This window comes from Anopheles ziemanni, chromosome 2, assembly GCF_943734765.1.
Source record: "Anopheles ziemanni chromosome 2, idAnoZiCoDA_A2_x.2, whole genome shotgun sequence".
NCBI lineage: Eukaryota > Metazoa > Arthropoda > Insecta > Diptera > Culicidae > Anopheles > Anopheles ziemanni.
In genome coordinates, this window is record NC_080705.1 from 20224236 (window position 1) to 20294086 (window position 69851).

The window sequence follows — 69851 nt, forward strand, 5'->3', positions numbered from 1 at the left end:
GACTGCGGCTTCGCCAGCGAGAGGAAACTGTAGCATTTACCTTACGGGAAAACCAAAGTCGTCCACGGTACAACTTTTCTGATCCATTATGATCGTCGTGCTTCGCTGTCTGTTGTCCCGTCAAGCGAATCGCCACGATTGACTACGCTCGCTGTTTCGCAGGCGCAGGTTAGTTCGTCGTCTTGTCGTGAATATCTTGACGTCAGGGTTCTGGCTTTAATCTGACTACAATACGCTCCAATGACGCTCCGATGAGGTTTAACACGTAGTTGAGGGCAGATTTAGTTTCATTCCTAGCTAAACCACTTCGAACACCTAACAGATTTATACAAACCATTTCTACAACCTTTAGGATAAATCATGGATGGAATTCCAACACCTCGCGCTGATAATGATTCTATTCTGCACGGTCCAAAAATCGAGAGAATCTTCATGGTGTGCCACAGCGTTTGGAACAGGCAGCTGAGGCAACCGTAGGCGATGGTCAGAGGAAGTCTAGATTAATCAAGGCTGCTCCCAGATCTCCTGCCGGGTCCCGTAGCCTGGGAGCAAAAACTAAAACAACGATCGTTCCGGCCAGTGAAGCCGTGGATCGTTCCACCCCGGCGATCATCGATCAATATGGGATCGTATGTAGCTAAACTGAACAGAAAAGAAAATAAAGCACAACAAGCACCGCACCATCAAGCTAAAGGCAACCAACCGGGATCAATTCGAGCATATTGCGTTTGCGTCAGCAAATTGTGGTGCAAAGAAGAACGCGGTTCTCTTCCAAGTTGTGGAAATATCAAAACCACCGGCAGGAAGGGATACTACCGGCCGGATTCTAAATTTTATAACACGACATGTGGGAGGAAATGTTTAAGCACGGCACAAGTTTTTACCGCAATGACCGTGAATATCGTGACCGCGAGCTGGTACACATGACACCCTCCTGCCGGCGCCACTTTTGGCGTCAATCTCCGGTGCGGTTAAGGTTCTTTCGTGGCCGCACGCCACGATACGTCTTAACCGAATTATGGACAGTTGGGAAATTGTTTACCCATTGTTTTCCATGATTAGTGTCACGCATGGGAGCGCCTTTGCCATTGTTTCCATCGAGCCGGGAATAGTTCTGCTTCCTCGACCTAGGTTAAAAAGGGGCGTCCGTTTCCAGCAAAACACAATCGTACGAGATATGTATAAATGCAAACGGGATAAACATCATCGTATGGGTCATCTCATAATGATACCGAATGTTTACAATATCCCAAATGGAACGATCTGGTGTTGAAAGACTCCACCGATTTCGATGGTCATAGCTTTAGATAAAGCAGGTGGGATCGTTAATTTCGCAGCCAACGATACAAATAAATAATCTTCGTTAGAGTTTCCAAAACGAGATTTTGCAACAGCTTTGCTCATCTTGAATTTTGAGTCAAACAATCTACTTCCCTGAATATCTTGCATCTACTACAACACCCTTTACATGATGTTTTTTTTTTTTTGCTATTAGCAAATAGGATAAAAAGAAAATGCCAAACCGAAATGCCTGCGAATTTTTGTAATTAGAGAGCGGAATGGATACTTCCTGCTTATTATGGCGAAATAATTTGCACTGTGCGTCATGCCTACTCGAAACTACTTTGCAAATCCGATAAGAGACCAGCACACCAACAGATTACGTACTATTAATGTATTGACCGGGTACCAAAACGAGGGCGAAAAGGCACACCTAAAGAAAATCAAATATGACAGTAATATATAATCTTCTAATGGTGGAATGCGATCATATAAAAAAACAGAATGTTTAAGAAAATGGCAACTCTTTACCAAGACTTGAGCGAGCTTTCAAGCACATCAGTCCACTAAAACTGGAACGACCTCAAGCATGTCTGCTCAATTTTGTAGTATTTTTGACACCAGCTTCAGCAGTATTGAGAAACAAAAATGCAACGCTGTCGTTGGTCGGTACGATACATTCCTAAGTAAATACCAAACCATTAAATATAAGTTCATATACCACCAAGGTGATGCGGCAAGATTGTGAAAAAACCGATGGACCACCACCAATGAGCCGCTGGAGCTTCACTGCAACCGGGCACCATTGGAGAAATGAAACGGGAATCACCACCAACCGGGCGCTAATCGAGGCCCGATCCGGCAAATCGAGAGAAAATCGAGGAATTTGCCGAGCTAACGGAAGTTTTCCATCCCGGTGTTAGTCTCTACCAAGTGCCAGTAAAACTAGCTAACAGTTTCCACGGCTGCCTCAGCGTCCGAATGTGCTAGCGATGCTCAATCGTAATGGATATTTGCCTCGCTATTCATGTTTTTTTTTATTTCCGCCGGATCCCGAGCTTGCGGAGGGTTTTGATCTTGCTTTTCCCAGTTTCCCACCAACCGGCAGGTACCGTGCGCCGTGCTCGCTACGTTTGATTGGATATTATTTGCAAATTCCATTCCGTTCCCTCGCCGCCTTGGATTACTTTAGCGTTAAAACTAATGTGTTTCATCATCGCTCCTGAAACGTTTTTAGCGTGAAATGTCAAGCCGACCGAACACGATAAGTTATCACACCCTTATCCAGTTTGGGTGCGTTTGGTTTGAACACCGTAAAAACGAATGGTGCCAAGACGTTCTGAGCTGGTTTTAGTTTGGCGTTGGGGCCAGTGCAAATGGTTACGGAACGAATGTATGCCTTATTTAAAAAAAACTGTTTTTTTTAAACCACCCCACAGATGCATACATTTAAACCCCCCTTTTCCCAGAGCTCGAACCGATACGCAGGTGCAGAGGATGCAACCTTGACCTGTAGCCAGAAACTACTGCACGGGGCCCTGAGCAAGCTTTGGTCAGAAGGTACCTTCTTGTCGCAGCTTAGGCCCTGAGAAAATTCAGATAGCAATGCAGAACCAGCAACGTGATGCGTTCTATTTTAACATGCCTTTAAATTTACAAAGCATAACGTTGAATGAAACTAATTCTGACACCTTATAAATCTACAAAACACAAACAAATTATTACAAACCATTTCCACAAATCCCACAGCTTGCAGTTGCTGGTGGATTTCCCTCAAACATCCCTTGCTGTGCAACCCCCAACGAAGCGACATTACCACACGGTGCTCTTTCCAGAGCACTCACTATCCGGTGGTGCTTTTTTTGTGTTCGGCTCACTCCTGCCAACTACAAACCGATACCGAAGTCCATGTTTTTTTCACGAGAAAGGTTTAGGTTGGTTCCGTTAAATAAACAATATGTACGGCTTCGGTACACTAACAAAGTAACCAACATTAGCGGTCAGCTTGTTTCCTGGGTGTGAAACTAGTTTTTCGTAATTCCCTTTCCGGGCTCATCGTCGCTTCTCCATGTCTAGCTAAAAGCCACCTTCTCCGCCACCGAACGTATCCTTGAACCATGGAAATGGAGAATGTAACAACTTACCTTCAACTTAATTTAAGACAAAGTCAGCACCTCCCAACTTTTCGATCGCTATCGAAAAGAAATGCTACTGGTCAGCGTTTCACATCCCGCTGGAGAACTTCTTTGTTTTGCAAAATTCCTTATGTCGTTGCGTCCTTAGGCCGCACGGGATCCTGTCTCGCCCTTCTGGCGCATACGCATACCACCAACAGGAGCGCATGCCAGCACACACCACCACGCTCACCAACACATCCGAACGGCACCGTGTGCCAGTCACTTCCTTTAACCTGCACGGAAAATTTCGCACGACGCGGAACGCATTTCGTTGGTTGAAAGTCGATGTAAAAAGTGCAAGACATTGGAAATTGCACACTCCAACACTTGCCGAATCACCACGCCAGGAGAAACAAGGTCGCCTCAGCCAAAGTTCGACTAGGAATGGTGAAGACCCAGCAATGATGATGATGCTTCTGCACACGCCAACATCGATGGGGAGGCACGAATTCCTCTCGAGGAAGAAAAAAAGATCTAGCACCACTCTTTCGCACGGGCAATGGGAAGGGTTGATTCAACCTACTTTCGCCATGGGGGTCGAATTTTTGACTGGTTCCCTTTCACCCGTATGCACGCCGACCAGAGGTTGTAGAGACTCGCCAGCGCTAGTATGGACGAAACATGCCACTTTTGCATTAACACTCGATCCGACTGCAGAACTCACCCAGCCCAGCGTCCAACACAACCAAATCAAAATCAAAAGCAAAATCTTGAATCTTGGCAGCGCGGCGTCAGAAGCACAAAAACTTTTCGCTGCCAGCCCACGTCACCTTTTCGTTCGAGGTGGGTCACTTTACCAGCGTTCGCTAAATCGTTTGAATGTTCTGCCAGAAGCACAGATGCTGCGTATGTCAGTCGTACATACCACGAAAGCAGTTTGATGCTGGAACATACAACCCATCGAAACACATGCCGTACAGCATTCCACTCTCGATATATTCCCCTCGCAGCGACCTGCACTCTTTTTCTCTGCACACGGAACCGCGATGTTCAGCAACGCTCCGCTGAGCGATTGTTTCACTTCCGGAGACTTTAGCGTTGTGATGGACTCTACAGCGAGGGAACGCTGACTGACTTTGCGAAGCTTACCAAATGCATTCATCCGCACACCAGACCTCCTGCCTGCAGTTGCCTTTTCTTCACACTGTACAATCCGAATGCTGATGTTTTGCTGCCACTACCACGGTTCATTCAAACTGTGCAGGCTCAACAGTGCGGATTTGACAGTTTATTTCAGGTAGTCTTTTTTGGTCGTTTGAACATGATCAAACATGATTTAAGCTTGATTTTGCTTAAACATTTTGAACCTACTTGATTTTGCTCAAACATGAATTTGCTCAAATATGATGCTAGTGGCAATTTATTTAGTCATTTTACTACATATTTTATAGCACAACACAAGTAGAAACTTTCATTTCTTTAGAAAAATTCAATGTTTAATCAAAATATAGATACAATCACTAAACATTACAATATTCTTTCTCTCAAAACTAAATTTTAAAGTTTCTGTCCTTGTGAGTTTTGGAATACTGTTATGAAACCAAAGATCCAACTGATAATGAATGTGTGGTTAAATATATTAGGCAAAGAGAAGAATAAGGCAATCAAAACCATGTAGCCGGTAGTACCTCATATGGGACCATGTAAATAAAGTGCTAACAATAGATTATTGAGTGTATTCATTCATTGAAAAAAGTCTTTCCAGGGGAAAAAGGTTACAAGTTAAATTATGTTCGAACTTGATCGAAGCATTCCGATGAGCATGGACCGACCAAAACAAAAATCGTAGCCTTAGTGTTTCGTTGCTTAATTTACGCATGCAAAAGTTACTCAGTGGTAGCGGTGAATATGATTTGATCTATGTTGGCCCTTCAGAATCCTCGACAAAAAGATGTTGTTCGCTCTAGCTTCTATTATATCGATTGCCTTCGCCTCGCCTATGTTCATCTTTGAACTCATCCTTTGCCCGCTGCCGGGCCAAATACTCCTCATCATCCTGTTCTTCAAGCTTTTCATTCGCTTCATCTTCCTTGTCCTGTTCGGCTGCGTTGTCTTGGAAAACCTTGTTCATTAGCGAGTTCTTGTTGACCTCCTTCATCTTTTCGGGATCCGGAAATATACCTTCTGCGACACGCTGCTCGTAAAACTCGGCCACCGTCATAGTAGGCAGGCTTGGATAACCTTTACCGTATACCGCCTTCTGTACCGCATCCCTTGTGATAATTATTGGCTTGAGCGGTATCGGATGGAATTTCTGTTTCGGCAGTGCAGGTTCCGCACCGTCGCCATTGTTATCCTTCCGTTGTTTCATGAATGCCAAAACTTGCCGCTCCTTAGCAATACTCTCGAGCTCTTCCTGTGCAGTTCCTATGGAAGATTTCAGCAGCTTCAGGTAAAACTCGCGCTTTGTTTCATCGTCCACTGTCTCGCCTCGCTGCTCCAAAAGCTTTCGAAGCTGTTCAATCGTATTTTCTAGCTCCTTTTTTTCTTGATATTTACGAATTTTTTCATTCCTCTCATGGCCCAAGCGATTTAGTTCTTGGAGTTGCGCACTTTGTGCTTGGGGAAATAGTGTGGATAGTTCCCGGGTGGAGTCAGATTCGGTATCCGCTTTCTCGTACAAGCGATAGTTTTCACAGCGCGACAGGAAATCTCTAAAAAAAAAAAAAATTACATGACAATACTAAAATTAGCCACTGATACCCTCGGTACATTAGTTTCTTGAAGGCGATTTCGATTAATACTCACTTGAAATAAACCTCGGCCACCTCAACTACTTGCTCTCGGTCAACGTTACACAGCTTTTGAGTCATTTGTCCGAGGTAAAATGGTAGCAGCAAGTAGCGCAAGTTTTCTGTAGGAATTTCCTCGACAGATTCATTGCTACTAAACATCCCCACCAAGCTGACAAGACGAGTAGCATCCTCGAATAATCCGATACATTTCTTCATCTTTACCTGAAAGTAAAGAATCAGTCAATCGGACCACCATCGATATCCTGTAAAACTGAATCCAGTATCGATACCTACTTGAAATTCCGTTGAAGCGCGTGGAGTGTTGTAATCCCCAGGGTCATTCATCATTTGGTAGCCTTCGTCGAAAATTTCTGTTAATTTGCGGTCCAGCGGTATTTCTGCCGGTATCGAACTCATTTTGTTGTTGTTTTATGAGTTTTTCACAAGCACAGATGTTATGCTAGAACGATGGTAGAAAAGAAACTGTGACGTCCGGGTAGACGAGATGCATGAAGATTTTTGGTTCAAGGTTGAGAGATACAAGCTGCTCACACATTCAGCGATATTTGACAGATCTCAGTTTACATGGTAAACATTTCGAACGAAGTTTAGTTGATTTCGCAAATATTCGTCCCAAATTCAATGTTATACGTGCTTTAAACATTGCTATCATAAAAATAAAATTGTGACTAGTAAATCCCCCGCAATGGATGAAACAACATTGACGATACTATTCGAAAACGGTAAGAATAAGCATTTGTGTGTTACTAGAAGAATACTCATTGCTGGCAATAACATTTTCTTATCGTATTACCAAATGGGAAGAAACAAATCAAAACGATATTTTTAACAACGCTGCGAAAGTTCATACAACAACTTTAAATGAAGATGGTAAATGTTGCAATATAGAATTCATGTGGAAAAAATGCAATCTGTGTTTCATCCGTAGATGGCTATCCTGCACTGTGTCCGATGGAGTCGTACCTCACCACCTCACACCAAGCTATTCTGCAACGCTTTTGCCGGTTATGCATGCGAGAATATCCCTTTCTGTTCCCGTTCAAAGCTATGCTGAGCGAGATTTCCATCGCCACAATGCTAGAAAGAATTTTAGGTTCATTCAAAATTAAGCAGACTCCTGACCTACCAAACGCAGTTTGTTCTCGCTGCCTGACGAAACTGGATTTTGCCTACCACGTCCAAAAAGAGTTTGTGCACAACGAACATCGGCTGAGGCATTACATGCAGCACGGAGAGCTTATCGAAAAGTTGTATGAGTTCCAGAAACAATCTACCATCGTGAGGAAAAGCACTTCCGATCAGGCTTTGGCAAAACATGGGGATGGCTTACTGCAAGAGGCGGTGCATATGGATCCCGCTCACGAAGTACCGGGCATGAACGATGCTGCAGCGGAAGCAGCAAAGATCTTCAAAACTATGACCCCCCCTGGTGGTTGGGCTGTAGTTGCTTGTGACTGTGGACAGAAGTCGGAAGCATCTTGCCAGGAGACTCACACAGCTAACGCGAAAGTAAAGCGAAAGCAAAGAAACCGTCAAATTCTTCGTCAAGCGATCGCAGCTGAAAATCCTACTGCAGCAAAAGCGCAGCCCATAAGCCAAACCAAATGTTACATCTGTGGTTGTGAAACGGAAAGTGAAACCGCTTTGAATGATCACACAGCTCAGCACGTGGATATGTTACCTTACAGTTGCCCAAATTGTTACAACGATAGCGCAGAGGAAACGAAAACAATCACGTCATTGGCAATGTTACAGCGACACTTTCGGATGCATACGTATCCTCTCAAGTGTCCACATTGTCCGCAACGGTTCCGAAAATATACTACCGTCTACGCGCACGTTCGCTATCGACACGAAATGTTCGATAATCCGGAGGGATACACTTGCGAAATTTGCGGGATCAGGATAAAGTATCGTCCTACGTTTTTATTTCATATGCAAAACCATCGCAACGAAGAAAAGGGTACGTACAAGTGCCAGTACTGCCATCGCGCCTTCGGTACACGGGCGCGCATGGAACGGCACGTGCGTTCCCACACTGGAGAGCGTCCCTTTGCATGTCGTCTCTGTCCGAAGACATTTGCCTACGCAGGCCAACTCAGTGCGCACATGTCCCGGCATAACAACGAACGTGGTCATCAGTGTGAACAGTGTGGGAAAGGATTCTTTAACAAAGCAATGCTAGGACAACACCTTGCCACCCACGAACCTACCGCTAATCGTAAAGTACCCCATGGGAAAGCGACACGACAACGTCCCTGTTCGTTTCCAGACTGTAAGTATGTTGCCCAAACGTATCAAGCATATTACATTCACCGATTGCGCCACCAAATGGCTCACTCATGTGACGAGTGTGGCCGACGTTTTGCTCGACAATCGGAAGTACGGCGACATCGGCGAATTTACCATACGACTGACCATCCCTTCAAGTGCGAGCCATGCAATAAGATATTTTTGAGCGCTCAGAGCTACCGTGAGCATATGGACGCGCACGCCAATGTACGCCGGTACGAATGCGATGTTTGTGATAAGAAGTTTGTGCGTCGTCGAAATCTCACCACCCATCGGCTTTCACACACAAACCATCGTGCCCATCGATGCGAGCTTTGCGAAAGTACATTCAAGTATAAAAGTGATTTCAATCGACACAAGAAAGACAAACATGGACAGACTGGGCACGATGAATGTACGACTGTGCAGGCCGAAGATGATGAAATCGTAAAGGAGATTGTCCTATTGCCTGAGGATCCGATGATGGAAGGAATATTAGTTGAGGAGGCAGTTCAGCAGGGTATCCTGGTAGAGGAGGACATTGAGCTCGATGGCACGTACGGAGAGATCATCGAAACGGTTGAAGAATCGAATTCGTTCAATATAGAGGAAGTTGTTAAGGAAGAGTACATACTACATTATGCCTAACTTGCTGCGGTTGTATGCATTCATACAACTTTTATTCGATTGCGTAAATGATCATACAATTATCTGTATTCCTTTGAATTGTGAATATAGTTTATGCGTTTTACTTTTGAATAAAAATAACGTTCAGCCGTTGTAAATTTCAAATTTGCAGTTGTAGAAAGTTTGGCAACCTTGCTCTTCGTTTGACGTTTCGTGCAGTTGAAACGTCACTATTGTTCCAAGATTGATATAATGCCTCCATTTGTGCTTGGGTAGAGTTAAATATCAACTAGCGCACACCTAAAAATTCGTATTTTCGCTAGATTGCTAAAAGTTTTCGAGAATATCTTACTTGTGTAGCAAGCATCGGCGATGAATACATCCAAAGAACGTAAAACGATGAAGCTTGAGAAGAGTCCACAGGCAGTGAAGTTGGAATCTCTGGTCGAGATGGCTGATGGCGAAGGTAGGTCAAATGATGCTGTACGATAATGGCGGCAAAAACCCACCTCTGTATCTACTGACCCTTTTCAACCCAACCGCAGTTACGTCGAACAGCTTCTGTCGGATATGTTTGCTGAAGCAACCAAAACTGTTGCCGCTGATGAATCGTATCGATGGAGTAATGATTCCGGAGATGCTCTACAAGCTATGCGGTCGGCAGATAGAGGTGCAGGACAGCTACCCAAAGAGCGTCTGCGAACGTTGCCTGTGTCTGCTAGACAGTGCGTTTAGTTTTTTGAACCTGTTCCACCAGCAGGACGAACAGTTACGTAGCTTCTACTGGAACGGATCCGTTGTGGAGCAACTGAAAACATACCAGCAGAGCGAGGATAATACTGTCGATAAACGCATCGAAGCATTGTTTCAACGCAATGGTAACATTTTTACTGAACCACCAAAGGACGTTTGCACCGCTGCTACCATGACCGACTCCCCCGAGGTAACTAGTGTTGGCGTAAATACCGAGCCGAAAAAGCAATCCGTGGAGGCAGATGAGATGGACTTTATCGAAATTGAGCCGGAGGATGGATATATTGCGTACAGTGATCTTGGCGAAACTGATTCGGAGGAACAGGTGCTTGAAATGAAGATAGATGTACTGAACTCTCGAGATCCTTCGGATGCGGAAGAAAGGGTACGAAAACGGCATGCAAGGATTGCGAATCTTCATTCGGCGCGTCGAACAGAGTTTCCAACGGTTCGTACAATGGAACGACCAAAAGAAAGTGCGGAGGACGATCCGTTTGAAGAAATGGACGAACAAGAGTTGGAGGAAATGGACCAAGGCGACACGGACGATCAGTCACAGAATGACCAGGAGTACGAAGACAGTGAATCGAGACAAGACCCCGAGGAGAGCCTTGAAGTGATCGATCCATTTCGCTGCTACATTTGTGATCACCTGGCAGAAGGTGACGAGCAGCTAGAGGAGCACCTTGAATCGCACACCCTAATGCTGCCTTACGATTGTAAGAAGTGTGCAGCTGAAGGTGCGAATCTTCCCCGTTTCAAGACAGTGTCGTCGTTGCAAAACCACTTTCGTTCGCATCACTTCCATCACCGGTGTGATGTGTGTGGAAAAAGGTTCCAGCGCAAATCGCTACTAATGACGCACCGTGAAAGCCACGAGGAGAATGAATACGAGTGCGATGAATGTGGACGCAAATTTTCACATCGCAAGACCTGGCACAATCATATTCAACGCCACATGGCAATGCGTGCCGAAGTTTTCAAGTGCGAAGTCTGTGAAAAGGTGTTCGGTAACAAATCACGTCTCGTACGACACCTGCAGGTGCATACCGGCGAGAAACCTCACACGTGTCGTTACTGTAACAAAGGCTTTTCCGATCGACACCAGCTGCAGTGCCACACGGAGAAACACATCAAGGACGAGGAATGTCAGTGCGAAGAGTGTGGAAACACGTTTCCGGATCACCGACGACTCGATGAACACAAAGTCAAAGAACATCTGCGAGGAGCGGAGCTGGAAGAGTTTCTCGCCCGAAAGAAGAAGCCACCGCGACGCTCGATCAAACTGCAAAACGACCGTTGCCAATACCCAGGCTGCGATTATACGGCCAAAACGTACGGTGCAATGTATGTCCACAAGCGCACAAAGCATTTGAGCAACATTCAGTGCGAATTGTGCAACAAGGCATTCGCCTTCATGAATCAGCTAAAGGTACACATGAAGCTGCACACAGGCGATAAACCGTTCGAGTGTGAGATTTGCAATCGCAAGTTCCGGCGCTCGTTCAGCTACCGCGAGCATATGGAAATGCACAAGTCGGACACCAGCTACGTTTGCATGATTTGTGAAAAGAGCTTTAAACGACCGCGTTATCTGCAGGCACACATGCTAACCCATACGTCGAATCGCAAATTTACCTGCCAGATCTGCGATTCAAGCTACAAGACGAACGGCGAACTAAAGAAGCACTGCCGAAACAAGCACGATATAGACATCTCAAGACAAAACACATTTCAAGACGGGGAAGAGACTAATGAGGTGTACGTAGTAGAATATGTTTGAAGAGAGCCAGAGGCTTGGTTTGGTCATTGTAAAAGATGAGAGGTGGTGATGTCATAATTACCGATATCTATAATTAGTGGTTCTATAATCTATTACTGATTTCTATCGATTTTGATATGTAAAAGGACATGTACGTCAAATAGCGTACTTTTTGCATAATACACTCATATGCATTGGTTCGATAACATTGTTTAGCAAAAATGCTCTACGATGTTGGTACAGAAGGAGCATTAAGAATACAACATGATAAACCTTAATTAACCTTAACCGAAATTTAGAAAATATGTGCTCTGTATCCGCGTAAAGGAGCATATGTGTTCCGTTTAATACACCATACAAATTACATTGAATATCTACCACTTCACAACTTGCAAACCATTTTGTAGAATCGTTGCACCAGGTTATTAAGATCTAGCAATTGATCATGAGCTACATTTGCTTTGAATTTAAGTTTTTAAATTTTACTATATAAGGCCCAACAAAAATTCGGTAGACGACACAAGCTTCTAGGAAGATTTTTTTGGTTCTTGTATCTTAATGCCCTGGTAATAAATAATTGTGCATACCTTATTCAAAACAAGGTGTTGAGATAGTATACCGCACTTGTGTAGATGAATTGATTTTGATCCTGAAAGCGGAAGCTTCAAACGATTTTCATCTGCGCTTATGCTTAAAATCGCTCATAATAAGTTTTTTGTAATCGAACTTGCTTTTATTTACTTGTGGAACGTCTTCATGCAAACATAATTTTCTTTATGGTATGGTATTATTTAAGTCTAACCTAAAGATAGCCATTTACTTTCGCTGCTTTGCCTAAATTTGTTCGTACATGATTGTAATACGCGACTTACTATAATTTGTAATTTAAATTCAAAAACTTCAATGTGGTGTGAAATGTTTAGCTATTTGTAATAAATCAGTACGTTGAAAAATAAACTTATACCTTTACTGCATGTATGTGGCAATATATTTATGTTTAAAATAAGTTTTAAGTTTCCCCTGTACGAGAGGACTGACTATCCACGTACGACAACAGGGAAACAAGTCTCGTAAGCCCTTAACGGGCAGGCATGACAAAGAGGTCGTTACGCCAAGAAGAAGAAGAAGTTTTAAGTTTGATCGTAAACTTGTTACATAATGCTACAGGTTGAGAACACAAACAAATTGCTTAACATGATTTATCTATATTTCTACAATCTCAAGTATAAGCATTTTTCATAATTGGAACACGTCTCCTTGCCTTTTTCCGTGTTTTCTGGACGCCGAAGATTTGCCTTTACTTGAGTCCACGGGTGCCTTGGCTTGAGATGCAGGGTGCTAAGTTTAAGTCCTTAATAACGTTACGTCTCCATAATCTTGTGCATCAATTTCCGGTTCGCTGCTCCATTTGTGTTGCAAGTCAGCCTTCTCTGCGAAACGTTATACCTGGCCATTGTCATTACGAAAGCTAGCTTAAACTTATGGTTCTACTATGATAACACGATTTTTAATTATAGAATTATGATGTGCTTAAAAAAATGTTTAACTAAACTTCTTCAATTCGTCAGAAAAATGAACAAATAAAATTGCGACAATTTTACAGCTCATCATACAAAGGAAATTTTAAGTTAGTGAGTTTGTACCTATAGAGTAAATATGTTAAGAGCCGTTTGGTCAGAAAGCAAAAGCATATTAATTACCCACTATCACCGTTGTTGAGACATTTTCTTCGTCATAAGAGTCTATTGCTTTAACAACTATTTCTTCAACATTTGTTCCATCAAAGTGTTTGCGTTGGGCATGTTTCTTGAGCTCGCCCTTTGTCTTGTAACTATTGCCACACATTTCGCACGCAAATCTTCTCACTGATGAGTGGGTCTGCATATGCGCCTGCAGATACTGGGGCAGCTTGAAACATTTTTGGCAGATCTCGCACGTGTAAGTGCAGTCCGACCGGTGCGTCAGCAAATGTCTGCGATAAATCTCTACTCGCCGGAAACTTCTATCGCATGTCTCGCACTTGTGCGGCTTTTCGCCCGTGTGCAACGTCATGTGATCCTTCAGCATATTGGCGAAAGCGAACGTCTTGCTGCATACCTCGCACTGGTACAAGGGCATATGCTTCGTACGCTTATGCATATACATTGCAGTGTACGTCGCGGCCGTGTAGTCGCAGCCGGCGTATGGGCAACGTCCGTCTTTGCTGGGGAGTAAAGCGGGTCCACGGATCTTGCGTGAGGTGGTCGTGGGTTTTGTGGTACTATTGCACGACTTTTGATGTGCCTTGAGCGTGGTACTTTGGGTGAATGTACGGTCACATTCGTCGCACTTGAACGGTCGCTCCCCAGTGTGAGTTCTTTGGTGAGCCAATCGGTTGTACGACGTACTGAACGATTTGTCGCAGTACATACATTTATACTTTTTCTCACCCTTATGAGATGCTTCGTGTCGTTGTAGGGAACTTTTTACCCCGAACGAACGATCACATATCGAGCATTTGAATTGGCCGCTCAATTCGTTCCGATGATGGGCAACGTGGGTCCTAAACACGGCTCTATGAAAATATTGTTTTCCGCAATACTCACACGTTAGTCCATTTTCTCCATAACCATGCGAGGCCCACAGGTGAGTTTTAAGTTTTGTTTTAGTGCTAAACCGACGGTAGCATTTGTCGCATTTGTGCGGCATGCGATGCATTCTGAAATGTAGATTTAACTGATTCATTGTATTCAGTACTATTGGTTGATCCCTCTCCGAATGTTCGATTCCTTCACTTTCGTTGCTTTCCACCGTGCATTCTTTGCAGTGGAAAGGCAACATATGGACATGCTCTCGCATGTGAAAATCTCGTTCAATTACTGTATCGTGGTGTTTGTCGCAAACGTAACATGTTGTGAATGGAAAGTTATTTAAAGCTTCTTCCTCCAGTTGTCGTGTTTTACTTTTAAGCGGTTTAGTTTGCTTACTTTTTAGCGCTCGTCGTATTTCAGCCTTAAGCTTTCGTTTCGCTGCCTTTTCTTTTTCGAAAATTTGTAGAAATTGTTCCCAGCTATCACCTTGTGCTCCATTAGGATCAGCATCACCTTGCTTTACACTAGGATCTGGCTTGATTTCCGGTAAATAACTATTAGTACTAGCAACGTCGATATCAACCGTACTTTCCTGTCCACCATCGTCTTCCACAATTTCTTCATATTCATCAACGACCTTAGTGTAGCTTGAATGGTCAATTAAATCGGACAATTCTTCTGAATGGTGACCATCAGCGTAGGGTTCATATTCAATATCCGCTGAATGCATAATTTCGATATCTTCATCCTTGACGGATTGGCAATCGCTGGAACCAGTGTTGTGTTCTTGATATACATCTTCCGAGCTGATCTCTTCTTTAGTAGTTTTGTATTCGGACGGTTCATAAACATCAGCCGAAACCTGAGTAAAGTAGTCAATAATGCTCTGTTCGGCTGCCATTTGTACAAGCATTTCTGACTGTGCGATGAACTCCTGGCGTATGTTAAACGCTTGTTCTAGCTTTATTCTACACTGCAAGCACATGACCGTTGGAAATGAATCGTTGTTTTCTGTCTGTGAAAATATAACAAAAAATAAGCATATACGAATAGGGGGAAAAATGCTCCTTTTTATACCTCAAATGCGGTAAGTTGTATCAGCATATCGAGCACCGTCATGTTCTGTATGTGAGCATCGATTGGTATAGCAGTTCCATCATTGCAGTACTTCAAGCATGCCCTACAGAATTCGTCACGATACTTCCGTATAGATGGGTTTGTTTGATCATCGTCGTGGACACTTTCCTGGGAGGTTCTTGATTCATCTTCAGCATTACTTTCATATTCCAACCTTGGGACAGGGCCAACGATTGTAGGCACAGCTGAAACACAGCATTGATGTTAGGAAAGTGTAGCGATTGAAGCAGGAAAAACTTACCGTTCGAGTGAAGTCTTCTTAATTCTATACGTTTTTCATGTAGTGGTAGTTTAGACAATTGATAATCTTCCGGTTGAAAATGCACTGAACAGATGATGCTTTGCTTGGTAGGAGCCCAGTTTTTGTTTTGTCGGCAAAATTGAACCCACTGGCGACAGATGTTCTTGTCCATGGGAAAGGTATGAAACGTGATGTTGGCATTTTGTTGTTTAACCTTATAGCGAGTATTTTCGCAGAAGGTTACAGCGCAACGCGTAGAAGCCATGCTTAATTCTGGAAGAAATTGGAAACATATAGCCTTAAAGGAACGCGGGCCGTGACTCTGGACGTAGTGTTCTTCTTCATACGTTTTTCTAGCTAGCTTGTGAAACCGCAAGCACACTTATTCACATTACTTTATGTGTGTTGTGTTGAAAAGAACTTTTTTCGCTATAAGAATAGTAGTTTTAGTAACCAATAATCACTTGTATGTAAACTAAACTATTTTACTCCGCTTTTGTGGGAACAACGCTCGTAAAGTAATATAAACATTGCTTGTGTCAAATACACTAACCGAGGTACAGATGTACAAGAAAGTCCTACAGATTTTTTTGATAATAAGAATACTACAGCTACCTTGGTTAGGAGTAACCTTGATAATAATCAAGGTGCATTTATTAGGCACGTTCATTTGTGTTCCAGCATCCAAGCAATCGCCATTTTGACAGTGCTAATCCAAACAAAATTTAAGCAGAAACCATTACCCGGGAATCGCGAACAGCATAAAGTTAAATCTACAAAATGGGATACAAATGTGCTGTGGTTGATTGCAAGAACAATCGCTACTATGTGACTAAACAACGAAAGCAAGTATACTTTCACTCGTTTCCTCCATTAAAAAATGATCTACGCAAGCGATGGATATCTTTCTGCAAAAGGGGTCCGGGATGGGTTGCGTCGAAACATGACGTGATTTGTTCGGCACATTTCACTCCAGAGGATTACCAAATGCAGAAATCACCTTTATTCCAGTTTCCTGAAAAGTCCTGCAATATTAGACTGTATCCTACCGGTAAGTTGATGTACTGTGAATAGTAAACAAGCACAGCGATCTACTTCAAGAGTGTTCTTATTATTGCAGCTGTTCCGAGAATACGTTCTGATGTTGACGAAGGGGATGCCTTCGTAAAAAACCGGTCTAGGAATGCTGAAGAGCCAGACGATATCGCAGATGAGAACGAAGGTAAAATAAATTATATATATCTTCTCACTATGAATTATGCACCCCAGAGATATTTTTGTAATTTTCACCGATCTAAAGAGCTGTTAGAAATCGTGTAAAATACGATAAAGCCCTTTCACCCTCCTAAATCCCATATAATGTTGATATCTTCTTATGCACCCGACCTGCAAGAGTATTTGAAGCAATCAAATTTAATAAGTCACATAAACACAACGTTTAAGTTGAGTCATTTGACGGGCAATTAAAGCCCTCTATATAAAGCCAAAAAATAGCATGGACATCCAATAGATAATTCAAAATTCATTGGATATTGATGGAGTTAAATATTCGATTATTCGTTTAGGTCATGTCGGCCCTTCAGTACTCATTAAAAAGCACAATAAGTGTATCAAATTGATTTCCGTGATGCGATGTGAAATTGCATAAACGAAACTGCAGAGCAATTATCGCATTTAATTTTTTATTTATTAATCATCAATAGTGAAGAGGGTCAAAGATTACAATTGAACTTACAAACTTAGTATATATACAAATTAGCTTGGAGCCTTGCTTTAGAAAGATGTCTAAGGCTTTATCGGTTCACAATCCTTTTTTGTTTTTTCGACTTTAAAAGAAATGGATAAAAAAATTATATTCATATTTGAGTTTACGTTTACGTAATACAAAAACGCGGATCGCGAACTGTCTGGTTCAAAACGATGACAAACAGCATTAAACTCGCGGCACATTACAAGAAACGCAAATTATGAAAGCACTTTTGCTTGCAATGGAGGGACTCGGGCAAAACTGCGAAATTATTAAACATCAAGTGTGAATTTATTTTCCTCCAAAATTGAGCTAGCAACATGTTCTTCCCCAAAAGCAACCTCAGATTTGATTATTATTTCGCGGATAATTTCCTCCGAATGTTTGTGTTGCGTATGCTTTTTGAGTTCGCCTTTTGTCTTGTAGCTGTTACCGCAAATGTCACACGAAAATTTACGCTCTGTTGAATGGGTCAGAATATGTGCCTGTAGATACCGTTGCAACTTGAAGCTCTTCTGGCATATTTTGCAGGCATAGCTCGTGTCCGAGTCGTGCGTTGCCAAGTGCCATCGATAATCTTTGATGAGTCGAAAACTGCGATTGCACAGCTCGCACTGGTACGGTTTTTCACCCGTGTGCAGTGTCATGTGAATTTTCAACTGGTTTGCAAAAGCAAATTGCTTATTGCAAACCTCGCACTGAACCATGGGTTCATGCTTCGAACGCTTGTGCATGTACATTGCACTGTAACTTGTAGCCGTATAGACACAGCCGGGATAAGGACATGTCCCACCATTGTCAGGAAGCAGTTCAGTTCTAGCGGTTTTGGTTTTAGGAGCCTTTGTGATGGAATCAGTTTTTTCTTTTGGTCGCACTTTGAGATGTGTCTGCTGATGATACCGGAGTGCGGATTTTTGCGAGAACAAACGATCACATTCCGAACACTTGTGAAATCCTTCTCCAGTGTGTATTCTATGGTGATTGAGTCGATTGTAGGACGTACTGAACGATTTTTCGCAATACAAGCACTTATACTTTTTCTCACCCTTATGGGATGCTTCGTGTCGTTGCAGAGAACTCTTTACACCAAATGTACGGTCACATATCGAGCATTTGAATTGGCCGCTCAATTCGTTCCGATGATGAGCAACATGTTTTCTAAAAGCAATTTTGTGGAAGTATTGCTTTCCACAATATTCACACGTTAGTCCTCCGCTTTCTGCATAACCGTGTGAGGCCCAAAAATGAGTTTTAAGTTTTGTTTTAGTACTGAAGCGATGATAGCATTTGACGCATTTGTGCGGCATTCGATGCATTCTGAAATGTAGATTCAACTTATGTGTTGTGTTAAGTACTATCGGCTCCGAATTTTCCGTTCCTTCGATTTTCACCGAGCATTCGTTGCATTCATACGGTAACATATGGATATGTTCTCGCATGTGATAATCTCGATCCATTAGAGTATTGTGTTTCCTATCGCATATGTAACACGTTGTAAATGGAAAGCGTTTTCGAGCTTCTTCATCCAATTTTCTTTGTTCAGTACTTAAACCTTTGTTTTGTTTTGCTCTACGAAGGCTCTGTATTTCAGATAAACGCTTTCGTTTCGCGGCCTTTTCTTGCTCACAGAAACGCTGAAAGCTTTCCCAAGAATCGCCATCATCTGGGGTTGTGTGTAGTGGCGGAAACTGCCTTCTTTTGCGTTTGGGCTGTATTTCTTCTCCGTTGCCTTCCTGGGTAGCGGATTCATCTCCAATTGTTTTATTTTCTGAGCCCGATCCTTCTCCCATATCAACACTGCCAGCTCCTAATTGATTTTCAATTTTCGTGTAGCATGAGTGATCGAATGAATCGGTTATTTGCGACTGGTCTTCATCATCCTCGTCACCACAGTCGTACGTCTCTTCATGCTCGACAGAAAGACAGTCGTTAGGATCACTGCGAGTTTCATCATTTATATCCTCTAAGATGCTATAATTTTTAGACTGTTCATCGTCTGTTGATCCATATGATTCAGCTGAAACCTTATCAAAGTAATCAATAAGGTTCTGCTCAGCGGCCATCTGTACGAGCAGTTCTGACTGTGCGATGAACTCTTGGCGAATGTTAAATGCTTGTTGCAGCTTTGTGCTACAAAGCAAGCATATGACTGTTGGAAATGCTTCGTTATCGTCCGTCTAGAAAAATAGAAGAGTATATATTTTAACTTACAATCATAGGAAGCAAATTTGATTTCTTAGACTTACTTCAAACGCGGTAAGTTGAATAAGCATATCGAGCACCGTCATGTTCTGTATTTCAGAATCAACCGGAATTGAACAATTCTGGCAGTGCTTCAAACAAGTTCTACAGAACTGATCGCGATACTTAAACGGCTTTGAGTCAGTTTGGGCATAATGGACGTTTCCTTCGTCCGTTGTCAATTCCTCCTTGTTCATGATTGAAGGAACCGCTAAAAGCAGTACTGGCGTTAGAAACAATTGGAGGTTAAACGAAGGAAAGCTTACCATCCGAATGAAGTCTTCGTAATCCTATTCGTTTTTCATGAAGCGGTTGTTTAGGTAATTGATAATCCTCTGGCTGAAAATGCGACGAGCAGATGACGCTTTGCTTGGTAGGTGTCCATTGTTCGTGTTGTTTGCAAAACTGAATCCACTCGCGGCAGACTGCTTTGTCCACAGGAAACGTATGGAAAGTGATGTTTTCTTTCCGCTGCTTCACGAGATACCGAGTATTGGTACAGAAGGATGCAGCACAACCGTACATAGTTGATTCTTGTGGTATGCGCGGTTATTTTAACAGCATCAACTTACAATACTGAGTCTGTGCAATCCTGACGACGCTACGTAAGCTTGTGCGCGTCAAACGGAACGTACTGCTGTTGATTGATATACCCTTATGCAGAACAACACTACACTTTGTTTTGTTCGCCCTTAATGTAGGACTTTTTGTAGATACGCGGCACTACACTGGTAGTAATGGAAACAAAATTAGTTAGATGCCACTTGTTTATCATGTGTTTTTTACCAAAGGTGTGTAGAAATTGCCAGGTAGCATTGTTGAGGACGTCTTTGGCTTTTCACACCTCAATGCCGTGCATGAACCTTGTGCGGTAATTAATGGTTTTTTAAAGAATAGTATACATTTTATATTTAACAATTGTGTATTTTTATGCCGTATCATCCAGTTTAACGGAAACGACAGATTTTTTTAATGCAGTGATGATACTTGCATGGCTGATGTAATCTAGGCAAGTTTGACGCTGCTAAGGTGGATCAACAGACGCTATCACCAAGATGGCGGACTTAAATGTGCTTGGTATGTACACCTTGCAATGTGAACCTTGGTTATATGAAGCGAAGCGAAGCATCAAACATTGAGAGGACAGTATCAACATAAACAAGAGTTTCTTGGTAAAGCGCCTGATACAATTATCCTTGCGAAGTTTAAAGTCCTCAAAACTTCTTCAAAAGCATGCCGATATCATGTGCAGCTTCGTTTTGTCCCTCTAGTGTAGCAAAAGCGAAAAAAAGCGGAGTGGATATATTTTTCCATCATTTTCCACCTGATGATGATGTGTGCCGTAAATGGGTTGCATTTTGTAATAACGATAGTGATTGGGAACCAAAAAAACACTCTGCACTCTGTTCGTTACATTTCAAAATGGAAGATTATCAACTTTACAACTCTTTATTTGTGAAGGGAAGCAAAAATCCGCGAAGATTGAAATTTGCAGGTAAGCGTTGAAGTCTGTGCAACATCGATATGATTGTATTTTGTGTAGGTTTAGTATTATGCAAGTTTGAAAAATTATTAAAGGCTTACCAACGACTTTTGCTTTATTCTACAGCAGTACCATCTATCAAGGAAGAAACTGATATATCTCGACCAGAGGCTGACCGTCATGAATCCTTCGCCGATGTAAATCATCCACAAGCAATCAATGCATCGCTTCCAAACTACCGCGAACAGTTCTGTCGAACATGTTTGAAGCACTGCCCAGACGATTCTTCAATTCCGGTTGCTTCTCAAATACAGAACATGGTAGTGCTCGATATGCTTGTACACCTCACGGGGTTCGAAGTAAGCAACACAAACCCATTGCTAACGTTTCTGCTACAGTATTCAAAAACCAAATTTTATTTTGACAATTTTCACAGACAGACGATAGTGATGAATTCCCAAGCGTTATATGTTTGGAATGTAAAAATAATTTAGTTCAGGCGTTCAACATACGCCAGGAGTTCATTGTCAAAGCAGAATTTTTGGTTCAACTTGTAGCCGAGGAAAAACTTGCTGATTACTTTCATACTATTGAAGATAAGGCTCAAAAATCGATGAAACCCAGAACTTCAAAGAGATTCATATTTACTGACATAAATCAAGCATACAGAAATCTCTCAATCGAACCCCTATTTCCGATCAATAATCCGGCATCGCGATGTAGTCCTGGAATATTGGACGAAAATAATGGGGAAACAATCAAACATGAGCTCGAGCAGCACGAGTCAGATATATCCGATATAAATGATCATTCATGCTACGCCAAGGTCGTCGATGGAAACGAAGATCCTGCTACAAATAGCGACTTGGAACAGCAAACTGGTCCAGATGAACGTACAGTAAAAATTGAGGACACTTGTACTCGCAGCAACACACCGGACATTCAGTCAGATGAAAATCTAGAACAAAGTGACGCTTGGAATGAATTCATGGTCAACTATGAAAAGGAAAAATCTATGAAACGAAAGCTTAAGTCTGAACAGCGACGAGCGCTTAAGTCTCAGCGAGGTAGACAAGTTAACGTTAAACTGCAACAGTTGGAAGAAGAAGCTCGCCTACTATTTCCACTTACCACATGTTACGTTTGCGACAAGCAGCACGATTCCATGATGGAATGCGATTTTCACATGCGAGAACATATTCCGATGCTCCCATACCAATGCAATGAATGTATGGTGGAAAATAACGAAACTGAGGCTACAGAGACTGGCGAAAGTTTTCAACCGCTGGAATTGAAAACTGTGAATAAGTTAAATTTTCATTTAAGAATGCATCGATTACCACACAAATGCGACAAATGCTATCGGCGGTTCGGCACCATTACAAGGCTCAAAGGCCACGTGAGCAATGCACATGCTTGCGAAGAGACTGGATTCACTTGCGAATATTGCGGAAAGCATTATACCCATAGAGTCTATTTTAGGTCTCATGTGGACAGTCATCGGAACGAACTAAGTGGTCAGTATAAATGCTCGATTTGCGACCGATCGTTTGGAGCAAAAAATTCTCTTCAAAGACATCTAGCATCCCACACTGGCGAGAAAAAGTATAAGTGTATGTACTGTGATAAATCGTTCAGCACATCGTATAATCGGCTCAATCACCATAGAATTCACACTGGAGAACGACCTCATAAGTGCCTTGAGTGTGGTCGAGCATTTGCTCAAAGTACCGCACTCTTAAAGCATACGTGCACACCTGGTCAGGTGAGACCTTCGAAATTACGAAATGATTCGGGCCCCCCCCTGCTTCCCAGCAAGGATGGTCGTTGTCCATACCCAGGGTGTGACTATACGGCTACCACATACGGTGCAATGTATGTGCACAAGCGCACGAAACATACCACTTTGTATCAATGCAAAATATGCAACAAGTCGTATGCTTTCGCGAATCAATTGAACGCACACTTGAGGCTGCACACGGGCGAAAAACCGTATCAATGCAATTTATGCGAACGAAGCTTTCGGGATTTGCAAATTTATCGGCGACATTTAAAAACGCACACCACCGATACCAGCTTTGCCTGCGAGATCTGCCAGAAGAGCTTCAAACTGCCGCAATATCTGCAGGCACATATGCAGACCCATTCATCGGAGCGCAAGTTTTCGTGCGAAATTTGTGGAAATTGCTACAAAACAAAAGGTGAACTAAAGAAACACATTCAACGCAAACATGGTGACGAGAATAATGATAGCAGAAATGAAGATGGCATAATCATTAAAGTAGAATTTTGCGAGGAAGTACCTACATCTAACGCGTAGATATAGCAAGTCCATAGATATAGCTAATTATTATATAGCCATAGATCGTATAGTCCATAGATATAGCTAATTATTTAAAGTTATTGTAATTTTTCATGCTTGTTTTTGTAGTTTCATATAAACTTGTAGTAGGTTTACACTCGTTTGACCTTCGACGGTATGCTTAATTGTACAGAAAAATAAGACATGCTATTATACTTCCAGGCTTAATCTTAAGATATCAAATTATGTCGAGGAAAAAGTCAATAAAGAACAAAATTATATGTTAGGAATGGCCTCGTTTCTTTACAGTTAATACATCGGTTTGAAATTATTAGTTTTTTACTTTCAAATTGCCATTGGCATATCAGTGTGAAGTGGTCGATTGCCATGTGAATTCTAACTGGGCCAACAAGCATAATAGAAAAATTAGATATTTGAACAAATATCTGTATACGAAGTGGGCAGCTTTTGCGAACGAGACGGCCAGCTGGAAACCATCGAAGAGATCTTGCCGACAAGAACTTAAATGATGGGCACTGGAACGAAGTTTTCTGTAATTTATATTACAACATGTTGAAGCTATAATGAAATTTGTTTCTGACAACCGTGCCTGAAAAAATAGATAAGCTCGATGTAAGCAGCATTCCGTTAGACATTTCCTATCGGTTTTGCTCAAAATTTCTCAGCGCGAAGAAAAAAAAACTCCTTATTTTTATATGAACCGAGGGCGACTGAAACAATTGTCCTAATTTTAAAATTTGGAGATTTTCAAGCACTCGAGCAATTCTTCGAGCACAATTGTTGTTCCGAACTCCTGATTTTGTATCAGCTCGCCTAGGCTCATACAAAAATGAGGGGTTTTTTCTTCACGCTGAGCAGTTTTAAGCAAAACGAAAGGAAATATCTTGCGAGATGTTCCTCACTACTGGAAATAACAACAACTTTTGAAAATAACAATATCCGACGAATTGAATACGTAGACAAAACAGAGAACGATTGTTAAAAATTTCCTTTATTTTTCCACCTGGATTTATCACCTTGGTTAGTATTGCACAGGTTTCTTGAAATATGTAGCGAAAAGTAAGGTTAACTTGGCCGCATAGGCGCAGTCCCTCACAGAAAATCAGAATAATCACAGAAAATCATGCCATATGGCCTTAGTAGGTAGCCCTTAACTAAATAGAGGCGTATGTCTGCAAGTTAGCTTGCGAAGGACCAGGAAGCTGGATTCAAAAGCCGTACTGGAGTAAATCCTCGCAAATCCTCCATTTCGTGCAAATCGGTTGAGATTTCAGTTTTTTAGTTTCAAAATGCCATTGGCATATCAGTGTGAAGTGGTCGATTGCCATGTGAATCGCAACTGGGCCAGCAAGCATAATAGAAAAATCCCGTATACAAACTCCGCTAACTGAGTGGTTCCATTAGACAGTACAATTGAGCGAAGCGAGCACGTAAGCGAGATGAAATTTCTACCTTGAGCTTAGATAGCAATAACGAAGGTGAACGAGCGAAGCGAGCGTGAAAGTGAGATGCACAATTTCGACAATTTCTACCTTGAGCTTAGATAGCAATAGCACCGTTGAACGAGCGAAGCGAGCGCCAAAGTGAGATGCACAATTTCGACGTTCCGGTTTTCCCACGCACTGTACGGTTTCCCCACTTGCTGTTATTTTGCTAAGGATACTATGGATGCAGCATGGTAGGGGAAATTTTTCTTGCGCTGGACGAGTTTTTGGTAGTCGATGGTTACTTTGCCGAAATGAAAACGGCAAAGCGTGAACGTGCTACACAGTTTCATTCAAAGTTTGCAGTATGAAGGAAATGAAACGTTTTCGAGATTTTAGGGACAATTTTTTCGAACATTGCATGTATTCTTGGAAAAAGTGGTGCTGCAACGTAATGGAAATAACCAATGCAGAATAAAATTAAGCAGTAAACTACATTCATAAGGTTAGGCCCTGTAAACGGGCCCTGTAACCGGGATCTGTCAACGGGCCGACTTACCGGGCCCTGTGAACTGAGTCCTGTAACCGGGCCGTGTAACCGGGCCCTGTAAATTGGCCGTGTTACCGGGCCCTTTAACTGGGAACATTCAACGTGTCCTGTAAACGGGCCCTGTAAACGGGCACTGTAACTGGGACCCGTGCAATGGGTACTGTAACTGGCCCGTGTAACCGGGCCGTTTTACCTAGTTAGATTTCACAAATTTCCCGTGAACAAATATCTGAATACGAAGTGGGCAGCTTTTGCGAACGAGACTGCCAGCTGGAAACAATCGAAGAGATCTGCAATATGCTTGATGCACTTCAGAGAGCAGGATTACATGGGGACTTCTGATGCAAATAAAGAAACCTGTGGAAGGCTGCGTGCCTGTGGTGAGTATAATAGTGTAATAATTCGAATCAAGAAGTAGCTAAGAATGTTTGATGCAAAGCATCTAGAGACTGAGTAAGGTAACCGAATCAAGAGCATTTTGACGTCTATGATACAAACTATCGTACAGTGAGTTTTGGCAGTAGCTAGCAAACCACCGCCTAGAGACAAAGCAAAATTTAGAAAAATGGCATACGCTTGTGCAGTTGCAGCGTGCCAAAATAATCGTTATAATGTGAAAAAGCATTTGACCAACATTTCCTTCCATTCGTTTCCGTCAGAAAATGACGAAATCCGGAACAATTGGGTCACTTTCTGCGACAGGGGTGCAAGTTGGGTGCCTTCAAAAAACGATGTTATTTGTTCGGCCCATTTTACTGCAGCAGATTATCAGCTGGATAAATCTCCTTTGATCAATCATCCTAAAGGATCAAAAAGATTATATCTATCAGGTAAGATACCGGATACATACGATCAATGTTGTTTATTTGATTGTTGTCCAAGGACGCCATCTAAAAAATTGTCACCTCGTTCAGTATGTACACACGTTGGTATGATAGCGTCGTTTTACCCGCGAGTGAAGTACGGCAAAGATAAGTGGAATGGACTATCTTCTTCACCGATTACATTTTAAATTCAATTTAACATTATAAATGTTATTATCCTTGCTAACGAAGGATAGCATTAAGGTGTTCAATATCGGGCAGTTTCTTTTTCTTTAAAGTTTTATAAATGTTTGCTTTCTTTTGCAGCGATACCATCGATCCAGCACAATATTTCAGTAACACAACAAGAAGCAGACTACCAAGAAACCTTTTCCGATGCATGCCATCAAGAAGCGATGAATCCAATGCTTTTGAAGTACCGTGATCAATTCTGCAGAACGTGTTTAAAGTACTGCAAAGACAATTCTGCAATGACGGATTCGATCAACTCTAAAATAAATAACATCACTGTTCTCGATATGCTTGTACATCTCACGGCGTTCGAAGTAAGTAAAACATGTGCATTACTTACATTTAGTCTACAGCGTAGTGACACTATTTTTCAATTTTATTATTTTCACAGACAGATGATAATGATGCATTCCCAAGCGTCATTTGTTTGGAATGTAAAACAAAATTAATAAAGGCGTTTAACATACGCCAAGCGTTCATCGCCAAAGCAGAATATTTGGTCCAAATGGTTGCCGAAGAAAAACTTGTGGACTACTTTAATACTGCTATAACTAAGGCTCAAACATTTAATAAGCCCAAATCACCAAAGCGATTCATTTTTACTGACATAAATCAAGCACATAAAAATCTTTCAATCGAACCTCCAGTTGCGATCCAAGGTCCGACCTCACAAAGCAACCCCGGAACATTGGACGAGAAAAATGTGGAAACAATCAAACAGTACATCGCACAGCAAGATAAATCCGATCTCAATGATCATTCATGTTACACCAAGATTGCCGAAAACGAAGATCCTGATAAAAACGATGATGTCGATCAGCAAATTGGTCCCGATGAAAGTAAAGCGGAAACGGAGGATATTTGTACACGCAGCAACACACCAGAAAGTCAATCTAATGAAAATCAGGAACAAAACGACGCTTGGCATAAATTTATGGCCGACTGTGAAAAGGAAAAATCTATTAAACGAAAGCTAAAGGCTGAACAGCGACGAGCGCTCAATTCCCAGCAAGGTAAACGGATCAACAAAGAAATACGACAGTTGGAAGAAGAAGCTCTCCGATTATTTCCACTTACCACATGTTACGTATGCGACAAACAACACAATTCAATAATGGAATGCGATTTTCACATGCGGGAACATATCCCTATGCTCCCTTACCAATGTAATGAATGTATGGTGGAAAACAACCAAAGCGATGCAACAGCGACTGGCGAAAAATTTCGCCCGTTGGTATTGAAAACAACGAATCTGTTAAACCTACATTTCAGGATGCATCGATTGCCGCACAAATGTGACAAATGTTATCGACAGTTTGAAACGATATCAAGGATGAAACGTCACCAGAACAACACTCATAATTGTGGTGAAAATGGGTTCACTTGCGAATATTGCGGAAAGCAATATTTCCATAAAATATTCTTCAGGAAACATGTGCGCACTCATCGATACGTTTTAGATGGTTTTTTCAAATGCTCGTTCTGCGATCGTACGTTTGGTGTGAAAAGTTCCCTCCAACGGCATGAAGCATCCCACACTGGCGAGAAAAAGTATAAGTGTATGTACTGCGAAAAATCTTTCAGCACGTCGTATAATCGGCTCAATCACCATAGAATTCACACTGGAGAACGACCTCATAAGTGCCTTGAGTGTGGTCGAGCATTTGCTCAAAGTACCGCACTCTTAAAGCATACGTGCACACCTGGTCAGGTGAGACCTTCGAAATTACGAAATGATTCGGGGCCCCCGCTGCTTCCCAGCAAGGATGGTCGTTGTCCATACCCAGGGTGTGACTATACGGCTACCACATACGGTGCAATGTATGTGCACAAGCGCACGAAACATACCACTTTGTATCAATGCAAGATATGCAACAAGTCGTATGGTTTCGCGAATCAATTGAACGCACACTTGAGGCTGCACACGGGCGAAAAACCGTATCAATGCAATTTATGCGAACGAAGCTTTCGGGATTTGCAAATTTATCGGCGACATTTAAAAACGCACACCACCGATACCAGCTTTGCCTGCGAGATCTGCCAGAAGAGCTTCAAACTGCCGCAATATCTGCAGGCACATATGCAGACCCATTCATCGGAGCGCAAGTTTTCGTGCGAAATTTGTGGAAATTGCTACAAAACAAAAGGTGAACTAAAGAAACACATTCAACGCAAACATGGTGACGAGAATAATGATAGCAGAAATGAAGATGACATAATCATTAAAGTAGAATTTTGCGAGGAAGTACCTACATCTAACGTGTAGATATAGCAAGTCCATAGATATAGCTAATTATTTTAAAGTTATTGTAATTTTTCATGCTTGTTTTTGTAGTTTCATATAAACTTGTAGTAGGTTTACACTCGTTTGACCTTCGACGGTATGCTTAATTGTACAGAAAAATAAGACATGCTATCATACTTCCAGGCTTAATCTTAAGATAGCAAATTGAGTTCCAGCAATGCATCAGAGCGGATCGTTAGCAGTGCCCGGGGTTAGCGAAACTAAGGTTATCTTACAGCACGACCGCGTGGTAACGGCGAGCTGGAGCTCAAGTCAGATAAATTCTAGCCGCCGCACATCTCGTACTGTTTGAGTAATCAAGAGGATTACGAGTTTCGTGCGATCTGACAAACGGAAGGAAATATTCCTTTCGTGACGGCGGGTGAACAGCCACAATTTGACTGCGCACTAGCGTGGTTGGTTAGCAGTGCTCCTGGCCGCATGGTGGCAGTCAAAATGTGACGCCTACAGTAAATCAGATTAATCACAGAAAATCAGGACATATGGCCTTAGTAGCCGATCCTTAACCATTAGAGGTCTATGTCTCCAGGTTAGCTTGCGAAGGCCCAGGAAGCTGGATTCAACAGCCGGCTGGAGTAAATCCTCGCTGAAGAAGAAGAATAAGAAGAAGATTGCAAATTATGTCGAGGAAAAAAGTCAATAAAGAGCGAAATTATATGTTAGGAATGGCATCGTCTCTTTACAGTGAATACTTGCCGACAAGTACTTTAATTATGGCCACGAAAAAAACGAAGGCTCTGTTTATATTACAACACGTTGAAGCTATATTGAAATTGACTTCTGACAACCGTTCCTGAAAAAAAGGAACACGATCTAAGCAGCATTCCACTAGACATTTCCTAATGGTTTCCCCTCAAAACTTCTCAGCGCGAACAACGTCTCATTTTTGTATGGGCCGAGGCTGACTGAAACAATTGTCCTAATTTTAAAATTAGGAGATTTTTCGAGCAATTCTTCGAGCTCAATTGCTTTTCTGAACTCCTAATTTTGTTTCAGATCGCCTGGGCCCATACAAAAATGAGGAGTTATTTTCTTCGCGCTGAACAGTTTTGAGCGAAACCGATAGGAAATATCTTGCCGGATGTTCCTGACTACTGGAAGTAACAGCGTTTGAAAATTAAAATATCCGACGAATTGAATACGTAAACAAAACAGAGAATGATTGTCAAAAATTTCCTTTATTTTTCCACCTGGATAGTAATCACCTTGGTTAGCAGTGCAGGGGTTTCCTGAAATATGTTAGCGAAAAGTAAGGTTAACTTGGCCGCATGGTCGCAAAGTCATTGTAATCATAAAAAATCAGGCCATATGGCCTTAGTAGCCGGTCCTTCACTAAATTTGTGCAAATCGGTTGAGATTTCAGTTTTTTAGTTTCAAAATGCCATTGGCATATCAGTGTGAAGTGGTCGATTGCCATGTGAATCGTAAGTGGGCCAGTGAGCATAATAGAAAAATTAGATTTCACAAATTTCCCGAGAACAAATATCTGAATACGAAGTGGGCAGCTTTTGCGAACGAGACTGCCAGCTGGAAACCTTCGAAAAGATCTGCAATATGCTCGATGCACTTTAGAGAGCAAGATTACATAGGGACCTCTGATGCAAATAAAGGACCCTGTGGAAGGCTGCGTGCCTGTGGTGAGTATAATAGTGTAATAATTCGAATCAAGAAGTAGCTAAGAATGTTTGATGCAAAGCAGGGATCTTTTGGGTGCCTTCAAAAAATGATGTTATTTGTTCGGCCCATTTTACTGCAGCAGATAATCAGCTGGATAAATCTCCTTTGATCTACCATCAATATATCGGATATATGCGAACAATGTTGTTTATTTGATTGTTGTCCAAGGACGCCATCTAAAAAAATATCACCTCGTTCAGCATGTACACACGTTGGTATGATAGCGTCGTTTTGCCCGCGAGTGAAGTACGGAAAGATAAGTGGAATGGACTATCTTCTTCACCGATTACCTTTTAAATTCAATTTAACATTATAAATGTTATTATTCTTGCTAACGAAGGATAGCATTAAGGTGTTCAAATATCGGGCAGTTTCTTTTTCTTTAAAGTTTTATACATGTTTGCTTTCTTTTGCAGCGATACCATCGATCAAGCACAATATTTCAGTAACACAACAAGAAGCAGCCTGCCGTCCAAATATATATAAAAAAAAAAAAAAACAAGAAGCAGCCCACCAAGAAACCTTTTCCGATGCATGCCATCAAGAAGCGATGAATCCAATGCTTTTGAAGTACCGTGATCAATTCTGCAGAACGTGTTTAAAGTACTGCAAAGACAATTCTGCAATGACGGATTCGATCAACTCTAAAATAAATAACTTCACTGTTCTCGATATGCTTGTACATCTCACGGCGTTCGAAGTAAGTAACAAATGTGCATTACTTACATTTAGTCTGCAGCTTAGTGACACTATTTTTCAATTTTATTATTTTCACAGACAGATGATAATAATGCGTTCCCAAGCGTCATTTGTTTGGAATGTAAAACAAAACTAGTAGAGGCGTTTAACATACGCCAGGCGTTCATCGTCAAAATAGAATTTTTGGTCCAAATGGTTGCCGAAGAAAAACTTGTGGACTACTATAATACTGCCATAACCAAGGCTCAAACATTTAATAAGCCCAAACCACCAAAGCAATACATTTTTACTGACATAAATCAAGCACATAAAAATCTTTCAATCGAACCTCCAGTTGCGATCCAAGGTCCGACCTCACAAAGCAACCCCGGAACATTGGACGAGAAAAATGTGGAAACAATCAAACAGTACATCGCACAGCAAGATAAATCCGATCTCAACGATCATTCATGTTACACCAAGATTGCCGAAAACGTAGATCCTGATAAAAACGATGAGGTCGATCAGCAAATTGGTCCCGATGAAAGTAAAGCGGAAACGGAGGATATTTGTACACGCAGCAACACACCAGAAAGTCGGTCGAATGAAAATCAAGACCAAATAGACGTTTGGGATGAATTTATGGACGACTGTGAAAAGGAAAAATCTATGAAACGAAAATCAAAGCAAGGAAAACGGATCAAAAAACTAGTACCACAGTTGGAAGAAGAGGCTCTCCGATTATTTCCACTTACCACATGTTACGTATGCGACAAACAACACGATTCAAAAATGGAATGCCATTTTCACATGCGGAAACATAGACCGATGCTCCCATACCAATGTAATTATTGTATGGTGGAAAACAACCAAAGCGATGCAACAGCGACTGGCGAAAAATTTCGCCCATTGGTATTCAGAACAACGAATCTGTTAAACCTACATTTCAGGATGCATCGATTGCCGCACAAATGCGACAAATGTTATCGACAGTTTGAAACGAAATCAAGGATGAAACGTCACCAGAACAACACTCATAATTATAAAAATGGGTTCACTTGCGAATATTGCGGAAAGCAATATTTCGATAAAATCTTCTTCAGGAAACATGTGCGCTCTCATCGATACCGTTTAGATGGTAAATTCAAATGTTCGGTCTGTGATTATTCGTTTGGTGCGAAAAGTGCCCTCCAACAGCATGAAGCATCTCACAACGGCGAGAAAAAGTATAAGTGTATGTATTGCGATAAATCGTTCTGCACGTCGTATTTTCGGCGCAATCACCATAGAATTCACATCGGAGAACAACCGTATAAGTGCCCAAAGTGTGGTAAAGGGTATGCCAAAAAATCGTCACTTTTAAAGCATAAATGTACACATGGCGTTGTGGCTTCAGACTTACTGTTGAAAGTGAAGCCTTCAAACTTACCGTTACCGCCCGAACTTCCGAACAAAGATGCACGTTGTCCATACCCGGATTGTGACTATACGGCTACCACACGCGATGCAATGTATAATCATAAACGCAGGAAGCATAGCATTTTGTTCCAATGCGATGTGTGCAACAAGTCGTATCGTTCCTCGAATGAATTGGAAACGCACTTGAGGGTGCACACGGGCGAAAAACCATATCGATGCAATTTATGCGGCAGAAGCTTTCATTCCCAACAAGTTTATTCGAAGCATTTGAAAACGCATACAACTGAAAAAACCTTTATTTGCGAGATCCCCGGATGCCACAAGAAGTTCAAATTTACGGAATATCTGCGGTCGCATCTACTGACCCATTCATCGGAGCGGAAGTTTTCGTGCGAAATCTGTGCAATAAGCTACAAAAGGAAAAAAGAACTAGATAGACACACTAAACGCAAGCACGCAGGAGACGAAAATAATGTTAGTATAAATGAAGATGACCTAATCATGAAAGTAGAATTTTGCGAGGAAGCTCCTACATCAGACAGATAGATATCTATTATATATAAGTTATGAATTTGTTCTTGGAGAATTTATAAAAAATATATTTTTATGTTATAACCGCTAAGCTCAGAGGTTAGTAACGAACTGAACACCTATTCTTAAAACTATCCCTAGCTTCCAAACCGTGGTCCGGTCACGTGCGGAGGTTCGCAGCGTCTGCATGTCTGCCCGGTGTCTTTCGATGGTCCGCGCGTGGTCTGCGTTGCCATTGGTTTCCACGCTGGACAGTGGTCGCTGGCTGCCGTAGTTCGTAAATTTTAACGATTTCCTCAAAAGTATTGATGCAATCGCTTCCAAATTTGGTATTTAACTAGAACAAATCGATATTAACACTATAAAATGGATAGGGCGGCTATTTTCAAGGTGTTCAGATCAGCGTCGCTTTGTCCTAGGTTACTTGAACGAAGGAATACTTTCCAAGCAAGTGGTGTGAGGCAAGTACTGCTTAGCTTCAGTAACCTTGGTGTCCGCCATTTTTCTAATTTGACAGATTCACTATGGTAAGTTTACGTTGGCATGCAAACAACCAATGATGGTAAACAAACGCAACCAATTGGCCAAAATAGTTCAACTTTTCATGAAAACCTGTTCAACGATTTAAGTGCGATAAATACATGAATTAACTTTTATCCGTGACGGCAGAGTTATAACATTTTGACTTTATTCAGTGTTCTTCGTTAGTAAAAATGCCCCGCAAGTGTTCAGCGTCATTCTGTAAAGTTAATTCAGACTATACGAAAAAACGCGGATTGGACGTAATTTTCCACCATTTCCCGCTGGAAAGTGATGTATGCTACAAATGGATTGAGTTTTGCCAACGTGATAACAATTGGAAGCCAACGAAAAATTCTGCACTGTGTTCTCTACATTTCAAACGGGAAGATTATCAACTAGCTTACGCTCCTTTGGTGAAGAGCAATTGCAATTTCAGAAGATTGACCTTTACAGGTAAATACACTTTTAGCTGGTTAATTTGATATTTCATGTAGAAAATTACAGAATGGTTAGATTCAGCTTATTGTCGTACAAATTCATGTAGATAATTCTCTTCTTTCAGCGTTTCCAACAATCATTAACAGAGATGAAATGGACGAATGTATGGAGAGTATCTGCGATACATCATACCAAATTGATCCTATGCTTCGAAAGTATCGTGATCAATTTTGCCGAACTTGCTTGAAACACTGCCCAGATGGTTCGGGTATTCCGGTGGATACGCAGATACAGAACACGACATTGCTCGATATGCTTATACAACTTACCCAGTTTGAGGTGAAATTAAAAAATTTATTACTTGAAGGAATTTGACTCTACAAAAAAATTCTTTTAATTTTATCTTATGTTGTAGGCTGAACATAATGATGCATTCCCCGTCATATTATGTTTGGAGTGTAAGAGCAGGTTGCAAGAAGCTTTTCATATACGTCGGGAGTTCATCGCACAGTCAGAATTGCTCGTTCAACTAGTTGCCGAAGAGAAAATTATGGAGTACTTCAATATAGATTTTGTTAAGCCGGATGAAACTGTTGAATCCAATGCGGATGAATATGTCAGTTTTATTGATACAAAGGAAGGATCAAGGCGATTCCCCACCAATTTATTGATAGCTGACGGTGAGTCCTATATTGGCCAACAACCAGACGATACCACTGTTCTGGAGTCTCATAATCATGTTGTTGAGGGCCTCTCGTCAGAAATATCCGATTTGAAAGATCATTCATGCTATAACAAGGCTTGGAACCAATATCATGATCTAGACATTGAACATGATGTCAAGCAGGATTTTTTTTTAGAAGACAGCATAGTCAAAAAGGAGCCCACCTATACCTATCGTAGTAGTGCTGCTGAAATCCTGTCGGAGGATAATGATGAACAAAGTAAAGATTGGGAAAGCTATCTTCAGCATTACGAGCAAGAAAAACTAGCTAAAAAAAAGCTGAAAGCTGAAATCCGACGGGCAACGAAAAGTAAACGAGAAAAGCCGGCAAAATCTAAAACACAAATGCTAGAGGAAGAAGCTTGGAAAAGCTTCCCTTTAACAACATGTTACATATGCGACATGAACCACGATACGTTGACGGAGCGAGATTTGCACATGCAAGCACACATTCCGATGCTGCCATACCAATGTGATGAATGTACACATGGAAAACAGGAAGCTGACATGAATAGCAGAACAGAGAATTTAGAAATGGTAGAACCGGTGATACTGAAAACTTTAAATAGATTAAACTTTCACCTGAGAATGCATCGATTGCCACACAAATGTGGAAATTGTTACAAGAGGTTTGGGACCGTAGCTAGATTTAAAAAGCATGTAGCGACCGAACATGAATGTGATCCAAACGGATTGACTTGCGAATACTGCGGCAAGCTGTATTCGCATGTGAATGCCTTCAGAAAGCATGTTTCTACACATCGAAATGAGCTTAGCGGGTTGTTCAAGTGCTCATTCTGCAATCGTACGTTTGGTGTGAAAAGTTCCTTACAGCGGCATGAAGCATCCCACAAGGGCGAGAAAAAATATAAATGTATGTATTGCGATAAATCGTTCAGCACATCGTACAACCGCTTGAATCATCATAGAATTCACACCGGAGAACGACCGCATAAGTGCTTAGAATGTGGTCGGACATTCTCTCAAAGTACGTCCTTGAAACTGCATCAGCAAAAGCACTTGCCTCTCAAAGCGAGAACCTCTAAACCTTTCCCTGTTCAACGTGCCGGCAATGGGGGATGTTGCCCATACCCAGGGTGTGACTATACGGCCGTATCGTACACCGCGATGTTCACGCATAAGCGCACAAAACATCTCCCACCTTCGTTTCATTGCGGGGTGTGCAGTAAGTCATTTGCCTTTGAAAAAAATCTACATGAACATATGAGATTGCATACGGGTGAAAAACCACACACGTGTAAGCTGTGCGATCAGAGCTATCGGCGGTATAGCTCGTATCAAAGACATTTGAAAACGCACTGTACGAACGGCAGCTACACTTGTGAGATTTGCCAGAAAAGCTTCAAACTACCACAGTATCTGAAGCAACACTTGCTAACCCATTCATCGGAACGGAAGTATTGCTGCGATATCTGCGGCACCAGCTACAAGTCAAAGGGAGATCTGAAGAAGCATACTCAGCAAAAACATAGTAAACATAGTACAGACATGATTGTATCGCCAGAAGAAGTGTGAGCAGAAGAAAAATGTGTAATAACGGTGCAAAATGGAGGGCAAACCTAACATGCTTTCAATTAAACAATAAATTTACAGAAAAGTGGACTTTGATTTCGGTGATGGTTTTGAGAACATACATTTATTCAATCAACAACTGTTCTACGTGCACTACGAATTAGGACAATGAATCAAGGTTAATTTAACCGAGCTTTGAGTCAGGAACGCACTGCTTTGTTCCAGTAACCTCGATTGTGTTTTGACTACTCATAAAAAAAAAAATAAATAAATAAACAACTGTTGGGTTGTTGTTTATTGTTAAAAAAAGGAATCTTTGGAAGAATTTGGACAATCTTTTAAATGTAGGAAAGCAATTTATTGTTCGTAAAGAAAGCCAGTACGGACCTCTACGTGAAAGAAGTAGTGCAAACTCTATAAGGTAAATAATCGTTTGTAGCAGACGCTGCTTTACGATGGAAGGATGCTGAACGAACTCATTCCATTTGTTTCAGGGAACGCTATGGAGAGGAATTTGTGTTCAGTATCGTCCTGCCGTATTTCGCGCAAAAAGGCGCAGAAACAAACGGCCGTTATCATATTTCACTCATTTCCCCTCGACGAGCCTGTGTGCAGTGAATGGGCAAAGTTTTGCGATCGTAGTGCAGAGTGGAAGCCGAATAAGAACAGCCGTATCTGTTCAAATCATTTTGCACCAGAAAGCTATCAGATGCATTTTACACCCGTGCAGGAATTACCGATACACCTCAGAAAACTTCGTGCGGATGGTAAGCTTGGCTGCATTTTATATAAACATGTAGCTCGATCTACTCAATTCCCATGAATATTATCATGCTTTTTAGATCCGAATATGATTTTATTTTGAATTTTTTTTAATGCCATTTATCTGTAGCGGTTCCATCTATCAAAAAGGGCGTTAATTCGAAACAAATTCAAGAAACGTCTGTTGGCGAAAGCAATTCATTCTACTCGGTTGTTCTGAAGTATCGTGATCAATTTTGTAGAACTTGTTTGAAACCCTGCCAAGATAATTCCGCAATTCCCATCGAGTCGAAAATACAGAACATAACCCTTCTCGATATGTTTGTACATCTAACGGCGTTCGAAGTAAGTCACACAAACGCATTGCTTACGTTTATTCCACAGTGCAGTGGAACTAATATCCTTTTTCTTTATTTCACAGACAGAAGATAATAATGCATTCCCAAGCGTTATATGTTTGGAGTGTAAAATATGTTTAGTGCAGGCGTTTAATATTCGCCAGGAATTTTTAGCAAAAGCAGAATTTTTGGTGCAACTGGTGGCCGAGAATAAATTGACTGAGTACTATCAAAGTGCTATAACAAAGGCTCAAACATCGATTAAGCCTATAGCACCTACGCGATTCATATTTGCTGATACAGATGAGACATGCGGATATCCTTCAACCAAACCGCTAGTTCCGATTCATAGTCCGACCTCGAACAATTTCATCACAAAATCGATCAAACTCAAAGCACCAAAACAATTCATATTTACTGACATAAATCAGGCATACAGAAATCTTTCGGCCAACCAGCTGGTGTCGAACGATAATGCAACCTTACAGTGTAGTGCAGGAACATTGAACGAAAATAATGCGGAAACAAACAAAAATGACGTCGAGCAGCACGAGGCAGATAAATCCGATCTAAATGATCATTCATGCTACACCAAGGTCGGCGATGGAATTGAAAATTCTGTTGAAAAGAATGATGATGAACAGCAAAATTGTTTGGTCGAAAGTAAAGCAGAAAAAGAAGACGCTTGTAATCGCAGCAGCACACTGGAAATATCATCGGACGAAAATCGAGAACAACGCGAGGCCTGGCATAAATTTATGGTCGAGTATGAAAAAGAAAAATCTATGAAACGAAAACTTAAGGCTGAACAGCGACGAGCACTTAAAGCTCAGCAAGGAAGAAAGGTTATCAAAAAAACAAACCGGTTGGAAGAAGAAGCTCGCAGAATGTTTCCATTTACCACGTGTTACGTTTGCGACAAGCAGCACGATTCAATGATGGAATGCAATTTTCACATGCGAGAACATATCCCAATGCTCCCTTACGAATGTTATGAATGTATGGTGGAAAACAACAAAGCTGAGGCTACAGAGGCTGACGAAAAGTATCAACCATTGGAATTGAAAACTTTAAATAAGTTGAATTTGCATTTTAGGATGCACCGATTGCCACACAAGTGCGACAAATGCTATCGGCGGTTTAGTACTACTACAAAACTTAACGCCCACGTGAGCAATGTGCATGCTTTCGTAGACACTGGATTCACTTGCGAATATTGTGGAAAGCAATATTTTGATAGAACCACTTTCCGGACCCATGTCGCCAATCACCGAAACGAACTAAGTGGTCAGTATAAATGCTTGATTTGTGACCGTACGTTTGGGGCAAAGAGTTCTCTCAAACGACATGAAGTTTCTCACAAGGGCGAGAAACAATATAAATGTATATACTGCGATAATTCGTACAGTAGATCAGATAGTCTGCTCATTCACCATAGAAGTCATACTGGGGATAGACCGCATAAGTGCCTAGAGTGTGATCGAGCATTTCCTCAAAGAAACGCACTGTTGAAGCATGTTTGTACGCCTGGCCACGTGAAGCCTCCGAAATACCGAAGCAGGTTGAAGTTCGCCCTGCTTCCCAGCAAGGATGGGCATTGTCCGTATCCGGGTTGCGACTATACGGCTAGCACCTACGGCGCAATGTATGTGCACAGGCGCGCGAAGCATAGACCTGTGTATCAATGTGAGGTGTGTAAAAAGTCGTTTGCTTTCGCGAATCAATTGAACGAACACTCAAGGCTGCACACGGGCGAAAAACCATATCAATGCAACATATGCGACAGAAGCTTTCGGACCTCGCAAATTCATCGTAACCATTTGAAGACGCACACCACGGACAGCAACTTTTCCTGCGAGATCTGCCAGAAGAGCTTCAGACTACCGGCGAGTCTGAGGCAACACATGCTAACCCATTCATCAGAGCGGAAGTTTTCTTGTGAAAGCTGTGGAAATAGCTACAAAACAAAAGGCGAACTAACGAAACATATTCAGCGCAAACATAGCGACGAAAATAATGAAATTAAAAATGAAGATGAAAACTTGCAATGAGGGTTAGGATTGTGGTGAAAACCAGTTTCCTTTTGATAAATGAAATAAATAATCCATTTTTTGTTCAAGCTTTTTTGGCGATGATAAGTCATCTGAAAATTTAATTTCGTTGAAATTTGGTTACAACTGTTCTATGAGTACAACGTATTTCCATTATAAATCAAGGTTGGTTTTAGTAAGCGTTGATTTTCAATCAACTATTGCTTTTCGACAAATCGACAAATTAAAACAAAAACAATTGTTATCTTATTGTTGGTAAATAAACCATATCAATGGTAACAGTGTAAGACAATTTGTCTTAGCTTCGCGAGCAGACAATTGTTCATAATAAGGTAATAGAGTAAGTACGGACTACAAACGCTGTAAGCGTAATGTAATTATATATTTCAGAAAACAGAATGCCTACAAATCGTTGTGTTGTATCTTCCTGCCGTATATCGCGCAACATGGTGAGAAAGCAAAATGCCGCTATCATATTTCACACATTTCCGCTCGATGCGGCTTCTTCTTCTTCTTGGCGTAAAGACCTCTTGGTCATGCCTGCCCGTTAAGGGCTTACGAGACTTGTTTCCCTGTTGTAGTACGTGGATAGTCAGTCCTCTCGTACAGGGGAGGGTCCGGTCTCGGTTGGGATTCGAACCCACGCCGTCGAGGTGTTGAGCCCCGGCGCTCATAACGCAAATAACGCGTAACGGTATTTGAATTGAATTGACATGTTAAATAAATCTTGACAATTCATGACAGATTCGAGATGAAGCCAGTCGGAGCTAGCGCTTTGTTTTGATGCTGCTCGGTTGGTAAGCGGTCAATAGATTTTATTCAGCATACTCTTTTTACACATTTCTCCCAGTTATAATTGTCTAGATTTTACAATGTCAAAGTGTGCAGTGCAGAACTGTAAAATCACCCGGTACCGTGCTAGCAAGACAAATGTGGATATTATAATCCATTCATTCCCCCAACAACAAGCTTTGTACCAAAAGTGGGTGAAGTTTTGTCGACAGGACAAAAATTGGGAGCCGTCCAAACATATTGGGATATGCTCTAACCATTTCCGAAATGAAGATTATCAAGTCTCCTCACTAGTAGAAAACAAAAAGCGATGGAGAATACTTTTTCCAAATGGTAAGTCAATTTCAATGGCTAGTCCATGTCCCCAACATCGTTAATTGGGATGGAAGTAATAGTTGTTGGGATTAGCTTGCGATACGTTTGACTAATAAGATGGTTTCTCTTAACTTTATTTTAGCAATTCCATCAATTTTTAAAAGCCTGCCTTTTTCGCAATGTGTAAAAAAAGAGCAGAATACAGGTGAAAGTCATGCCACAATCGTAAAGAGAGAAGCGAATATTGCAGGTATGGACTAACAATGCAAATACTTCACAAGCGACGAGAATAAGATACTTCAAACAACACTAGAATGTCTTGCGAACAGCCGGAACTGAAAACTGATTAGAGTTATTTAATCAAAACTGAACCACCCAAATCAGAGAACCATTTCAAATCAGTATGGTGTTTATCTAAGAAAGTCATATTTAATAGACTTTTATTTCATCTTGCAAACTGCAAGTTTTTTGAAATTGATGCTAAATGGTTCAAGTTGTTATTCTTCTAAGCTTCTAAAAATAGATTACTCACCAAATCTCCAAAAAGTATCATGCTTATGTCGTTTTCATTTTAGATGCTGTGGCGGTCCCATCTATCAAAAAGTGCGTTAATACGAAACAACTTCAAGAAGCGACTGTTGGCGAAAGCAATCCATTCGACTCGGTTGTTCTGAAGTATCGTGATCAATTTTGTAGAACTTGTTTGAAACCCTGCCAAGACAATTCCGCAATTTCGATCGAGTCGAAAATACAGAACACGACCCTTCTCGATATGTTTGTACATCTAACGGCCTTCGAAGTAAGTAACACAAACGCATCGCTTACATTTATTGTACAGTGAAGTGGAACTAATATCCTTTTTCTTTATTTCACAGACAGAATATAATAATGCATTCCCAAGCGTTATATGTTTGGAGTGTAAAATATGTTTAGTGCAGGCGTTTAATGTTCGCCAGGAATTCATAGCAAAAGCAGAATTTTTGGTGCAACTGGTGGCCGAGAATAAATTGGCTGAGTACTATCATAGTGCTGTAACTAAGGCTCAAACATCGATTAAGCCTATAGCACCTACGCGATTCATATTTGCTGATACAGATGAGACATGCGGATATCCTTCAACCAAAACGCTAGTTCCGATTCATAGTCCGACCTCGAACAATTTCATCACAAAATCGATCAAACTCAAAGCACCAAAACAATTCATATTTACTGACATAAATCAGGCATACAGAAATCTTTCGGCCAACCAGCTGGTGTCGAACGATAATGCAACCTTACAGCGTAGTGCAGGAACATTGAACGAACATAATACGGAAACAAACAAAAATGACGTCGAGCAGCACGAGTCGGATACATCCGATCCAAAAAATCATTCATGCTACACCAAGGTCGAAAATCCTGTTGAAAATAATGACGATAAACAGCAAAATTGTTTTGCTGAAAGTGAAGCAGAAATAGAAGACGCTTGTAATCGCAGCAGTACACCGGAAACTATGGTCGAGTATGAAAAAGAAAAACCAATGGAACGAAAACTTAAGGCTGAACAGCGACAAGCACTTAAAGCTCAGCAAGGAAGAAAGGTCATCAAAAAAACAAACCGGTTGGAAGAAGAAGCTCGCAGAATGTTTCCATTTACCACGTGTTACGTTTGCGACAAGCAGCACGATTCAATGATGGAATGCAATTTTCACATGCGAGAACATATCCCGATGCTCCCTTACGAATGTTATGAATGTATGGTGGAAAGCAACAAAACTGAGGCTACAGAGGCTGACGAAAAGTATCAACCATTGGAATTGAAAACTTTAAATAAGTTGAATTTGCATTTTAGGATGCACCGATTGCCACACAAGTGCGACAAATGCTATCGGCGGTTTATTACTACTACAAAACTTAACGCCCACGTGAGCAATGTGCATGCTTTCGTAGACACTGGATTCACTTGCGAATATTGTGGAAAGCAATATTTTGATAGAACCACTTTCCGGACCCATGTCGCCAATCACCGAAACGAACTAAGTGGTCAGTATAAATGCTTGATTTGTGACCGCACGTTTGGGACAAAGGATTGTCTCAAACGACATGAAGTAACTCACACGGGCGAGAAAAGATATAAATGTATGTACTGCGATAATTCGTACAGCAGGTCATATAATCTGCTCATTCACCATAGAAGTCATACTGGGGAAAGACCGCATAAGTGCCTAGAGTGTGGTCGAGCATTTTCTCAAAGAAACGCACTATTGAGGCACATATGTACCCCTGGCCACGTGAAGCCTCCGAAATACCGAAGCAGGTTGAAGGTCGCCCTGCTTCCCAGCAAGGATGGGCATTGTCCGTATCCGGGTTGTGACTATACGGCTAGTACCTACAGCGCAATGTATGTGCACAGGCGAGCGAAGCATAGACCTGTGTATCAATGTGAGGTGTGTAAAAAGTCGTTTGCTTTCGCGAATCAATTGAACGAACACTCAAGGCTGCACACGGGTGAGAAACCGTATCCATGCAGTATATGCGACCGAAGCTATCGGACCGCGCATATTCTTCGTAACCATTTGAAAACGCACTCCACGGACAGCAACTTTGCCTGCGAGATCTGCCAAAAGAGTTTCAGTCTACCGGCGAGACTGAGGCAACACATGCTTACCCATTCATCGGAACGGAAGTTTTCTTGTGAAAGCTGTGGAAATAGCTACAAAACAAAAGGCGAACTAACGAAACATATTCAGCGCAAACATAGCGACGAAAATAATGAAATTAAAAATGAAGATGAAAACTTGCAATGAGGGTTAGGATTGTGGTGAAAACCAGTTTGCTTTTGATAAATAAAATAAACAATCCATTTATCAATCAACGTAACATTTTTTGGCGATCATAAACCATTGGAAAATTTTGATTTTATTGAAATTTTGTTACAACAACTGTTCTACGATTATATATATATGGCTTCAAGAGAAAAGGTGACCTAAAGAAACACAAAAAGAACAAACATTTTGAAGTAGAAATGGTGATGAAAAACGGCGGACGAAATAAAAACGAAAAACGACATTTTAAGTTAACATTTAAATGTTTACTGGTATTTAATTTGAACTAAAATGTTATATAAATCTTGGCAATTCATGACAGATTCGAGAAGTAGGTTGTTGTCAGTCGGAGCCAGCGCTACGATAATTCGCTTAGCGCTTTGTTTTGATGCTGCTTGGTTGATAAATCGAGCGCGTTGTTATTTTATTCAACATACTCTTTTTACACGTTTCTCCCAGTTATAATTGTCTAGATTTTACGATGTCAAAGTGTGCAGTGCAGAACTGTAAAAGGAGCCGCTACCGTGCTGGCAAGACAAATGTGGAAGTTATTATTCATTCATTCCCCCAACAACAAGCTTTGTACCAACAGTGGGTGAGGTTTTGTCGCCAGGACGAAAACTGGAAGCCGTCCGCATATTTTGGAATATGCTCAAACCATTTCCGAAATGAGGATTATCAATTCTCCTCACTAGTAGAAAACAAAAAGCGATCGAGAATGCTTTTTCCAAATGGTAAGTATGGTGCGGCACATTTTATGGTAATTATTTTGAATGGGCTAGTTCATGCCCAGCATCGTTAAATGGGATGGTAGGAACATATTTGACTATTAAGATGTTTTCTTTCAACTTTCTTTTAGCTATTCCATCAATTTTTCAAAGCCCGCCTTATCCGGAATGTGTTAAGAGAGAGCCGAATACAGAAGAAAGCCATGCCACAATCGTAAAGAGAGAAGCGAATAGTGCAGGTATGGACTAACAATGCAAACACTTCGCACAAGCGAAACATTTCAACAGCCGGAACTGAAAGCTGATCAGAGTTATTTAATCAAAACTGAACCATCCAAATCAGAGAATCATTTTAAATCAGTATGGCGTTTATTTAACAAATTCAATACTTAATAGACTTATAATAATAGAGTAAAGATAAGGTTTCTTTCAGCTTGCCCACTGGCAATTTCTCGAATTTCAGCTTATTTGTCAATTTATGCTAAATGGTTCAATTTGTTGTTTCGTTTCAGATGCCGACGATTCTGTACAGATAGATTCCTTTTTGGAGCTCTTGAAGTACCGTGATCATTTTTGTAGAATTTGCCTAAATTGTTACGAATCTGAGTCGTTGATTTCAATCTACTCTCAGGTGCAGAACAACACAATCCTCGATATGCTCATACAACTAACTGCGTTCGAAGTAAGTTACGCGTTTAACATTCAAATCATTATTATTCAGTAATCGCATTTATTTTGCCAGACTGAAAACTATGATGAACTCCCGACGGTTATATGTGTGGAGTGTAAACATAAATTAGAACAAGCGTGTGATATTCGGCAACAGTTTATCGCACAATCGGAGCTTCTTGTTCGACTGGTAGCTGAAGAGAAAATAATGGACTACTTTCGTGAGGGTACGGTTGAATTCCTACCGAATGAGTCTTATGATACTGCTTCGAACGGCGAGCCATGCCATGAAGATGCTGAGGTTGATCATGAGGATGACGAGGAACATCGGTTGGAAAATGTCGATTCAAATGATCATTCGGTCTTCAAGTCGGACACTCAAGGTAAGGAAGCTGATAGGAGTGTAAAACTGGAAGATGGTGCAGAAGAAATTTTGGCAGAAGTAGAGAAGCCCTACGAAAAAAGCATAACGTCGGAATTTCAACCCCATGCTACGAGAACGTTAGATAAAAAGCGGAAGAAAAGAATATCTTGGAAACACCTTTCTCTAAGCGGTGAAGAGGCACGAAAACGTAAAGCAGAAATCTTACGTGAAAGGGCAAGAGCATACAGCCTAGCGTGTAATCGAAAAAGATACCGACTAGAGGCGGAAGCACAGAATTCCTTTCCATTAACAACGTGTTACGTATGTGACAAGAAGCACGATACCCTAATGGAACGAGATTTTCACCTGCGGGATCATATTCCGATGTTGCCGTACCATTGCGAGGAATGCAACGAAGGCAATGCAGCAGCAGATAACTCGGGGAAGGATAAGCCGGCTGTATTGAAAACCACCAATCAGCTGAACGCCCATTTTCGGATGCATAGTATGCCATACAAGTGCGACAAGTGCTATCGGCGATTTTGTACCGATCTGAAGTTGAAAACACACTACTGGTCCAGCCATGGGATTGCCGAAAAGGGATTGACTTGTGAGTACTGCGGTAAGCAATACTTCCAGCGAACGATGTTCAATCGGCACGTGGCCTATCATCGCAACGAACTAAGCGGTCAGTTCAAGTGCTCGATGTGCGATCGTGCGTTGGGGTCCAATAGTTCACTCCGACGGCACGAAGCATCCCACAAGGGTGAGAAAAAATATAAATGTTTGTACTGTGAAAAATTATTCAGCACATCGTACAATCGTTTAACCCACCAAAGAGTTGTGCATACCGGCGAACGGCCCCACAAGTGCGACGAATGTGGTCGTTCGTTTGTGGACAATTCCCGACTCAAGCTGCATCAGGAGACGCATCATGTGGAGGGACGTTCTTCGAAAGAAAGAATTCGAAAATCGGCCCTTCTTCCCGAAGACAAGCAGAGTTGCTCTTATCCAGGCTGCAACTATACGGCCGAAACGTACCGAACTATGTACATGCACAAGCGCACCAAGCATATGACGATGCACAAATGCGAGGTGTGCAAAAAAGAGTTCCCGTTCGTAGCTAATCTGCGGGAGCACATGACGGTGCACACAGGAGAGAAACCGTACCGCTGCGAGGTGTGCGACCGAAGCTTTCGGCACAGTGCCATGTATCGCCGACATTTGCTGACGCACAGTGACACGGGGAGCAGTTACAGCTGTGCACTGTGTAAGAAGAGCTTCAAAATGGCACGATATCTGCAGGCGCACATGCTGACCCACTCATCGGAGCGAAATTTCATATGCGGAATCTGTGGCAATACCTATAAGACGAAGGGCGAGCTGAAGAAACACACACAAAACAAGCATGCCAACGAATTCAACGGAGATTATGTGATTCTGTCTGGAGATTCTACCGTGGAGCAAAATCAATGGATTAAAACATACGTAATGGACTAGATAATTCTATAAAGGGCACGGTAAACGAAGCGTACCCGCTAGTGCAATCGCCAAGGGGCTGCCTCTGGGAGCTTTTGCGCCCAATTTTTTCCCTTACACCGAATTAGTGGGGTAATGGAGAAGTGTGTAAAAAAACGAAAAACTAAAAGATAATCAACAAATATACAAAACATCAACGTTGTCTCTAAACATCATAAATTCTTCAAATTTTTTTGAAGTTGTAGCGTTTTGGAAACGACTGGTGAAATTCTTGCAAAGGCATCAGAAAAATTTTACATAAATATTTGCTGATCTTATTTACAGCGTTTTACGATAGAACTCATAGCTTTTGCCATTGATCTCAACATTTTCGGTTTCGATGTCAACTCTTTAGCGGACTTACTCACACACACAGCCATATTCTCAACACCTTGTGTGTGGATGTCAACTCATGCCGCTTCATTCTGATAAACGTCAAACTCGTGTGCGTTTGTTTTGGTTTGTAAACAACCTCGGTGAAACAGTTCAATGCGGAGCTGCAACAGTATCGATAGAAGGAAGAAGTAGTTTGTATGAATTTTACATTTTATAAACATGTACACAAATGTAGATTTGTGTTTAGGGTGGCCGCATTGAACTGTTTCACCGAGGTTGTTTACAAACCAAAACAAACGCACACGAGTTTGACGTTTATCAGAATGAAGCGGCATGAGTTGACATCCACACACAAGGTGTTGAGAATATGGCTGTGTGTGTGAGTAAGTCCGCTAAAGAGTTGACATCGAAACCGAAAATGTTGAGATCAATGGCAAAAGCTATGAGTTCTATCGTAAAACGCTGTAAGATACAAAAATTCAATTGTTTAAAAAAATAAAGAAGGGTAATTAAAAAATAAAGAAGGGTAACAAAGAAAGATAATTATTTTATCAAAGGATAAATTTTAGTGTACAGCGTTGTTTCAATAACATTTATTTAGCCTTTTTATTGATTTCTACACGTTTAACCTATACTCACAATTATTTTAACACACTTTTTAGTTGTATACTCTCTTTTGTATTCACAAGGAACAGCATCTTATAAGCCGTAGAAAAAATAGCTGAATAAAGCAATGTGTATACAAAATTCCTGTTTGTTTTTTTATGATTTTCTCGAATGATAAGTTCCCTTCCCGTTGAAGTTCCCTTTTTCGATTTATTTTTCTATTTTCCAAATGATACACAAAGATGGCCGAATTGACAAAAGGGGGAAGTAGGCGTACTCGATTCAGTGAATGTTAAAGGTCGTGACCCGAAAGCGGCAAGAGCGAGAAAGGAGATATGAATGATAATTTTTCTTTTCCCAAGTTTAACAAGCGCCTAAATGATGCCATCGAACTTCAGAACAAACATGCCGATCCCAGCTTTGAAATTAAGTATGACTTTTTGATTTCAAGCTTTTAATTTGTTGCCTTTCTTATTGCTACAAAATGGTTTTGCTTTGAGAAAATTTGGAAAATATATGAACATAAGCTGTGGAGTTAAATATGAACACTCATGGACAGTAATTTTTCCATTCCTCCTCCCTCCTCTCATACTAGACAACACTTATGTTATGTTTAATCAAAAATTTTATATAGTCAAGTCAGCTAGTAAACCTCAACCACAATGTGGAAAGAATATTCGAATCCATTTTTTTTGTAATTCTAACACCCACAAAAGATGTATAACTGTAAAAATGGAAACTGTTAATACTACATGAAAAGTTATTACAGCTCAATTCTTCTGTTAAAACATAATTTTTGCATCGTCTTAGTTTTCAACAAATCCTAAGGAATGTTAATTTTGAACAATAAATAACTCAAAACAGCTCCAATGAGTGAATAATCTAAGTAAATGGAATGTGCTAGAGTAACGTATTCCTCGACGTTATGATCGTTGAGTAGTGGGGATATGGAAGAGAATGATGGTGAAGGGAGATGGACACATCGTGCTAGCCTATGTTGTTATGCGAACATGTCGTGCTAAAAAGAGAGAAAAACAACGATCACCACTGCACGATCGACTCATGCTTCCATCGTAAGCCCACTTACCTACGAGATCAATGTTGGGCTTTTAAGTAGCCAGTCGTGGCCTGCGCTTTGCTTGAGCTAGACCAACTTCCAGTAGCTTAAAAACTTCGGGTCCAAAACTTCTCCATCAAAAATGCAATTGGTAAGCAAATGGTAAGAACCTTCAGCTTTCTGCTTCTGCTAGTTACGGCTTCCTCTCTCCCTCCACGGCTCTAAGGTCCCAGGGGATGACCTTCCGCCACCACACTTGTCGGAATTGTACGCTGAAGGATGCTACTACTATATGTGCATTCGACGCACTGTCATCGAGCTGAACTTGCGAATCCAGATCCCACTGAAATTCCGTTGGGCATACTCCATTTGGTGTATGATTTCTAGGGTAGATGAATTGTACCGAATACTTCATCGCGAGCTTGTTAACTATCCGAACCGCCCCTCCTGGCTTACCCGTGCTTTGAATGCTGAGCCCAAATGGAAAGAGTACGGACAGTTTATGGAAGATTTTCTTTGGCCATACGAACTGGCGCTCCATCTGTACGGTGAAGGTCTATATGAGTATAATAATTGGTCAGAATGATAACATATGTAAAAGCAATAAATCTCATTTTTAAAACCAGCAGGAAGAAAGAAATATTTATAATCGATGACAAGACCGTGTTTCCATTCAAATTTTTCACATCCAAACCACCGTCACTTTGCTGTTCGAAAAGTTGAAACCGTGTACTCCTAATAAACAACAGTACCTCCGATTGTAACGGAACGAGAAAAATCTTACAAGCACGCAAGGGTGTCATGGCGAGAAAATTTTACGACTTTCACATCCGGGTTGGTTTGCGGCATCGGAATTTTCCCGACAATGCATATGCTTGTGACCCTCTGCATAATGTTTTCCATCTCCCTTCCATACACAAGCATGACACCATATGTCATGAATTCTCCAACGTTTGCATCTTGCACCAACTTGAACCGAGGCGATCTTTCACGCAACATCGAAGCGGTGATAGTGCTTGGTGATGGAATGCTTCTGTGAAAAGTGGTAAGAATAGAGTTGAGCTAGCATTAAGTCAAATGTTTCGTGTGTATTTTCATATCCATGTTCGTAAATGACAATTAGTCGAGCTTTCACGGAGCACTCGAGAGAGTGAGCGGATGCGAGACGACCATAAATCATTAATTTTTATGGCGCACCTACCGATCATGGAGTTAATCGTTCGGGAATGCATATTCGACGTGGACGATTGCTATCCGTGCTTGTTCGTTCTTCTTCGATGTCTGAAGCGAGCCAAACAAACGGGCTATCTTCGATCGTCTTTCCAGCGAACGCGAAGTTGAACGTGATCGTAAAATACCCTTTGTGGAAGTTGTGAAAGGGACGGCTGGTATTGCTGGAGCATTTTTCGACGTGAACAACGTTCAGCATTGTTTTTGGTAGTTTTTTTCTTAAGTTTTCCGTCTGCCCTTCAACTAGGTCATTTTACAGATGTCACGTATTCTCGAACGATTGCTTCATCACTGACACCGGTTTCCCTGGTGTGGAAGAACATATGAAGGCGTTAAATGTGCTGGTGTGGCACGATTATGGAGACACAAATCGCGAATTTTAGACGTAAACAGTCGCGTTAATAACATAAACCATAAAGCTGAAGGGGGTTCCAACTATTAGCTTATTCAATGCACTAACCCCCCCCCCCCCCCTCCCTCTACCCCTTCCCCCTTCCAGACAAACACACTCCTAGCAGCTATTCATACTCTTCTAGACATTTAATAATGGCCGTTAAATTATACCGTGACGAATCAATTTGCGTAGTAGGCGTGGCAAGTAATAAAACGATCTACCCTGAGTCTCAACAGTGAAGTTTTTATTTGGTGTACCTTATAAAAAAAAACTATAAAAATAGTGCGAATACATTCAAAAAGCAGTTTTCTTACCCCTTTTCTTGTTTTTTTACGATGACACAAAAACCAGCTCCAAGCCAAAAAAAAAGAAAACGTTTAAAGCTGAGAATGAGACCCCCCTTTTTTTAAAAACAGTGGTTCTCAAACTTAAGTTGTTGTATCCCTTCTTTTAAAATATTCCAGTTTTGGCACGGAGTTTGCTTATGCAAGTGGAGATAGCTCCCTTTGTTTAATGTTGGGATATTATAAAAGTGTAACAAAATGCTCTTGCTCCTGAAATTAAATATCAACACTCGCTGTGTTGTTTTCAAATGAAAATTTAACAAGCCACATTTTGTATGCTTATTTTTTCATAACTTCGATAAATTATTCATAATCCATATCCATAAGTAATCATTGAATCGCTAACGAATGCTTATGGATCAAAAATGCCTGAGGAACATACATATGTATACTTTATGAGACAAGAAATGGGGCGTAATAAATTAAGATGAAAATAGTACCATTTTTGACAAAATCATTTGCAAATCATCATATAGTTCTATAGATTTTTGCTAGCAATTACATTCTTCAAGTAATTCTTGCTTAATGTTAATCCAATCTTCTAAAAATATTCAAATCAGTTAAGAAAATTAAATATTAGATATGTCGTGTTTGGTGTTTGAAAATAAAACATTTGTGCAATTCATTTTGGTTTATTTGAAAACTACACGTGGCCAATGGACGGCTAAAACCCTTTTAAGAACCACTGGTTTTCTTGAAATACGGAGAAGCAGCGAGGCACTTGAAGGAAGGTTCCACTCGTCAGCAAAAGGCCCGAGACGCGACATCTGAGCACACTCACACAACCGTACAATTGGACGAGGGATACCATCGAAGGGTAACATACTTAACCAGAGTTCCTCGGAAAAGCAGCCATTGATTGAGCAACCGTGGTAGACGAAGCTACTAATATGCCGTCTTATGAGGTGAGTGTAGAGTGAGAATGTTTATCTTTTCTTTCTTAACATGTTGCTCGATTTCTGCTTCACAGGATTACTATCAGTATCATTTGCAGGTCGCGATTTGCCATCTTGTTAGCAGCATGCGACGAGCATACCTTCCTATTTTTGTGACGCTTGACGCGCTTAGGACTAGGGGAGGCCTTCCTCTGGTCAACAATTTTCCCTACATCTTAAGGGCCAGCATACATACAATCGACCAGCAGTATGCGGGAATTCAAAATTACTGGAGCATTGTTGACTTACCTTTTGGAATGGTAATGGCCATGCAGGAATGGCCTACACTTCGAACCTATTTACTACAAATACTCGAGCATTATGAGAATGCTTTGAATTGGATGGCCACGAATAATTTCTGATCAATAAAAATCAGTAACGAATTAGAAAAAGGAATTTGGAGTGTCTTTTTTCTTGGTTAGCCATCCGATATATCGACGACTAAATGTTAAAATCGGCCATGAACTCAGGGCCTTCGAGTTTTACACGTGAGTTAAAATGAGAAAATTTTACGATTCTCACTTCCAGATTGGTTGGTGGTAAAGGGATTGTCCCCATAAACCATGCATTTCCACTCGCGCCCCGCGAACATTTATTTACTTTCTGTCCTTGGGATTTGTCGATCATGATGTAAGAGTTGTCACAGATTCCACCATAATTCATTCCACCATGTATTTCAGCTTTTTTTATTGTTTGTAAATTTCCGCTTCGAGCGAGGTTAGTAACAAAGAGAAGAGAAAGCAATCGCAGCTGACTCGAAGAAAACATAACTGAACTCGGCGCTGTTGGAAGAAGACAGAATACAATGCGTTAGAAAGGCTCAAGAAGGATGTTCAGGGAGAGAAGAACGGAAGGAGGGGGCGGGATAAAGGGGAGAATGGAAAAACGATTGACTCACATGTTCGAGTACTCACACCACTATACGATCGGATGCGGCTTGCTACGACTTTGCGGTGCTAAAGAGCGGTAAGATGACTAAATAACAGCCATTCGTTGCTGAAACATCGCTTCGTTAAGTGTGCCTGCAAAATCTCTCAATTCAAGTAATTTTTTGTTCCCAAAGATGGACCTAGATTTTGATATGGTAAGAGTATACAGTTTGATGGATAATATTGCTGTCTAGACTAAATATAATGTTCTCCTTCGTTTGTGACAGGAACCTGAAAGCTTGCCATCGCAGTTAGAAAAAGCACTTGACGCGCTCCACAACATACAAGTTGTGGTCGCCCAAATGAATGGGGTTATTCTAATAGACCTCAACCAACCGTTAGCCTTTTGGCTAAGGATGAACATAGGCATAGTAAACTGTATGTTTGGTGAACTAAAAATTATTAGTCCACGATTTCGTGATCCCCCGCAGTGGTTGAGGGGCATTCTTCAGTACGAGCGGAAATGGAGAACACTGAGGGCGATTGTTGAAGATTTTCTGGTCCTCTACGAGCTGCTGGAGGAGGTTTACGCTGACGGAAACTAACTGCTTTGTTTGTACAATAAATGCTATTATATTATTGCTAACCATTCAACAATGATATTTTGAAAAACGAAAGAAAATCAATGTAAGTGAAATGCATCTGCGTCGTGGCACGAAATCTTTATTACTTTTCCATTCGTCTCAGACGGCTCTTACGATCGGCGGATTTGTGTCGGCGAACAATGGTGAGTATTGTTTTCAGTAGATTTTATTTTCTGACATTTTACATCTGCCTTTCAACTTGTTTTGTTGTTAAGCATTCTCCAACGATTGCATCAACACCGATCGACAAACGGTTTCTCTGGTGTGAAGATAAATCTTAGCAATGATTGTGTTGGTAGGCCAAGTCAGTGTCTAAGTCGATTAAACTTCGCCTTGCAGACGTAAACAGTAACAACAAGCGCATAAATCGTAAACTAAATAGTGTTCAACTTATTCGATGTTTATATTGCTCTTGAATGTGTGTTCTTGACTACTTAAAGATGCTGATTGATTGAAGGAATAGACGATTAAAATTGGTGGTACCAATAACTTTCGGGGATAGCATTTTTTGAAATTTTCTCCCAAATAATAACTTTGATGATAACTTTCTTATCATCAGAACATTTGTGTGTAGCATCAGAAGTTTCGATTTGATACAAGACGAGCGTCTTTTTTGCGTTCCCATCCAAGGCCATGGCGAATCAAATTACGCAGTAGGCGTGGTAAAGAACCCCAAAGCAAAGGCATGGAATGCGAAGAATAGCATCCGGTTAAAACATATCGTTTGAGGTTAAAAATAAACCACACGCAACATACGACCGGATGTTGTATCCGCTGAGCAAACATAAAAAAAACCATTTGCAGTTTCTTTTCGTATATTAGATAAAATATCCCCACTCTCCAGAAGCCATTAACACAGAAGAACATTTAAAGTTTAGTAAAACAAAGAAAACATTACTTCCCCATATGTATAAACCAGTCAATTCCTAAGTCATTCAAAGCTGATTTGAAGGGTGCAATGATCTTGTATAGTTTTTCATCTTCTCCATACCCGTACCATCAACTGTTTCGTTTGCTCTTCAACTCATCATGCACAGCATGCCCCCCAAGTGTAGCACCATGAAAAAATAACTTCAAAAGCTTAAAGTGAGTCACTGCGAAACAAATACACGATCTTTACATCCGAGACGATTAGCACTAACGGAATTGCCCCAACAATCTATGTGTTTGTGCTCCACTGCTACGATGTGTGTGTATGGTTTCTAAATGTTTTCCAACTCCTTTCCAAACACAACCATGACACGAGCTCTCCAATGTGTGCATCTGCTCCGACTTGCATCTTGCACCGATGTGCACCGAGGCGATCTTTTGCTTTTTTTTCGCGAAAGAGCACCAAAACGGCAGTTGTGCTTGATGATGGAACTTTACGTGGAACGATGCGAGGATCAAGCGGGAGCGCGATGACCATAAATCATCAATTTTTATGGCGCGCCGACCGATCGTTGAGTTATTCGTTCGATTTTGCACTGTCTTCGACGTGTGGGATTATTATCCGGTCTTATTCCATCTTCTTTGCGCCCTTTCCGTTGATTTTTATAGAGAATGCTTGAGACGAGTTAGGAAGACGAACTCGCCTTTCCAGAAAACGCGAAGTTTGATGTGATCGTGAAATATGTGTGAGATAAGGGTCAAGGTATACACAAATAAAGAAAATAATAATACAAATTTGTTTTTGATGGAATCTGCTGCTTTGACACGTTTTCGCTAATATGACTTTGTCAGGACTAAAATAATTTCTATATGTTGGGCCTGGGAACTGTTTAGCCCAGGGCTCGTCAAAGTTCGGCCCGAGGGCCGAATCCTGCCCCTAAGAAAATGGTAGTGCAACATTTTTACTGTTGATTGTTCTAAATGTTTTCACAGTTTAATGAATCTTGTCTAGAATCCAGGAACAAAGCATGTTTATTCAGATGGCATTGCCACACGGTAAATCTTGCTCAATCTTAGTTGAATATTGAATATTTAATATGTATTGATATTGAAAATAAATTTACTAAACAGTAAAACATCAAATAGCACTCTAAAATTTTGAACATGTAAGACTTTGAGGTAACTTTCTAATTACGCGGCATGATCCATTATTTGCCTTTCTATATTATGGATCTGAAACGTTCATATTTCGGATACATTAACGACGCCTCTATCAATCTATACATCATTCGACAAATACGATGATCTTAGCAATTGTATTAAAGTATATGTATAATTTATTGTTTAAGTTAGACAATATTTTGATTACATTTACTGAAAATCATGATAATATATTCCCTCGCCGTCGATTTCCAACATGTTGTGATAATTTGTTAAAATTATTTCCATCAAATTCTTTGGTATGATCCAATACTGTTCTGTGGCTAAGGCCACTTGTAGACACTGCGGGATGTCACGATAGCACTCAGCTTCATAGCGAAGTTTGACATACATATCATCTATGGCCTTCACGCTAGATCTTAAAAAATCTTCCAAAACATGGTTTAGAGGAATGTAGTTCTGTTGCATTAGCTCGTTCAGTGTCTGCCTCAGAAAAAAAATGGCACTGATTCCTGTCGCCAGTAATTGCTCCACGTACGGCGATGCAGCCTGATTCGGTGGTTGGTTTTCCTATCAAGGCAGAAAGTTAAGATTAAGTTTGGTAGAACAAACCTTGCCTTTCAGTCTTCAAACTTACCGAAAACGAATTCATCTTCGATGGGATAAACTGGCCTGTGAAGTGTTTCCTACGACGTTCCAAAGATGACTAGTTTCAGGGACGGTACTGGTGGTGTATATCAAGCTCAGTTGGAAGCACGTGTCGATCGTGCATGATGGTGTGCGTACTCGGTCAGGCTTCTCCAAATGTTCCACAGGCGAGACAGATTGATTCATGCACTCTACCGTGTTCTGTAAAAGCCCGCAATGTGGAAACGGGAGGGTAGGCCATAGAAAAAATCTTGTCAGATTTTGCTCGTTGTGTGGAATACGACTATTAAAAGTTAAAAATAAACCACACACAACAGACGGCCGGATGTTGTATCCGCTTTGCAAGAAATAAAAAGCGTTGCAAGCGTTTTCACAATGACTCATAGCCCACTGTCCTCCAGGAAACGTTCCACACAGAAAAACAGTTAAAGTTTACAAAACCAGAGCAAAAAACACCCCCCCCCCCCCCCCAACCCTCCCACCACCTTAACACATTTGCTAAAATCAGTGGTTCTCAAAACGTTGTTGGTTAACATCCACTTTTAAGTATTTTTTTATATATTCCTAACGACATTAACATACACCTTGCTTTGTTTGTATAAGTATTTTTTTCAATTTTTGCATTACTCATCCTTTATTCGAGAGCTTTTTGAATGAAACTTGTCGTAATGAATAACGCTTTTGCTATATATCTGCCGACATGCGTGTTATTAGGCCAAGTGTCCTGTTCACTCTGTCTATCTGAATGAATACGCCATGACGTAACATTTGGGGGAAAGAGCTCTGAATTTATCAAGGGATCTCTAAAAGGCAGGAAACAGGATGGAAAATCTTAAAATCGTCGGTATATAGCAGGAGCTCATCATCAGGAAGAGCACTTACGCCGTCGTTGATGAAAATGGAAAACAGGAGGAGACGCTTCCCTGAGGAACCCCGGAAGGGTCCACAAAGGAGGAGTGAAAAGTAATTCTCAACTTATACCTTATAGCAGCGACCTGAGAGGAAGGTCAAATGCAGACTTGAAATCTGTATTGATCACAACCACCTACCAATCAGAGATATTAGAAGGGACGTCATCAGGTGCTGGGTTTAAATTAAATGTCGTCTAATCGAATGATACAATTCTTCTGTAAGATTCGATGGGCGTACGAAATAGGGTTCATTTCATTATTTCCATCCTTAAACAGCTGTTAGATGTCAGTGTATTTTGATTGGTAATTCAAATCGCTTTAAGAATAACTGGTTAACTTCAACTTCGGAGAAGTGTCCCGACATTTGAAGCAAGATTAAAGTGTGTCACAACAAAAACGAATGTCGCAACGGAATTCCATTCGTTTGTGCTCCACATCTACGATGTGTGTGTGTGTGTGTGTGTGTGTGTGTGTGGTTTCCTCATGTTTCCAACTCCCTTGCAAACACAACCATGACGCGAGCTCCTCAACGTTTGCATCTGCTCCGACTTGCATCTTGCACCGATGTGCACCGAGGCGATCTTTTGCTTTTTTTTCGCGAAAGATCACCAAAGCGGCAGTTGTGCTTGATGATAGAACGCTTCGTCAGATGGGTTAAGAAAAATATTAAGCTAGCATTGAATTGAATTTTACGTACGTTAATACCCGTGTTCGTAAACCAGAATTAGCAGAGGTTTCACGGAGCACTTCTTGGAGCAAGCGAGCGAGAAGATCATAAATCATCAAATTTTTATGGCGCGCCTGCCGATCGTTGAATTGCACGTTCGATTTTGCATCTTCGACGTGAAGGATCCGTGCTTATTCTTTCGTCTATAGTAGATTTCGCTTCGAACGATGTTCGTCACTTATTGCAACGATATTAAAGACGAGATAGACATACGGTGTTCCACCGATCGTCTTTCCATCGCGAAGTTCAATGCGATCGTAAAATAACCTCTTGGGCATAGAGTCGCAGTTTTCTCGAAAAGAGGATTTTATCGGGAACCAGCATGTATTTCATACCATTTGCATAATCTTCCGTGTTCGTTCGAGGAGCAAGCATACATGATTCGAAAATGATGTTAACGAAATAAATTTCATTGCTCTATGGAATGCAATTTCTTTTACTAACTAGCATTCGTCTTATCAATAGATAGCATATACCATCGACAGCTTCCCAACCTATCTAATATAACTAGTTTATTACATTTATTTTGTGCAGGACAACATAGACAAATTAACAAACAATATTACTCTTTTCTATTTTTTTTTTACATAATTTCCTCGTTCAGAAGGCTAATTGAGAGGAAATTGAGTCCTTGGACTTGTATTCAAGTTTACATAAACGGAATTCTCGATACATTATATATTGGTATATTACTGCATGGTTTCGTAAGATCACTAAAGAAACAGAATGTTTGGAACAAAAACAAAACAAAACAACATATATGTATTTAACAATGCGGCCAAATAATTTAACACGAAGATGATGATGATGATCTTATTGATGGCTGCCCTCATTTTCCCTCACAGGATATATGCGAGAAATATGATTTGATATATGATCCACAAACAATCACAGTGACAATCAAATCCAGACGCTTATAAATATATTTAGTTAGTATACTAACAAAACCTCACAAAGTTAAAAAAATAGGATACATTTTATTTGAGAAAATAATGAGAAGTTGCTTTTTCAGACTCAAGTATCAGGTAGTCAGACAGCTTAAAAATAACAACATATTTGTTTGACTATTTGATAGTACTAGCGTATCAAACATCTTTTCATGCGAAAATTTGAAACAAAACAAAATGATTGATTTTTCAAATTCATGAAAAAAATAGTTAGAGAAATCCACTGTAAAGGTTTGTTTCAACTGTGTACCAACTGTGTACAACTGTAACATATCACATGCTTTTTTTATCTTGTGCAAAAATGACAGAAAAGGCGGCGTGCTACTGCGGGCGTTTGAAAGAATATCTTAAATAAGCTGATTGAAATGAACAGCGAGTATTAAACAAAATAAGTGGACATGCTTCTGAACGATGATCTCGTCTTTTTCCATGAATTGATTCGCCAAGAACCTCCCTCTGCGAGGGAGTCCATTTTACGAGCGCTTCAAACTGCGTTCACTATAAAAACGAACAAAATCCCTCTCTGTTTGTCTCAAACGTTAGCGCACAAACATACCGCGAATATCGCTCAAAGCGGAATCAACGGACGAAGAACGAAAAGTAGAAACTTCAATCACGTGCATTGAAGAAGGAGGATCGAGCTTCGTTCGGTTCAAGGATCGAGAAGTCGGTTCATGCCATAAACATTGATGATTTACGATCGTCTCGCTTCCGATTACTCCATCAAAAGGAATGTGCAACCGAAGCAAATTTTAGATAACGAAGGGATTAAATCGGAATAGAAAATTCAACTTGGAGCTTACTTAAATTTTGCTGCAATAACTTTACCCGTTTTATTCCAAAAAGTCCAGATTATTTTCGCAAACTTAATTGGCCATTGTGGAAAATAAATTTAGTAAATAGTAAAACATCAAATAGCATTTAGACATACTTCACATGCAAGGCTTTGAGGTATGTTTCTCAATATTCGTTATGATCAATTATAAGCCCCTTTTTATGTTTCGGATTTGAAACGTTCATATTTCGGATACGTTAACGTCGTCTCTATCAATCTATACACCATTCTACAAAAACTATCAACTTCTATGATATTAGTTTATTATTCAATGTTGGACAATATTTTGATTACATTTACTGGAAATTAAAGTAAAATATTCCCTCGCCGCAGCATCCCAGTATGTTCAGATAATGCATTAATAAGCCTTCCATGAAATTCTTCAGAATCGCCCAATCCTGTTGTGTTGCCAAGGCCATTTGTAGCCACTGCGGGATGTCACGATAGCACTCAGCTTCATAGAGAAGTTTGATGTACATTTCATTGATATTGTTCACACTGGACCGCAATAAATCTGCCAAAACACGGTTTAGGGGAATATAGTTCTTTTGCATTAGCTCGTTGAGAGTCTGCTTGATAATAAAAACTGCACTGATTCCTGTCGCCAGTAATTGCTGCACGTGCGGCGATGCAGCCTGATTCGGTGGTTGGTTTTCCTATCAAGGCAGAAAGTTAAGATTAAGTTTGGTAGAACAAACCTTGCCTTTCAGTCTTCGAACTTACCGAAAACGAATTCATCTTCGATGGGACCACGAAGGGGATAAACTGGCCTGCGAACTGTTTCCTACGACGTTCCAACGATGACTAGCTTCAGTGACGGTACTGGTGGTGTACGTCAAGCTCAGTTGGGAGTACGAGTCGATCGTGCGTGCGTGATAGTGTGCGTACTCGATCAGCTTTTCCAAGTGTTCCACAGGCGAGACAGAAAGATTTATTCATGCACTCTACCGTGTTCTGTAAAAGCCCGCAATGTGGAAACGGGAGGCAATGCAATAGGAGAAATCTTGTCAGATTTTGCTCGTTGTGTGAAATACGACCATTAAAAGTTAAAAATAAACCACACACAACAGACGACCGGATGTTGTATCCGCTATGCAAGAAATAAACAAACGTTGCAAGCGTTTTTTTGCAATTACTCATAACCTACTGTCCTCCAGAAACGTTCCGCGCAGAAGACATTTGCTAAAGCCAGTGGTTCTCAAAACGATGTTGGTTAATATTTTAAAGTATTTTTTTGTGTATTTCTCGGCACACATAAATACACCTTGTTTTATTTATTTTGGTATTTTATTCAATTTTACAACACTCATGCTTCATTCGAGACCCTTTTGAATGAAATTTGAAGTTATGAATAATGCTTCTGTTATATTTCTATCGACATGCGTGTTATTGGGCTATATGTCCTGTTCGCTTTGTTGATCTGAATTAATATGCTCACTGGTGAGGAGTCGATCCTTTACACTCGATCAAGGTACCCTCACAAATGGAGTGCCATAAAAGAGTAATCGAAACGGATCGGATCCAGCAGGCAGCCAAACGACACGACTTAATATAGCCCCAGACCGTTCGCCTTGCACTAAGCTGCGAAGAAAGGACGCACTTGCACGGATCGCTTTAAGAATGACTGGTTAACTTCAACTTCGGAGAAGTGTCGCGACATTTGAAAGAAGATGAATATGAAAGAAGAAGATGTGCGTGTGTATGTGTGTGTGTGTGTGGTTTCCACATGTTTTACAACTCCCTTGCAACAACAACCATGACACGAGCTCCCCAGCGTGTGCATCTGCTCCGACTTGCATTTTGGACCGATGTGCACCGAGGCGATCTTTTATTTTTATTGTGCTTGATGATGGAATTTTACGTCTAACGATGTTCGTAAATGGCAATTAATAGAGGTTTCACGGAGCACTACGTGGAGTAAGCGGTAGCGCGATGATCATAAATCATCATTTTTTATGACGCGCCGACCGATCGTTGAGTTATTCGTTCGATTTTGCATCTTCGACGTGGAGGATTATTATCAGATGTTCGTCACTGATTCCAGTGATATTAGAGACGTGCCAGACAGACAGGGTTCCATCTATCGTTTTCAGCGAACACGAGTTTGCTGAAATCGTAAAATAACCTCTTGGGCTTAGGGTCGTCGGCTCCATAAAAAAGGATTGCGAGGCGGATAGGAGGAGAGTACCAGTTAGTATTAACCAGGGGTCACCAAAGGCTGACCAGCAACACGTTTTCAGAAGTGATGCGTCCATCAAACGATATCTTCAGTTGAAACAAAACTCAACTTTACTCCGCATACTAAGACTCATTTTTACATTAAAAAAAATTTAAACAAGCTTAAAATAAGAAGCAACTAAACGATCAAACTAACATCATAAAATGGTATGAAATCTCCGATTTCTCTCATCCATGGACATGAGAACATGAAACTCGTCTCGAGCAATATAAAAAATTAAAAGGGATTGCCGACCCCTGGAATACTTGTTAACGCCTTTTCTACGTGCCTACGATGCTTGCAGCAAATAGCTGTATGGTAACGGCATAGACATACGGAAGGAGAAGGGTTGATAGGCAAACGGGTTGAAAGATGAAGGTTGTGAGGCATAGATCAAGCAAATAGCTAACGAATACGGTGGGTGATAGCTTTTAATGGACAACTTTGCAGCATATGTGTTCGTGAACATTCATTGAATTACGCTGGTTATTACGAACTTCAATTCAAACAGCAATTCATTTACTCCCTATAATGGCCTTGGTGTTCCGTAAATGAACAATTAATAAATCTATCAATCCTTTACAAATACCTTCTTCCACTTGGCACTTTTAACTTGTCATCGATTAAATTCAATCAATACAGAAAGCAAGTTATGTCCATTAAGCTTATATTAGTTTAATTTATTATATATTATTATAAAATTTGTTCACGTCGCTCCCGAAAACTTCCACTGTTATGTCATAGGAGGCGAGAAGCTCCTCGAAATAGGAGCACATATCTTGCCACTTCGGCTCATGCTCCATAACGGAACGAACTAGTTCAGACGTTTCTAATCCCATCGACTCGAAGTCTTCAGTAAATGGACGTAAAGAAGTATACATTTCGTGCACTTTCGCTATGTTGTCCCTTATGCTGGATGCCAGTTGTCGGTTGAATGTGATCGAATCGAAGCGTTTAAATTCATTCAGTAAAAAACAGAAATAATCAAACGTACGTTTGCCTTCTTCCAACTTCGGTAAGATCTTCTTTATATTTGAGGGTCGATATTCCTGTGGGGAATTTGAGGTTACGGTTGAGAATCAGGTTAATTGCAATGCAAAATTAGGATTTCTTACTCCGTGCTTACCATATTGTTATTCATCGCGCATCGACAAGTCGCGTCGAGTAAGAAGGAAAATTCAACTGAATCGTTTCACGCTCCCTATGTAACTGCCTTCCCACGAAGTGGTGGATTCATACGATCCCGACGAGATTCGATCGTTCATTGGTATGCGTGCTCGATCAAGCCTTCTCTCTTTGCCGTACTATATCTTTGGCGTTGAGTGTAAACATACTGCTGCACCACTGTTCATGTTCGTTCGATGTTCGAAGAGAAGCTTCAATGTGTTATTATTTTTGCAAGTTGCAAAAACATCTGCAAGACTTGTACTTTTCGACGAAGGGAAATCGGTTATTTGGAAAAGTGATAAAAAATGTTTGTACAGATACTTCCATAGAGAAAATAACTTCCAGTCGTCATATGTTCCATTTTAGACGATTTTAAATGATGACAGATAGTGAGTGAGAGTGAGAGAGAAAGCGAGAGGAAGGAGAAAGAAAGAGAGAAATAATCAAGTCTGTGCTTGTTCGTTGGTGAGATCACCACGCCTACTGAGAATTGATGGGACTTGATGACCTCATTTCGACGTCCGATGATTGTAAGAGTGAGTTAAGCATTGGTTTACATATCAAATAATTGTGTTTAATTTATTATTAACGAAAAACCTTTACTTTCGTTTTATATTTTTTCCATGAATTTTGCTATCATGGTGTAGGTATTCTTTGCGTTAACATATGGTGGTCAACCATGTTAATACCTCATACTACTCCACAGGATTGAGATGAGACAAAAAATCTTTTCTGAAAAAGGACAAAAATGTGTATGATTTTCTAAGGGAGTACGGTTTGAATAGTTGTTTTGTGTCTGTGTATTAATGTCAGAAAAACAGTATACTGCTACTGGAACGAAACTTTATCTAAACTTAGCTGTCTGCAACAAACATCGAGCAATAAATAAAATAAGTAGATTGATTGCTTATAAACGATGATCTCATCTTCGTCGCGGTGGCATCGAGCACCTCCCTCTTCGGGAGCGTCCATTTTACGATCGCTTCAAACTGCGTGCGCTATCAAGGCGGTCGACAAAAACCTTCTGTTTGTCTTAAACGTTAGCGCACAAACATCGCTGAAAGCAAAATCAAGCTGAAATAAGCAAGAATAAAATCCGTTGAAAATGAGGGTGAGGGGGGTGATGCCAAATGTTTATGATTCGGATGTGTGGATAATGGTGGCCCCCCTCTATCAATCTATACACCATTCGTTAACAAAAATTAACTAGATCTCTCTAGCGATAAACACATATTTGTTACGATACTTCATTGATTAATTTTGGACGATATTGTTTACATATTTATTGAAAAGGATCAGTGTATACTCCTTACCCATCTCCCATCCTCCCATCTAACAAGCGATCTCTCGTAGACCATGAGAATATTTTCTATTAAATCCCTCCAAAAATGCCAATTCCCCTCTTCGCGTAATATATGCCTTGCCCGCAGCCAGTACCTGTGAGTTGAATCAACTTCATGCCTTATTTTCGAAAACATGAAATTTAGTATCCGTATATTAAGCCGCATAGTATTAAAAAAATTACGGGATAGTGGAATACAGTTTCCCTGCTGTAGCTGGATTATTGTGCTCTGGATATCTAAAATTGCATGGCGGGCATCCTCTATCACCTCCATAATGTACGCATCCAGTTGCGGGTTTCTCTGTCATAGTAAAAAGTGAAGCTTAGATTCTTCTTGAACAAAGTTTCCGTTTGATGCTCGATTCTTACCGAAGACATCTTGGATGGGTCCTCGAAGTTGTAAAACTAGCCTGTAAACTGCTCTCTACGACGATTTAACGACAACTGGCTCATGGCACGGTTCAGGGCGAGCAAGTCAACTTCAGATTGCGTTGACGGTGTAGTGGTGATCATCCTCGATCCAGCAGCGAGAGACGAGAGAAGATCATTTGTTCTATTGCTCCAACTGATTCTGTTCTCTTCAAATTTTAACGAATTTCACTCAGCTACAGGAAGAAATGTACAGGGCGGCCTCGGTTTTCGTCACCAAATCAAGACTGCTGGAACTGCTTAAGAGTAACCTTGCACCAAATGGGACTTTGACGGTGACGTAATCCGGGAGTATCACCCAAAAGTTTATGCCAAATTTCCATGTTTTCTACGATTATAATTCTTACAAAAAACTTTACCGACACAGAACAAACGTTGCTTATGTACATTCACCTCATCTGAATTCTCAGTGGTAAATAGTGTTATTGTGTTTTACCATCAAATCAATGGTTACCAATCGTTGTGTACGCCGTTTTACTTCCTTGATTTGCCGTGTAGGTTTACAATAACACATTCAATGCTTTAATTGAAATACATTTCTAATTGACCAAAGTAGTCTGAAGCGAGAAACCTGCACCATTCGTTTATTAGTCCATGCTCAAATCTTCCGTCCAACCAGTTTCGAACGTTTTGTCAAACGAGGTCGACGGCCCGCTAGGCTTCGTGCTACAAAGTCCTACGCGCGGAACAAATGTACGTTCTACTTTTTAGTATGGGGGTAAAACAAAAGTAGGACGTTTTCGAGCAATCGTTCTACTTTTTCGAGCAATACCATACAAAACTGCTCGATATTTGTTTCACTTTAGGACGTTTTTAGGAAGATTGCTCGAAATCGTCAAGCGGGGAAAACTGGAGCCAACCTATACTGTCATTCAATTGAACTGACAATTTTCTAAAAATAACTGTTATTGGTAAAAACGTATGAATTGAGCTTTTTCAACACTTATCCGGAGGACGGCTGTTTACTATATTGGCAATTGGTTGAGTAAAAGTCTCTGGTAGTATTGTATGGCTATAGCATTAATACGTTCGGTAAATCAAGAGTATAATTCGGTAATATGTAAACAAACAATTCCCAAATTTCCCAATCAAGCATAATTAAAGTGTCATCAAAAAACATCCTCTTTTATGGTCATGAAGATTGGTGAAAGCGGGGATCATCGGATATGATAGGTTGTGTAGTAGGATTTAATTATAATAGGCGAAAGTAGTCGGTTCGGTAAAGCTAAAGATAAACTTTTCGGACGTTTCCATATTATTTTGGTTTGCTCGTATATGGTAATGGTACACCGTGTTTGATCAATATTGTGAATTTTTATTTAAAGGAAAAGAAATGCTTTTTAATAATTTTTTTTTGATGGTTGTAATAAAATGTTCAAACAGATCTGCATTTTTGTTTAGTGACCGTGGTACGGGAGTTGCGTTCCGGATCGATGTAGCATGTAGTTCCACATGCATTTACTATAAGATTTATGAACGCTGTTGTAAGTTCATATCGAATAATTTATTAGTATAATTAAAATTAATCATGCTTTGTTATATCATTTTAAACTAACATATAATTTGTTTATTAATCGTTTTGTTTATAACCCGTTCCCTCGAAACGACTCAAATCAGAACAGTTCCTTTATAAATGTAACATACCCAACACCACGTCACTGCGCATTCGACGACTTTTCCTTTTAGCGTGAGGTTACATTATACCAGCAGTGTTTCCGCAAACAATCCAACTTTTGCAGCATTTGTGTACGCAAGTTAAAGCATTGAGTACCGCTGTAGTTATCGTAAACATGATTCATCATGCTCGTATGCTCGTAAAAGTGAAGTGATTTCGACATACACAGAGTTATCGGTGTTTACTTGCGCTACTGCATCTTCGAAAGTTTTAGCTTCTCTGCTCTTCGCTTATTGTTTTCTTCGTAGCTGCGTCGTTGTGTTCATCGTTCGGATGACATTCGGTGAATGCGATTGCGATGTCAGATCTGGGTACGCCGTTCCTTTTACGCGAATGAGTGCGAGTCCGAAGAATGCATACGGAACTCTCGGTTTGTTCTCGCAGCTGCGTATGTCGTTTTTACGAGTGTTGTGAATAAAATCAGCGCGGTTTTTAAAAATTATTATGCAGCTTGGAACCCATTTGGAATAAGCAACTGCATTCAAACTCACTTTGCTGCAGCGCCGTTTCTAGAGTGGCAAAACGTATGCGAACCTACCGTACAGTTTTGCACAAAGTGTGCTGTCTTCACATAGCGCAGACTGCGTGAAGGTAAAACAACCAAAAAAGTGCAAACACCCGAAGCGACGTACCGAATTCGAGGTTTTGCTCCGTCTGGTATGGTTTGTTATAATTTCCGTGTTTCTCGATAGTGCGTATATCGTGCGTTTTCCCTGTTTTGGTGGCGTAAGTGTAGTGAAGGTCAGGAACATACAAATTGTTTACAAACAAATCCTACGGTCGCTTCGATAAAGCCTGCGGTAGGCTAGTGCGGCTGCTAGTGCGTTTTCCGATAACCTTGTAGATTGAACTGGACTGAGGGAAAAGCTTTTTCCCTGTTACTGCCGACGATGAGGTGATCTGAAGACAATTGAATTGAATTTGATGGTAAGTAATGCCTACCTTGATTTGCAGTGTCCCTTCACTCTTATCTTAAAATGTCTCTCGGCGAAATCTATCGGTTATGCTCGAGAATCAGAGAATCAGAGGCGCTCTGTGTTGTTTTTGCAAAGTGTTGTGACGCTGCCCTCCGCACGACAGCATGACCTTTCCGAGCGTTTTCGTCTCGTTATATTTACTCATTGTAGCCATTCGACCGTGATGGGGTTCACTGAAGTGCCGATGCTAAATCGATTTCCTTTCTCACCCAGTAAATGCTGCATTTTTCCAACCGACAGGTAGCATCAGCTGTCACAGGTTATTCCTAAACACACTGGCAATAAACCGAGCAAAATGCAACCCAATTCCGGTCCGGCAGGAAAGTTGGCTGCCGCGATTTGCTTTAATCCATGTAGTGATTATTTCGTTCGAGTTCGTTGCTTTAAACGATTATCTGATCACACAATGAGTCACTTGCAGCAGAGTATATTGCACCTTGGAATGACGAACAGGACATTTCAAAGGTGCCTTATTTGCTGTTTCCATTAATAAGTTAAGCATCCAATTCATGTTATTCTAGTGCATCTCATTCATGTCTGTCCATCTCAAGCAGATCAAAAAACTTTGATCAATCGATAAGCTAGAAAAATATGCTTATTCTCTCTCGCTCCGGTGTCTTATAAAAAGAAAACAATCATCAACGATCAGTCGTTCGCTTGGAACCTTCGCTGCACACCCGTGACTCTGTACTAGCTTTATCTCGCCCTTTTGGGTCATTTCTAGGGAGTCCGGGTTGGGTGATGGAAGAAGGTAGCAAACCACATTTTCGCAGACGCGCAGTTTGAACAACACGGCATCACTGGTTTCTCTCGGTTGCGGGAATCGTCTTGGTTGGGGATACATATATTCTTAAGGTGTTTGTGCTACGATGGATGGGGTCGGGTCGGGGGAGCCAATCGCTACCCCAAACACCGTCCCTACCATTGCGAGATGTCCTAAAACTGACCGACGCTCGTTCCAACGCGCTGGCGCTTTTTTCTTCTGTTGCTCGCTCTTGAACGAGTAGGAAGAGTCGGACACACGTTCGGGCGCATTTGTCACGGTGCACAGTGGTTCAGGTATAGACGTGAGACGGGTTTCAAGATTTTTCACAACATTTTCGTTTGATAAACTAACATGAAGGTCGCTGTAGCAAAGACAAACTAAAAACTTTTCATCATGATCGTTCTCTTTTCTCCGTTCTCCTTTTATTATGAAATAAAAAATGGATGCTTTCTTATTGATTAAGATAGTTTAGAATGAACGAAGGCCTTCTCAACATGCCCTAACACAATTAAACACAAAATCTCAAGACGAACTGAAAAGCGTGTCGCTAACATAACTTTAACACGTTTACTGCGTGTAGGTTTTTCAATTTCACGAATGCGTTTTATAAGAGATTTTTCATTACTAGATTTTTCTTGATGAGAAAACATGGTAAAAAATAACAGGTCAAAACATTAATCGCTTAGGCATAAGCAGGTAAATTGTATTGTTTTTTTATACATGAAGCATGGATTTGTGTCAATTGTCCAGCGCTTGTGCCACTGTGCGGTACAAGCAGCCGATCGATCGTTTGGTGGACACGGAAGGGAGCTGGCGCGGAGGAAGGGGCGTAAGGAGGAATGAAGCTGAAAGACGACACGGTGCGACGTACGGCGAAAGATGGAAAGGAAAAAAAATAAATCATTCATTTTCCACCACCAAACTACTCCCCGCACCACCCCTCGTGTGCCACTCGAAAGACCGCGAGGCGAGTCATCTCGCGGCCCCTTCTTCGCCCGGCACCCGGTACCCCCTTGCGCTGACTATGACTTTTAAGAGCTAACGTTCGCTCTCTCACCCGCGTCCTCTCGCCAGCAGCTCGCGGTTCTTGGCAAAACTCACTACTTTTCTTTCTTTTGACGTTCTTGTTTTGGTTTAAACGCGTTTTTTGTCTTTTCTTCCGACCCGGTCGGTTCTCAGTGCGCATTCAAAAATTATCCACTCGGTAAAATCGGTTCGGTAAAAGGCGTCCTCTGGTACACCACCAACCCCTGCACTCCCTAACGTCCCGCACCCTTCGCGGCCTTTCTAGGCTTCCCAGTTCGGTCCTAGCGCTCGTTTTCGTTGTTCGAAAACCGTTGCCCACCAACCGCTCCGTCTCCCGTACACCGCCCGCGTTCCATCCCTTGCCCCTGGCACCGGCTGTGTAACATGTACGACGCTTACCGCGCCCCGGGCCTACTGCTTCCTTCTGCCTCCCACAATCAAGTAAGAGGGAGGTATAACAACGGAAGAAGACTAAAAAAAGTGTCGATGGAAAAGAGGCGAAAGAGGGGGAAGGGTGAAGGAGATGGAAGTAGATCAGCCCTTCGCCCTCCTGGCACGTTGGGTTTTTAATCGGTTTGCGTCCGGCGATTTACTTTTTCTTGCCCGATTGTTGGCGCTGGCTTTGCCTTGTTGTTTTGCTTTTAAATACATGCTAAACAATCACCGCTCGAAAGCGCGTTGCCACGGCACGGCTTCTGGGCAGGGAAAGTTGGAAGGACGTAACCGAGCGGACGCTAAGGGTGCAAATAAGAAAATCATAAAAATCCTAACAAACAAAGAAACATTGCAAAGTACGAAATAAAATAAAATCGCATTCAAAAGGAGCGAAACGGAAAAATGGTGGGAGGGAGGTGGAAATGGGTGTGCGGAATCGAAAAAAATGTTCCACTTCCGAACCCCGTACGAAAGGGTTCCTTAACCACACCGGGGAAGGTGGAAGATGGCGGTGCTGAAGGGCAGAAAGTAGGAAACGGCAATCTTAAGCCAACCCTTATCGAAAGGGTGACGGTATTAAGAATTGTGAAAAAGAAAAGAAAAAACCAAAGGGTGGCCAGAAACGATTTCTATTGGATTGAGTTCTACTGTGTGTATGTGTGTATGTGTGTGGATGCAAATTAACTGAAGGGACATTTTGGCTCCATTTTTGTTCGGAAGTTCTGGTTGGAAATTA

General features: G+C 41.1%; 10 protein-coding genes across 10 annotated transcripts; 8 read left to right on the forward strand and 2 right to left on the reverse strand.

Moving 5' to 3' along the window:
- Window positions 1–5286: 5286 nt before the first annotated feature.
- Window positions 5287–6623, reverse strand: LOC131280942 (immunoglobulin-binding protein 1). The gene is made up of 3 exons (XM_058310187.1): window positions 6488–6623; window positions 6207–6415; window positions 5287–6112 (listed from the first exon to the last, which is right to left on the reverse strand). Exons 1-3 carry the CDS (start codon window positions 6608–6610, stop codon window positions 5362–5364), a joined length of 1083 nt encoding a protein of 360 aa, XP_058166170.1. The 5' UTR covers window positions 6611–6623; the 3' UTR covers window positions 5287–5361.
- A 531-nt stretch (window positions 6624–7154) lies between these two features.
- Window positions 7155–11713, forward strand: LOC131293140 (zinc finger protein 729-like). The gene is made up of 3 exons (XM_058321217.1): window positions 7155–9127; window positions 9473–9578; window positions 9658–11713. The coding sequence occupies exons 1-3, from the start codon at window positions 7166–7168 to the stop codon at window positions 11646–11648; spliced, it is 4059 nt and encodes a 1352-aa protein (XP_058177200.1). The 5' UTR covers window positions 7155–7165; the 3' UTR covers window positions 11649–11713.
- A 5868-nt stretch (window positions 11714–17581) lies between these two features.
- Window positions 17582–20124, reverse strand: LOC131289908 (zinc finger protein 813-like). Its single transcript, XM_058319252.1, has 3 exons — window positions 19830–20124; window positions 19569–19774; window positions 17582–19499 (listed from the first exon to the last, which is right to left on the reverse strand). The coding sequence occupies exons 1-3, from the start codon at window positions 20086–20088 to the stop codon at window positions 17595–17597; spliced, it is 2370 nt and encodes a 789-aa protein (XP_058175235.1). The 5' UTR covers window positions 20089–20124; the 3' UTR covers window positions 17582–17594.
- A 494-nt stretch (window positions 20125–20618) lies between these two features.
- On the forward strand, window positions 20619–23366 carry LOC131293141 (putative zinc finger and SCAN domain-containing protein 5D). The gene is made up of 4 exons (XM_058321218.1): window positions 20619–20640; window positions 21173–21405; window positions 21483–22078; window positions 23123–23366. Exons 1-4 carry the CDS (start codon window positions 20619–20621, stop codon window positions 23364–23366), a joined length of 1095 nt encoding a protein of 364 aa, XP_058177201.1.
- A 3271-nt stretch (window positions 23367–26637) lies between these two features.
- Window positions 26638–28694, forward strand: LOC131293142 (oocyte zinc finger protein XlCOF6-like). The gene is made up of 3 exons (XM_058321219.1): window positions 26638–26712; window positions 26790–28033; window positions 28253–28694. Exons 1-3 carry the CDS (start codon window positions 26638–26640, stop codon window positions 28662–28664), a joined length of 1731 nt encoding a protein of 576 aa, XP_058177202.1. The 3' UTR covers window positions 28665–28694.
- A 2311-nt stretch (window positions 28695–31005) lies between these two features.
- Window positions 31006–33023, forward strand: LOC131293143 (oocyte zinc finger protein XlCOF6-like). The gene is made up of 2 exons (XM_058321221.1): window positions 31006–31080; window positions 31158–33023. Exons 1-2 carry the CDS (start codon window positions 31006–31008, stop codon window positions 33021–33023), a joined length of 1941 nt encoding a protein of 646 aa, XP_058177204.1.
- A 538-nt stretch (window positions 33024–33561) lies between these two features.
- LOC131293144 (zinc finger protein 774-like) lies at window positions 33562–36298 on the forward strand. The gene is made up of 3 exons (XM_058321222.1): window positions 33562–33983; window positions 34093–34307; window positions 34384–36298. The coding sequence occupies exons 1-3, from the start codon at window positions 33722–33724 to the stop codon at window positions 36226–36228; spliced, it is 2322 nt and encodes a 773-aa protein (XP_058177205.1). The 5' UTR covers window positions 33562–33721; the 3' UTR covers window positions 36229–36298.
- Window positions 36299–37305: 1007 nt separating this feature from the next.
- Window positions 37306–39425, forward strand: LOC131293145 (zinc finger protein 182-like). The gene is made up of 2 exons (XM_058321223.1): window positions 37306–37332; window positions 37409–39425. Exons 1-2 carry the CDS (start codon window positions 37306–37308, stop codon window positions 39374–39376), a joined length of 1995 nt encoding a protein of 664 aa, XP_058177206.1. The 3' UTR covers window positions 39377–39425.
- Window positions 39426–41595: 2170 nt separating this feature from the next.
- Window positions 41596–43272, forward strand: LOC131282373 (zinc finger protein 709-like). The gene has a single exon (XM_058311811.1). It carries the CDS (start codon window positions 41977–41979, stop codon window positions 43267–43269), a length of 1293 nt encoding a protein of 430 aa, XP_058167794.1. The 5' UTR covers window positions 41596–41976; the 3' UTR covers window positions 43270–43272.
- A 1270-nt stretch (window positions 43273–44542) lies between these two features.
- On the forward strand, window positions 44543–46583 carry LOC131293146 (zinc finger protein 568-like). Its single transcript, XM_058321224.1, has 2 exons — window positions 44543–44697; window positions 44758–46583. The coding sequence occupies exons 1-2, from the start codon at window positions 44671–44673 to the stop codon at window positions 46546–46548; spliced, it is 1818 nt and encodes a 605-aa protein (XP_058177207.1). The 5' UTR covers window positions 44543–44670; the 3' UTR covers window positions 46549–46583.
- The last annotated feature ends 23268 nt before the right edge of the window (window positions 46584–69851 follow it).

Coding starts and splice junctions, on each gene's coding strand:
- LOC131280942 (XM_058310187.1), bottom strand. CDS start 6,610: ATGAGTTCGATACCGGCAGAAATACCGCTGGACCGCAAATTAACAGAA. Junction 6,416..6,487: donor GCGCTTCAACGGAATTTCAA/GTAGGTATCGAT, acceptor CTTTACTTTCAG/GTAAAGATGAAGAAATGTAT. Junction 6,113..6,206: donor GTGGCCGAGGTTTATTTCAA/GTGAGTATTAAT, acceptor TTTTTTTTTTAG/AGATTTCCTGTCGCGCTGTG.
- LOC131293140 (XM_058321217.1), top strand. CDS start 7,166: ATGGAGTCGTACCTCACCACCTCACACCAAGCTATTCTGCAACGCTTT. Junction 9,128..9,472: donor AAGAGTACATACTACATTAT/GCCTAACTTGCT, acceptor TTACTTGTGTAG/CAAGCATCGGCGATGAATAC. Junction 9,579..9,657: donor CGAGATGGCTGATGGCGAAG/GTAGGTCAAATG, acceptor ACCCAACCGCAG/TTACGTCGAACAGCTTCTGT.
- LOC131289908 (XM_058319252.1), bottom strand. CDS start 20,088: ATGTACGGTTGTGCTGCATCCTTCTGTACCAATACTCGGTATCTCGTG. Junction 19,775..19,829: donor ACGAAGACTTCATTCGGATG/GTAAGCTTTCCT, acceptor TACTGCTTTTAG/CGGTTCCTTCAATCATGAAC. Junction 19,500..19,568: donor TTCAACTTACCGCGTTTGAA/GTAAGTCTAAGA, acceptor CTATTTTTCTAG/ACGGACGATAACGAAGCATT.
- LOC131293141 (XM_058321218.1), top strand. CDS start 20,619: ATGGCGGACTTAAATGTGCTTG. Junction 20,641..21,172: donor GGCGGACTTAAATGTGCTTG/GTATGTACACCT, acceptor TTTATTCTACAG/CAGTACCATCTATCAAGGAA. Junction 21,406..21,482: donor TACACCTCACGGGGTTCGAA/GTAAGCAACACA, acceptor CAATTTTCACAG/ACAGACGATAGTGATGAATT.
- LOC131293142 (XM_058321219.1), top strand. CDS start 26,638: ATGACGGATTCGATCAACTCTAAAATAAATAACATCACTGTTCTCGAT. Junction 26,713..26,789: donor TACATCTCACGGCGTTCGAA/GTAAGTAAAACA, acceptor TTATTTTCACAG/ACAGATGATAATGATGCATT. Junction 28,034..28,252: donor ATTCACACTGGAGAACGACC/TCATAAGTGCCT, acceptor ACATACCACTTT/GTATCAATGCAAGATATGCA.
- LOC131293143 (XM_058321221.1), top strand. CDS start 31,006: ATGACGGATTCGATCAACTCTAAAATAAATAACTTCACTGTTCTCGAT. Junction 31,081..31,157: donor TACATCTCACGGCGTTCGAA/GTAAGTAACAAA, acceptor TTATTTTCACAG/ACAGATGATAATAATGCGTT.
- LOC131293144 (XM_058321222.1), top strand. CDS start 33,722: ATGCCCCGCAAGTGTTCAGCGTCATTCTGTAAAGTTAATTCAGACTAT. Junction 33,984..34,092: donor CAGAAGATTGACCTTTACAG/GTAAATACACTT, acceptor CTCTTCTTTCAG/CGTTTCCAACAATCATTAAC. Junction 34,308..34,383: donor TACAACTTACCCAGTTTGAG/GTGAAATTAAAA, acceptor CTTATGTTGTAG/GCTGAACATAATGATGCATT.
- LOC131293145 (XM_058321223.1), top strand. CDS start 37,306: ATGTTTGTACATCTAACGGCGTTCGAA. Junction 37,333..37,408: donor TACATCTAACGGCGTTCGAA/GTAAGTCACACA, acceptor TTTATTTCACAG/ACAGAAGATAATAATGCATT.
- LOC131282373 (XM_058311811.1), top strand. CDS start 41,977: ATGGTCGAGTATGAAAAAGAAAAACCAATGGAACGAAAACTTAAGGCT.
- LOC131293146 (XM_058321224.1), top strand. CDS start 44,671: ATGCTCATACAACTAACTGCGTTCGAA. Junction 44,698..44,757: donor TACAACTAACTGCGTTCGAA/GTAAGTTACGCG, acceptor TTATTTTGCCAG/ACTGAAAACTATGATGAACT.